The sequence below is a fragment of the Malaclemys terrapin genome, chromosome 18 (assembly GCF_027887155.1).
Source record: "Malaclemys terrapin pileata isolate rMalTer1 chromosome 18, rMalTer1.hap1, whole genome shotgun sequence".
Lineage (NCBI taxonomy): Eukaryota > Metazoa > Chordata > Testudines > Emydidae > Malaclemys > Malaclemys terrapin.
This window is the reverse complement of record NC_071522.1, coordinates 24,862,972-24,924,564: the sequence shown is the minus strand read 5'-3', so window position 1 is coordinate 24,924,564 and position 61,593 is coordinate 24,862,972. Positions and strand designations below refer to the sequence as shown.

At 51.2% G+C, this 61,593-nt stretch overlaps 3 protein-coding genes across 3 annotated transcripts in view; 1 reads left to right on the top strand and 2 right to left on the bottom strand.

Annotated features, from left to right (window-relative positions):
- Positions 1-27,027: 27,027 nt before the first annotated feature.
- Positions 27,028-35,581, bottom strand: LOC128825754 (fibrinogen-like protein 1-like protein). The gene is made up of 4 exons (XM_054008518.1): positions 35,536-35,581; positions 33,581-33,718; positions 30,640-30,702; positions 27,028-27,926 (listed from the first exon to the last, which is right to left on the bottom strand). Exons 1-4 carry the CDS (start codon positions 35,537-35,539, stop codon positions 27,298-27,300), a joined length of 834 nt encoding a protein of 277 aa, XP_053864493.1. The 5' UTR covers positions 35,540-35,581; the 3' UTR covers positions 27,028-27,297.
- Positions 35,582-39,820: 4,239 nt separating this feature from the next.
- On the top strand, positions 39,821-45,995 carry LOC128825765 (fibrinogen-like protein 1-like protein). Its single transcript, XM_054008537.1, has 3 exons — positions 39,821-39,867; positions 43,052-43,183; positions 45,017-45,995. The coding sequence occupies exons 1-3, from the start codon at positions 39,864-39,866 to the stop codon at positions 45,643-45,645; spliced, it is 765 nt and encodes a 254-aa protein (XP_053864512.1). The 5' UTR covers positions 39,821-39,863; the 3' UTR covers positions 45,646-45,995.
- Positions 45,996-54,851: 8,856 nt separating this feature from the next.
- The window catches only part of LOC128825868 (fibrinogen-like protein 1-like protein), a 6,807-nt gene continuing 65 nt past the window's right edge, over positions 54,852-61,593 (bottom strand). Inside the window, exons 2-4 of the mRNA XM_054008706.1 lie at positions 60,255-60,398; positions 59,860-60,168; positions 54,852-55,598 (exon numbers count right to left, since the gene is read on the bottom strand). Of these exons, the coding sequence (XP_053864681.1) occupies positions 54,970-55,598; positions 59,860-60,168; positions 60,255-60,398 (1,082 nt within the window). The 3' untranslated portion in view covers positions 54,852-54,969. The remainder of the gene's footprint in view (positions 55,599-59,859; positions 60,169-60,254; positions 60,399-61,593) is intronic.

Sequence of the window (61,593 nt, the reverse complement as noted above, 5' to 3'; positions counted from 1 at the left end):
CTATTACTCCAGCACCTCCCAGTGCAGCCTCTGCTGCTGTGGTGGCAGGACCCAGTTGTTGAGAACGTTCTTATTCAGTCATTTGTTTGGCAGGATACCAACATTTTCTGGAGAAACACAATCCAGAGCAGGGAAATGGTGTATCCCAGCCAAAGCTGAATGGACAGGGACAAAGAAAAGGCACTCTCCTGCCCCCAGGGCTTTCTCCCTGAGGAATTTCAGAGGCCAGCTGCAAACAATGGAAGTGCTGGAGCTTCTCAAAAAAGGCTCACCAGAGTTTTTTATAATGGACAATGATAGGCAGGCTAAATATAGGGGCCTCTACCAGCTCCCCTGCAATTATTCCTGGTATTCTGGAGATGGCACTTAGCATACTGGGAGCTGTCCTCACTGCAGGCTTCCCTGTCACACTAACACTGGGGTGTGGAGGGGGAAAGATCTGCATTTGCTTTCCCCAGCTCCTGGCAAACTGCCAACTGAGCTCAGTTTGGCTGTTCCCTGTGATACCTTCCTGGCCCAGTGATCCCTGTTCCTGTGGGTATGCTGGGTGCTCCAACCAGCCCTGCAGATGGCATGGAGTCACTGCCAGGCTGTGAAAGGCTTCTGTTGAAACCAGTCTGACATTCCTGATGCCCATCTCCCTAGAGGAAGGGCCTGATCTGGACTTTCAGTGAGAGGATGCAGTGCTGCGGTATCATAGAATCATAGTATCATAGAATATCAGGGTTGGAGGGGACCTCAGGAGGTCATCTAGTCCAACCCCCTGCTCAAACAGGACCAATCCCCAACTAAATCATCCCAGCCAGGGCTTTGTCAAGCCGGGCCTTAAAAACCTCCAAGGAAGGAGACTCCACCACCTCCCTAGGTAACCCATTCCAGTGCTTCACCACCCTCCTAGTGAAATAGTTTTTCCTAATATCCAACCTAAACCTCCTCCACTGCAACTTGAGACTGTTACTTTTTCTTCTGTTATCAGGTACCACTGAGAATAGTCTAGATCCATCCTCTTTGGAACCCCCTTTCAGGTAGTTGAAAGCAGCTATCAAATCCCCCCTCATTCTTCTCTTCTGCAGACTAAACAATCCCAGTTCCCTCAGCCTTTCCTCATAAATCATGTGCTCCAGCCCCCTAATCATTTTTGTTGCCCTCCGCTGGACTCTTTCCAATTTTTCCACATCCTTCTTGTAGTGTGGGGCCCAAAACTGGACACAGTACTCCAGATGAGGCCTCACCAATGTTGAATAGAGGAGAATGATCACGTCCCTCGATCTGCTGGCAATGATCCTACTTATACAGCCCAAAATGCCGTTAGCCTTCTTGGCAACAAGGGCACACCGTTGACTCATATCCAGCTTCTCGTCCACTGTAACCCCTAGGTCCTTTTCTACAGAACTGCTACGTAGCCACTCGGTCCCTAGTCTGTAGCAGTGCATGGGATTCTTCTGTCCTAAGTGCAGGACTCTGCACTTGTCCTTGTTGAACCTCATCAGGTTTCTTTTTGCCCAATCCTCTAATTTGTCTAGGTCCCTCTGTATCCTATCCCTACCCTCCAGCATATCTACCGCTCCTCCCAGTTTAGTGTCATCTGCAAACTTGCTGAGGGTGCAATCACGCCATCCTCCAGATCATTAATGAAGATATAGAACAAAACCGGCCCCAGGACCGACCCTTGGGGCACTCCGTTTGATACCGTCGGCCAACTAGACATGGAGTCATTGATCACTACCCACTGAACCTGATGATCTAGCCAGCTTTCTATCCACCTTATAGTCCATTCATCCAGCCCATACTTCTTTAACTTGTCGGCAAGAATACTGTGGGAGACCATATCAAAAGCTTTGCTAAAGTCAAGGAATAACATGTCCACTTCTTTCCACATCCACAGATCCAGTTATCTTGTCATAGAAGGCAATTAGGTTAGTCAGGCATGACTTGCCCTTGGTGAATCCATGCTGACTGTTCCTGATCACTTTCCTCTCCTCTAAGTGCTTCAGAATTGATTCCTTGAGGACCTGCTCCATGATTTTTCCAGGGACTGAGGTGAGGTTGACTGGCCTGTAGTTCCCCGGATCCTCCTTCTTCCCTTTTTTAAAGATGGACACTACATTAGCCTTTTTCCAGTCATCTGGGACCTCCCCCGATCGCCATGAGTTTTCAAAAATAATGGCCAATGGCTCTGCAATCACATCCGTAGTCGTGGCAGTGCTGGGATGCTAGGCACAAGGTGGAGGAGGGAATATCTGTTACTGGACCAACTTCTGTTGCTGAGAGAGGCCTGAAGAAGGGTTCGGGGTGGCTCCAAAGCGTGTCTCTCTTACCAACTGGAGATGATCTATTACAGACATGGCCAAACTGCAGCTCGCAAGCTTTTACGATTAAAGTGCGACTCTTGGAGTCCCCCACGCCCTCCCCTTTCTCTGCCTACTAGACTGGGGAAGGGGCTTGGGACCTCTGCCTTGCAGCAGGGTGGTGGGGTAGGGCCTTCTGCCCTGCAGGGCGGGGGCTCGTGGGGACTCAGCCTTGCAGGGCACACCTGCAGGGGCTTGGGGCTTCAGAAGGAGTGGGGCTGAAGCCCCATCAGGTGTGCCCCGGTTCTCAAACTTCTATTACCTCCCCCCCCTTGTCTCTCTGTCCCAGGAACAGGGCAGGAAGGGTCAATCCAGGTCCCCGGAGTGGGGACATTCAGAGGGGAGGCAGGAGGAGCAGGCTCCCTGTTCGCTAAAGGAACCTGAGGTGCCAGCTGGGAGAGTGACCCATCCAAGCTATTGCGCTGCTCGCTGGGATGAATGCAAGCTGCTCGGGATAGAAGTGAAACACCTTGTGCTGCCCGGGTGCAGAATGTGTCCCCCCCCCCCCCCCCGCCCAGTAGCACATTCCCCAGCCCTCCCAAGGACCCTCCCTGTGCCAGTCACTTGGGAGCCAGGAGGAAGAGCTGGAATTATGCTTTGCTCCTGGCAAACTGTATCCTTTCCTGTGTGCTCAAACGCAACTCACACCAGCTCAGCTGTTCACATGGGGGCCACTTACTGGTTGGATGCATTGATTTTGATTGTCTTACATCTGCAGGGTCAGGGCTGTTGGTCAGTTGCGGGGGGAGAATGGCACATCACACTGAGGAGAAGGCAGTGGAAAGGCTGAGAAGACAGAGTTGTGTCTGTGTTCAGGTGACTGCCCGTGTAGGGGGAGGCTGTGTGAGAGAGGGCAGTGTGTAGCCACATAGCAGGGAGATGAGGCATCTGTTTCCACCCAGATTGCTGTCTGAGTTTTAATGAAAACACATTTCAGAGGCATTAGGCTCTAAAGTGGAGTACTTTGCATTTGTCCTTATTGAATTTCATCCTATTTACTTCAGACCATTTTTCCAGTTTCTCCAGATCATTTTGAATTTTAATCCTATCCTCCAAAGCAGTTGCAACACCTCCCAGCTTGGTATCGTCCGCAAACTTTATAAGTGCACTCTCTATGCCGTTATCTAAATCACTGATGAAGATATTGAACAGAACTGGACCCTGAACTGATCCTTGCGGGACCCCACTCGTTATGCCCTTCCAGCATGACTGTGAAGCACTGATAACTACTCTCTGGGAACGATTTTCCAACCAGTTATACACCCACCTTATAGTAGCTCCATCTAGGTTGTTTTCCCCTAGTTTGTTTATGAGAAGGTCATGAGAGACAGTATCAGAAGCCTTACTAAAGTCAAGCTATACCACATCTATCACTTCCCCCCATCCACAAGGCTTGTTACCCTGTCAAAGAAAGCTATCAGGTTGGTGTGACATGATTTGGTCTTGACAAATCCAGGCTGACTGTTACTTATCACCTCATTATCTTCTAGGTGTTTGAAAAGTGATTGCTTAATTATTCGCTCCATTATCTTTCTGGGTATGAAGTTAAGCTGACAGGTCTGTAATTCAATGTGCCCTCCTTACCCCCTGGCTCACTGGCGCATCTTGCAGGCACTTGGAATCCCACAGTGAACATGCCCGGTCCCCTGGCGCCAGTATCTGCTAGGGTCCCACAGGTGCGCAGTGGCAAAGGTGCCACCTGAGGCTGCATTGGGCAGTGAGCTCCCGTTACACACAGTTCTTGGAGGAGTAATACAGAGCCAGGACCCTGAGCACCTCTTCTGGGATGGCCACACCCACGTTTCTGACAGGACACCGCAAAAGGGAATGAGCCCTGTGCTGTGCATTCAGGCCACTCAATTGTGCCCTGCCTGCCCAGCTTGATGTGAGGGGAACGGGTGAAATAACGTATGATGTGCGTGAGACTCCGGCCCCATCTCTTCTAGCCCCTTCTCTGTCAGCAGCACAAACAGCTGCAGTTCCTTCTGCTGCCAACCCAGAGCTTGTGGCTCAGGCTCAGGAAACTTTGGTTAACGGACTGATAAAAAGCTTCAGAGAATGTCAGCGATGCTGCAAATACCCAGCTTGGCCAGGGGCCTCAGCACCCAGCTCCTTCAGTGCACAGCCTCTCTGAGATACACACAGCGCTCTGTGTGCGTTGCACACACCCCCCACACACAGAGCCATCTGTGCCCACTGCACCACACACACACACACACAGAGCCTTCTGTGTGCACTGCACCACACACACACACACACACAGAGCCTTCTGTGCGCACTGCACCACACACACACACACACAGAGCCTTCTGTGTGCACTGCACCAATCACACACACACAGAGCCTTCTATGTGCACTGCACCACACCACACCACAGACAGTCTTCTGTGCGCACTGCACCACATACACAGCCCTCTGTGTGCACTGCACCACATACAGAGTCTTCTGTGCGCACTGCACCACACACACACACAAACACACACACACAATCTTCTGTGCGCACTGCACCACATACACAGCCCTCTGTGTGCACTGCACCACACACACAGAGCCTTCTGTGTATGTGTACACTGCACCACACACACACACACACAGAGCCCTCTGGGCACACTGCAACACACACACACACAGAGCCTTCTGTGCAAACTGCACCACAGACACAGCCCTCTGTGTGCACTGCACCACACACACCGCTCTCTGTGCACACTGCACCAAACATACACAAATATCTGTGTGTGAGAAAGAAAAGGCAGGAAGGCACTGCGGAAGAAGCACTGTGTGATACAAGCTCTATCTATTCTATCTATCCCCATACACACCCATCCATCTAATCTATCTAGCTATCTAATTTCCTTCCCCCTTTAGAGCTGTAGATCTATAATTTTTTTTTGTAGTTTTAACCTGGGATTGTAATTATTATCAGTCCGTATGTGCAGAGCTCAGAGGGAGAGAAAATAATCATCTTAATAAATCTTACCCCCACCACCCCCAGCATGACCAGAGTTCTCTAAGCCGGAATCCCAAGGCTCTGAGGTCTGATAGCGCAGGCCCAGCGAGTGGGAACTGGTAATCTCTTGGTGGGTGTGTGATGAATGTGGGAACTTTCGGTAATATTTTTATGAGCTATCTGTATGACACTGTACCAGTCATGGTGACACTGTGACCCCTCGGGGGAAGAATTCATTGTCTCCTTAGCACATGGACATCAGCAGAGGTGTTTGAGACAGAGTGGCTAGGGCTGGAATCAACACATTGGAGTGGCAGCCCCAGAGCTGGCCCACAACATTTTGGCACCTGAGGCGGAGAGCTCAAATGACGCCCCCATGCCCCCTCGCTTGGGTCAAAACTTTGAAAGGTCTCAATTCTGCCTTCTTCCTGTTCTACTCCTCTCATGGTACTGCTCTGCTACCTACCCCAATAAAAGAGAACTAACAACTTAAAATGCCTTGTTCAAAAATTTTAAGTAACACTTAACTTTCAAACGCCTGAGTAGCAAATGTAACTTTTCTTGTCTGCATAGTAAACACTGGCATTTTATCTGTTTGAATAATCAGAGTGGTGCTTTCCGTGCCTTCTTGGCTGCAAAGATTTGAACTGCTTCCTTAAGGTCCACAGTCTGAGCCAACTCATGCTTTATTGTGATGGTTGCAAGGCCGACCAGCCTCTCCTGTGTCATTGTGGAGCGTAGATGTGTTTTTATTAACTTCAGCTTGGAGAAGCTGCGTTCTCCACTGGCAATTGTTACAGGAAGTGTTAGAAGTATGCACAGAGCAACAAAAGCATTTGGAAAGAGGGTGGTCATCTTATTTGTGCACATATATTTCAGAACAGCCTTTGGAGTTGATCCTGAAATGTATCTTGAAAGGGCTTTCAGTTCATCACCTAAATCACTCGCATCAATATTGCGCATGTCATCATGTGTCACTGTCTCTAGTGCCCTGCATTGCTGGTGTAGGTGGTCTTCAGGTATAATGAAGAGTTTTGGAATATCATACAACGTCCCAAATATACTGCTGTGTTCCTTGAGCTGCATGAAATGTTCTTCAACTGACTGTATTGCACAATCTAGCACCTGGTTAAAGAATTCAACTTTGAATTGTTGTTTGGAGTCTCTTATGGGATTATCTCGTGCCTCGTAATCAAAATGTCTTCTTCTTTGGTGACTCTTGTATTCTTGAATGGGTGGGAAAATAGTTTCAGTGTGAAGTTCCTCTGCCAACTTCTGTGCACTCTTCAGAACATTTTGAAATCCCTCCTCTGACCGGTAAGACTGTAGGTATAACTTTGCTTTGTCCACTTGTTCCATTGCTCCAGATATATCTAGGTCAACACCTTGGAGTCTCTTGCTTACAACTTTTATTTCAAACCGTATGTCATGCCACAACACTAAGCCACACAGAAATTTGAAGTTTCTGGTGATTCCATTTCCCTCTGCCACTGTTCTCCCAAGAACAGTTCCTGTCATAGCATTATCCTCCATAATGGCAACTATGGCATCATCTATCTTCCCAATTTGATGTTTGATAGGCTTTATCGCCTCCATTCGACTTTCCCATCGTGTGGCACTCAGTGGTTTCAGTGTCAGAGAGGATGTTCCCAGATGTTGCTTCAAAATTTGCCATCCATGAGTTGATGCAGAGAAAAATACACAGATGCTTTGAATTACATTAAAAAATTCAGCAGCTTCACTAGAAGCTGATGCTGCATCACTGACCACCAAGTTCAATGAATGAGAACTGCATGGGACAAAAAAAGCTCGAGGGTTTAACTCTCGGACCCATGTCTGCACTCCTCTAGTCTTTCCTCTCACGTTGGCACCATTATCGTAGCCCTGACCTCTCATGTCAGCTATTGCAATTCCCATATCTTCCAGCTTTTTAAGAAGCACATTTGTCATACCAGCTCCTGTAGTATCATCAATGTCAATAAATTCTAGAAAATGCTCTCTGACAGTCACCATTGTAGGGACAGATTTCAGAGTAGCAGCCGTGTTAGTCTGTATCCGCAAAAAGAACAGGAGTACTTGTGGCACCTTTATTTGTTACTCTCTAATGTGCCACAAGTACTCCTGTTCTTTTTATTGTAAGGACATTTTCACTAGGTTCTGTTGTTACAAAATGCACCATTAAAGTCATTTGTTCCGTATGGCTGATGTCAGGTGTGCAGTCCAGAATAACAGAGTAATATCTTGCTGACTTCTTCATGAAAAAACTCGTACAGATACAGACAGACATCATCTTCCTTTCCAAATGCAAACAGATGGACATCATACCAAAAGGACTAAAGGTAAAAAATCCATTACAATCTACATATCACACAGACTATGCTGAGAGATTGTGCCACACACTCTCAAAGAAACCGCGAAACCACCTGATCAACATCCTATACAGCAAACAGGGAAAGATCAAGACTGAGCTCTCAAAACTGGATACTCTCATGAAAAACCAACCTTCTACACATACTTCCTCATGGATAGACTTTACAAAAACTAGACAAGCCAATTACAACACAAACTTGGCTTCTCTACAAAGGAAAAAGGACACTAAACTATCTAAACTGCTACATGCCACAAGCAGCCACAACAGTAGTTCCCTTAACCCACCCAACAATATTGTTAATCTTTCCAGCTATACTCTTAGCCCAGCAGAAGTGTCTGTCCTATCTCGGGGCCTCTCCTTTTGTCCCTCCAGACCCACGAATATGATACAGTTCTGCGGTGACCTAGAATCCTACTTTCGCCGTCTCCGACTCAAAGAATACTTCCAACACACCTCTGAACAACATACTAACCTACAGAATCCTTCCTACCAACACTACAAAAAGAAGGATTCTGCGTGGACTCCTCCTGAAGGTTGAAACAACAGACTGGACTTCTACATAGAGTGCTTCTGTCGACGTGCACGGGCTGAAATTGTGGAAAAGCAGCATCACTTGCCCCATAACCTCAGCCGTGCAGAACACAACACCATCTACAGCCTCAGGAACAACTCTGACATCATAATCAAAAAGGCTGACAAAGGAGGTGCTGTCGTCATCATGAATAAATTGGAATATGAACAAGAGGCTGCTAGACAGCTCTCTAACACCACATTCTACAGGCCATTATCCTCTGATCCCACTGATGATTACCAAAAGAAACTACACCATCTGCTCAAGAAACTCCCTGAGAAAGCACAGGAACAGATCTGTACAGACACATGCCTAGAACCCCGACCAGGCGTATTCTATTTGCTACCCAAGATCCATAAACCTGGAAATCCTGGACGCCCCATCATCTCAGACATTGGCATCCTGACAGCAGGATTGTCTGGCTATGTGGACTCTCTCCTCAGGCCCTACGCTACCAGCACTCCCAGCTATCTTCAAGACACCACTGACTTCCTGAGGAAACTACAATCCATCGGTGATCTTCCAGAAAACACCATCCTGGCCACTATGGATGCAGAATCCCTCTATACCAACAATCCACACAAAGATGAACTACAAGCTATCAGGAACAGTATCCCCAATAATATCACGGCTAACCTGGTGGCTGAACTTTGTGACTTTGTCCTCACCCACAACTATTTCACATTTGGGGACAATATATACCTTCAAGTCAGCAGCACTGCTATGGGTACCCGCATGGCCCCACAGTATGCCAACATCTTTATGGCTGACTTAGAAAAACGCTTTCTTAGCTCTCATCCCCTAACGCCCCTACTCTACTTGCGCTACATTGATGACATCTTCATCATCTGGACCCATGGAAAAGAAGTCCTCGAGGAATTCCACCATGATTTTAACAATTTCCATCCCACCATCAACCTCAGCCTAGACCAATCCACACAAGTGGTCCATTTCCTAGACACTACTGTGCTAATAAGCGATGGTCACATAAACACCACCCTATACCGGAAACCCACTGACCTCCAGGACACACCACACGATCCATTGTCTACAGCCAAGCTCTAAGATACAACCGCATTTGCTCCAATCCCTCAGACAGAGATAAACACCTACAAGATCTCCATCAAGCATTCTTAAAACTACAATACCCACCTGCTGAAGTGAAAAAACAGATTGACAGAGCCAGAAGAGTACCCAGAAGCCACCTACTACAGGACAGGCCCAACAAAGAAAATACCAGAACACCACTAGCTGTCACCTTCAGCCCCCAACTGAAACCTCTCCAGCGCATCATCAAAGATCTACAACCTATCCTGGAAGATAATCCCTCACTCTCACAGATCTTGGGAGACAGACCAGTCCTCGCTTACAGACAGCCTTCCAACCTGAAGCAAATACTCACCTGCAACCGCACACCATACAACATAAACACTAACCCAGGAACCTATCCTTGCAACAAAGCCCGATGCCAGCTCTGTCCACATATCTATTCAAGTGACACCATCATAGGACCTAACCACATCAGCCAGACCATCAGGGGCTCGTTCACCTGCACATCTACCAACGTGATATATGCCATCATGTGCCAGCAATGCCCCTCTGCCACTCAGTGACAGACTTGAAGGTGACAATTTTGCAACAAAAAAACTTCAAAAACGGACTCCAAAGAGAGACTGCTGAATGCGAATTAATATGCAAATTAGATACAATTAACTTAGGTGTAAACAGAGACTGGCAATGGTTGGGTCATTACACTAATTGAATCTTTTTCCCCATGTTAAGTTCTCCTCACACCTATGGGTCATCTCGATTATCACTTCAAAAGTTTTTTTTCTTCTGCCGCTGATAGCTCATCTCAATTTATTGGCCTCTTACAGTTGGTATGCGTACTTCCACCTTTTCCTGTTCTCTGTATGTATAAATATCTTCTGGCTGTGTGTTCCAGTCTGTGCATCCGAAGAAGTGGGCTGTAGCCCACGAAAGCTTATGCTGAAATAAATCTGTTAGTCTCTAAGGTGCCACAAGCAGGGCCGGCTCTGGCTTTTTGCCCGCCCTAGGCAAAAAAGACACCTGCCGCCCCCCCCACCCCTCCTCCACAGCGCGGCAGGGGAGGGCGCCGAGCCCAGCCGCGGGCCCGCAATCCCTGACCTGCCGGAGCGCCGGGGGGAGGGCGGAGAGCCCGCCGCGGCTCCCCGCTCTCCCCGGTGGCCAGAGCGCCGGGAGGAGGGCGGCAAGCCCGGCCGGGGCTCTCCGTTCTCCCCGGCGGCCAGAGCGCTGCGGGGAGAGTGGAGAGCCGAGAGCCCCCAGTGGCCAGAGCGCCGGGGGGAGGGCGGCGAGCCCGGCCGGGGCCCCGCTCTCCCCGACCGACCAGAGCGCTGAGGGGAGGGCGGCGAGCCCGGCCGGGGCCCCGCTCTCTTCGACCGTCCAGAGCCCCAGGGGGGAGGGCGGCGAGCCCGCTGCGGCTCCGTTCTCCCCGGCGGCGGGAACGCCGCGGGGAGGGCGGCAAGCCCAGTCGCGGCCCCGCTCTCAGGCCGGAGTGCCGCGCCGCCCCCCTCCAGGCACCGCCCCAAGCAGATGCTTGGTGGGCTGGTGCCTGGAGCCGGCCCTGGCCACAAGTACTCCTGTTCTTTTTGTGTGACTTTTGTTACCAGTGACTGTATGATCTCATTTTGAATTGTTTTTCCAAGGTCGTGGTGTGTGTACATTTCTTGGGTGGTGACTCTTCTTATAATATAAGGCGATATACCTATCTCATAGAACTGGAAGGGACCATGAAAGGTCATCAAGTCCAGCCCCTGCCTTCACTAGCAGGACCAAGTACTGATTTTTGCCCCAGATCCCTAACTCACAACCCTGGGTTTAGCAGGCCAATGCTCAAACCACTGAGCTATCCCTGTGTTGGATGGAAACTTCTATTTTCATTGTCTTTGGGGAACGAAGTTTTTCACTTGCTCTTGCCCATGCAGTACAAGGAAGTCCCTTAGGCTACTGCTCAAGTGGGTCCACAATCCTGGATCATCTAGATTTAAGGAACTAAACTCAGCAGCAGCTGTTTCTCGCATCTCCACCACACTCTTCTCTGATCTACACTTTTCTTCAGGAATCTGCATGGTTACATCCATTGGAGATGGAGATATGGATGCTGCAGTAGCTGCCAGGTCACCTGCACTGACTAACGGGAAGATCAGGCATCTCCTCACCAGTCACATCCTCACTGGGGCCGGAAGGCTCAGCGTGAACATTTGTGTCTATGTATCTCAGGAGAGCTCCTTCCTGCTTAGATAGAAAAGCTTCCTTTGCTTGCTTGCTTTTTCTGAATGCTGCCCCAGAGGGGCGTTTTCTTCTTTCACCCATGACTGCTGTTCTGTGCCAGCTAGAGTGGCTCTCAACACTCAATTGAAGGGGACAAATAAGCAGGCTTGTAGCAGGGCCTGAGTGAGGGAAGATATCAGCGTCTTAAGGGCCTAACTGGCTCCTACTACTTCAGTTGACTAGGGTTACCATATTTCAGCAAGCAAAAAAGAGGATGGGAGGAGCCTCGCCCTAGCCCCACCCCCATCCTGCCCTAGCCCCGCCCCTCCCACTTTCCCCCCTCCCCCCAGATCCCCCAACCCTCCCCCCGCTCCTTGTCCCCTGACTGCCCCCTCCTGGGACCCCTGCCCCTAACTGCCCCCCAGGACTCCACCTCCTACCTAAGCCTCCCCCTAGCCCCACTCCCATCCTGCCCTAGCCCCACCCCTCCCACTTCCCCCCCTCCCCCCAGATCCCCCAACCCTCCCCCCGCTCCTTGTCCCCTGACTGCCCCCTCCTGGGACCCCTGCCCCTAACTGCCCCCCAGGACTCCACCCCCTATCTAAGCCTCCCTGCCTCTTGTCCCTTGACTGCCCCCTCCTGAGACCCTCCCCCCATCCTAACTGGCCCCCTAGGACCCTACCCCCTACCTGTACCTGGACTGCCCCAACCCTTATCCACCCCCCCACCCCCAGACAGATCCCTGGGACTCCCACACCCCATCCAACCACTCCCCACCCCCTGACAGCCCCCCCCCCCAGAACTCCCGACCCATCTAAACCCCTCTGCTCCCTGTCCCATTGACTGCTCCGATCCCTCTCCCCACTCCTGCCCCCTGACAGCCCCCCCGAACTCCCAACCCCCCCCCCGGCTCCTTGTCCCCTGACTGCCCCCTCCTGGGACCCCTGCTCCTAACTGCCCTCCACAACCCCACCCCCTATTTATGTACAGGCGTGACTACCTGCCCTTTCCTGGTTACTATACGCGGCCAGTCCGCATCCACATCCAGTAGTTAAAAAAAAAATAAACTAATAATTTAAATTGGAATTTCATCCATTAATAAGTATTTATTATATAGTTAAAACCATTCTATTGAAGGACAGATATTAAATAACACTAAATATGTTAATGTTCAAAACAATATTAAAAATTTGAAAATTTAGAGCATGGAAACCAAAATAGCTAAAATTTAGTTTTGGCAAGATACACGGAATAGAAACTCCGGGATCTTTACCTGTCACTGAATATAGCCATCATACCAATAGTGGAATATAAAACAAGTCTACATATACTCTCCTTAAAATTTTTACTTCTGTCCATTCCCAATAATTGTAACAAATCATTATTACCTTCACTCCACTTGCCACGCGCCCCAAGCACAAAACCAAAGAAGTGGATATTTTTACCTCCCGTTAAGTTTTTAATTTCTTCCTCTAACTCGAGATAATAAGCCACCTTCTCACTGTGGGCTTGTTCCAAACGTCCGGCATTATCCTCCCATCGCACTGTAACATCAACCACCACTGCTGTATCTCCTTTTATAAATATAATATCCGGCTTTCTTAACTCACCCTTACTATTTCTCAAATGGGGCTCTATCATTGCCTTCCACCCTAATTTACCAACCTTATCTACAACTGCAGACACTACTCTATTATGCCTTTTTATCCTAGCATTCTTAGTCTTATAACATTGTCCTGAGATATGGGGAACAGTCTCCCGCACTTTACCGCACCATCTACAAAGAGCATTCACACCTCCTCTTCCTCTTGCTAATGTCTCCCTAGTAGGATAAATATTTGCCCTAAGCTGCAATGCTGCGATATACGCTGACGATTTAACTTTACTGGAGTTTCTAAAAATCGAATTACTAATTAAATCATTTTTAAAATATTTTATCCCTATTCCCTGACATCTCAGTTCCGACCATCTTAAAAATTCCTCTTCCCTCCATTTCTTGGGATGAGATGTTACTGCACTAAATGACAATATTTTATCCACAAGATTTTCTCCTGCATATAGATAAGATAGGTCCATCCAATCATCTCTCAAGACAATATGTCTCCTCCATTTACGAATTAACATATTTGGGATTTGCACACTAAACTTAGTGAGAGCTAAACCACCATCCCTACCTCTAGAATAAAATATCCCATCTGTGGTACACTGAGGTAAATGTAAAATCTCTTTAACTATTTTTCTAACTAACACATCAAGATCGTCTAAAAGATTAAAAGGGGGTTCTATTAAAAGAAGATTATAAAATAGCTTCGGTAAGATGTATGTCTGTAAAATTAATATTTTTGGGGCCGGTTTTAATGGGGCCTTAATTAAATTCTCACTCCAATCTTTCAATTTTTCTTTAAGTACCGGTCCCCCTACACCTATCCAGGGATCTATTCTAGCTCCTAAATATTTTTCAAAATCCCCTGGTTGAACATATTCAATCTCCTCTGACCCTATCTGCCAATTATCCTTAGGATTAACTACATAGGTTTTATGTTTAGTTAAAATATGAAAGCCTTTCGTTTTCTTCACATTAACAGAGAGATTAGTATTTTTACAAAACTCCTCTAAGATACCCAAATTTTTGATCATTCCTTTATATGAGCTACTTAAAATTGCCACATCATCGGCAAAAGCCAATGACGTGACACTATTACCCTTAACATAAAAACCACTTCCTTCTACTTCTAATCTAGTTAAAAGGGGATCCATAGCAATATTAAACAAAATTGGGGACAACGGGTCACCCTGCTTGACCCCCCTCCTAATTAAAATAGACTCAGTAGCTTCATCACCCACCCATACCCTAGTTGTGCAATTATCATAAAGGTCCCTAATAATATCTATAAAATGTTCATCTATACCAAATCTTCTCAACCCGGCTATTATATGTCCGTGTCCCACAGAATCAAATGCTTTAGCCAGATCTACAAACACTATTGCAATTTCATTCCCATTTCGTTTAGCCCCTTTAATCAAATTATCTAATATAGCAATATTTTCCTCACACCCAGGGGCGGATATAAACCCTTTTTGTCTACTACATATCTTAACTGTTTCCACCAGTCTTTTTGCTAATATTTTGGTATAGATTCTAATCCAAACTGACCCAATTGTCAATGGTCTCCAAGATGTTAACTTCTTCATTTCCTCCTCATCTTGTGTCTTTGGTATTAAAATCGTTCTATTTTTCTTAAATTCATCTGGTACCTGTCTATTTAGAAACCATATATTAAAAATTTTTGTAAGTATTAAGGAGTCTAAATTAAAAATATCCCACAAATTGCTCACTTTTACTTTATCTGGGCCAGGAGCACTATCTTTTCTTATTTCTCTTAAAGCTATTCTAATCTCATCCACAGAGATCGGACTCATTAATATATCATTATCCACATTCTCTGTGGATGATGGCCACCCTATCATATTACCATGTCCAATTGTTCCCAAAATATTTACATAGTATTCCTCAATTTCTTTCATAGGGATAGCACACTTAGCCTTATCTGGCTCTCCCATTATAATGCGAGTCAATCTTCTTCTATCCTTATCAAATAATTGTTGATAGAATTTATACTTAGCTTTCTTTGTAGCATATCTCCTACTTGCATTAAATTGCTTCCTTCTCCCCTCCTTTCTCATCTTCCCTTTTCCTTGATTCCTCAACTCTATTTGACTTTCATTTCTAGGGTCCTGTCCCTCTACTAATGAATAACATAATTTTTCCAACATTGCCCATCCGAGAGCTTTTGTTAAATCCTCCTTTAATAATCCTTCAATTTCCCCTAAACTATTTATTATTTCTCTTCCCTCCCTACTTTGTTTTCCCCGTTTACATATTTTCTTCACTAAATCCACTTCTGGATGTCCTTTTAGTGGGAAAATCCTCTCTCTTGGGGGCGGAATTTCTAATATATTTACTCTAATGTCCTCTACCTCAGTCACTTCCTCCCTATCTCCTGTTACCACTAACTTCTTCTTTGCTAATTCTCGTCTTTTATCTGATATTTGTTTATTCGTTTTGGTCCTCATCTCGCTCTCAATACATTTATTTATATTCCTTTTCCCAATATATTTCCTTTCCAACTGTATAAGCTGCGCAACCTCATCTTTGGTCCATATACGAGATCTAGTCGATCCCTCTTTGATCTTACTTTTAGCAGCCATATCTTCTTTTCTTTGCTCATTCCTCACAGCAGGGTGTCTATGTCTACAGTGTTGGCTCAATCCAGATCTAGTATGAAAACCAAGCCCACAGACTGAGCATGTATGGCTCTTCATTGGGGTATCCGCCTTCTTGGGTATGCACTTGGGGTAGTGGCAAGCTATATTACGATATTGAGAAGATTTTCCGCATTTACTACATACAACTCGTATGGCTTTACTTTTATGAACCACATTAATGTGTTTGGCCCATTTACCAAATGTTGGTAATATCTGGGGACATATTGGACAATTAAAACTATCAACGGGATACTCTAAATACAAAACCCCATCCTTCCACAAACTACTTTCTAATATATTTATATTACTACCAGTACTGTTAAGATCCTTATTACGATCCCTATTAAAATCAGTACTTGGTCTAAAACTATTTAATAAACTAGACCCATTAACTAAATGAGCATTAAGATATCCCGATTCCCTAACATATGGATCATCAAATGTACTTAAATACTTAAAATGTGGATTAAAACTGTCCATAGTTAAATCATTAAAAGTGTCCCTTGTAAAAACCATCGGTAAGATAGATAAAATCTCCTCACCACGATCATCACAAACATTCTCCTCTACCTCCTCTCCATGCTCCACTGGGAGGACTTGATTCTCACTCTCATTCTCATGAGACTTCATTATAGTCCACACAATTTTATCCATTGGTCCAGCGACCCTGATCACACCCCTAATATATTTAACACTGTCGGCCGGGGCATCAAAGCCAACAGCGGGGGCGTTATTAACCCGGTCCAGCGCCAATCCGGTATAAAAATATAAATTACTTTTTTCCATAGCTAAAAGATTTACCCTTCTCAGGGGGAAACTAACCCTTTCCAGGGGGAAACTAACCCGTACCTGGGGGAAACTTACCCTTTCCAGGGAGAAACTAACCCGTGCCTGGGGGAGACTACCCTTACCAGGGGGAGTCAACCCGTACCAGGGGGGCATCCATGTGGCACCATATGGGGCTGCCCAACCCCGTCCCACACCCCACTGAATGTGGGATGTGGGTTCGTCCTCCGCAATCCGCCTGGCTATCCAAGCCAGTTACCGACTCTCACCACGAGGAGGTAGCGGTTGGACTTGCAATCCAGAGGCTTTCCTCAAAGAGGGGTCCCAAACAGCATAATGTCAAGCTCTAACGGGCGTGTGAGAAAAGGCTCAGATCTTGGTAGGGGTTGCCCCTATTGACCGGGCTCACGCCCACCCCCACCTCACCGATAACCCATTCTCTCACTACCCTCAGGCAATGTTTCCGTCCAAGCCCGACAGCTGAGAGGGTCCAGAGACGCATGGAGAGCCATTAAGAGAGCCTCTCTGTTCCTTGTCCCCTAACTGCCCCCTCCTAAGACCCCCCCCCCCAACTGCCCCCCAGGACCCTATCCCCTACCTGTACCCTGACTGCCCAAAACCTTATCCACCCCCCCCAAAAAAGCCCCCCCCCGAACTCCTGACCCCCCCCCCCCCGTCTCTTGACTGCCCCATCCAAAACCTCCCTGCCCCTTCTCCAACCCCCTGGCCCCCTTGTTGTTGGCCTTCGCCTAACGTCTCTGTGAACTTGCTCAGGAACGGCCTGAGCCGCTCACCCCGGCACGCTGGGCAGCAGGGGAGGAGGAGCGGGGGAGGAGCTCCAGACTGCCGGAGGGATCTGCGAATGCCGGGAGGGAGGGAGGGAGTGAGCTCTGCTGCAGGGGAGGCGGAGGAGGGGCTCTCTCTGGCTGTCGGAGCCCCATGTAAGTGGCACCATCCGGCCGGCTGCTCTGTTAGCCCCGCGCACTCTGCATGGGGGCGGGGGGGGCGGAAGTCCAGACATTTACAAATTCCCCCTGGACGCTATTTTGAGCTCCAAAAGCCGGACATGTCCGGGGAATCCGGACGAATGGGAACCCTACAGCTGACTGCCTGTTCTCCTCAAGTGGGTTCAGGGAAGCAGCAGGAAACAGGAAGCTCCCTGAGAAGCTGGTGTGAATCAGTCCAGGCTCCTGGGGGTGCTCGAGAGGTTGATAAGAGGCTCCTCCTCCTCTCTCTCCCTGCAGCTCCTGCTGCTTTCTGTTATTCCCTCTCACCTCTTCTCCTGCCTGCCTGTTATGTCTCTTGTAACCTTCCTCCAGCCCAGCACTCCACCATCGCTGTGCATCTAGAGCAGAGAGAATACATGTGCACCAGCAGCAGACACAATTTTCTACTATCTGGGTCCTAGTGGCGCCCCCACCCCCACAGCCTGGCACCTGAGGCGGCCGCCTCAGTTCACCGCAGCCCCTACCGAGACAGCGGGCACCCCAGTGACTGAAAATGAATCCCTAGGCGCAGAGGCAGCTGACCATGTGCACACAGCATGGCTGGGGCTGGCAACCACAGACAAGAGGTGGCAGGTGGCTGTATTAAGAGCTGAGCTTTCAGCTACGTCTACATGGCAGTGTAAGCCTGGCCTCAGGATCAAGCCCTAAGTCCACTTCCATCTACATACAAATCTCTTGGACTCTGGCTCAGACCCAGGGCCCTAGGGCCCCCCGGGGATGGAGGGGCTGAGCCTGGGTCCAGCCGGGACCCAGGGTTCACGTCCTATTGTTTTGCAGAGTGGAGGCAGCCAGGCTTAGAGATACAGGGCTCTCACCTGGGCCCAACAGACACAGGGCCAGAGACACAGAGAGTTAGCCAAGATGACTCGAGTCGGAGTTCTGCGTTAGCCTGAGCTTCTCTGTGCTGACCTCAGGCCTTTCAGAGGCTGTAGCCAGGGGACTAATATGGGACTGTGTTTTGAAAAGGCACCTGGTGTGGCTACAAATGCTCACTGAGAGCACTGTGCTCTAAAGGGGACAGGCCAGGCCTCCCGCTGGAGCCTGACTCGGCTGGCCTCACTGCAGGGAGCCACAGAGAGACAGGGAGCGCTGGCACCTGAAGGTCCAGGTTCAGTGTCTTGGAGGCGGCAGGCCTGCCCTGTGAACCTGCGTGTGCTCCTGGAGCCCAGCACACTGGGTCAGGTCATGGGGATCAGTTGTCTCCTCCAGGAGCCAGTCTGAGCATGTGGGAGCCACCAGAAAAACCCAACATTAGACAGGTTGTTCTCCGCAGCGACCTGGCTGTCCGTGCCCCTGCCGCTCCCCGGCTGCCTGTGCCCCCGCTGCTCTCCGACAGTCCGTGTCCCTGCTGCTCCTCAGCCCTACCCAGGGCCATGTGGGGGAAGGAACTCGGGGCTCAGAAATGTAGAGAAGCCATCTCGAATAACTACGGGGTCACACCTTTTGTTGTCTCTGCAGGTTGAGCTCATTGCACACGCCAGGGTCCCCTCGTGTCCTCCGTTCCCCCCTTGTGTGCCACCCTGCCATCGCCCTCTATTTTAGGGGCTCCCTACAACCACCCCACACTCACTCCCTCATGTCAGGAGATCTGTGTGTCTCCTATCCAGGGCCCCCATTCTACCTCCCATCCAAAGGGCTTGGTATGCCCCCCATATCCCCCTTCCCCACCATGGCAGGGGTTCTGTATTCCCCCCTTACCCACCTTTCCTCACTATGCCCCCCATTCTCCCCTCTGCCACATACCAGGGGCTCTGTGTGCCTCCAACTCCTGCTCCTCCTATGACCTCCATACCAGGGTTCCACCGTTCTCCTTCCTGGAGGGATTCTGTGTGACCCCCAGTCTTCCCTCAGGCCACGTGCTCTCCGTGTGCCCCATTCCCCTGCCCCCAGCCCCCTTCTCACTTCTTTTCTGTGTGTCCGGCGGGAGATCAGTCGTTCAGAGTGTCGACATTTCCCACTGTATTGGGAGGATGGGCAAAGCTGAGCTGGGGGTGGCTGCTGTCAACCAGACCTCCCCACCCCCAGAATAGACCATAGACCAACGCGTGTGGCATTTCTAGCTCAGACGTTATGGAGCAGCCATGACTCCAAAGCACTAGGCAATTGCCCCAAAGGTGTGTTCGTTCCTTCAAACGCTCGTGACCCCTGAATGTCTGCTCCGACTTGCTTCCAACACCCCAGAGGAGAGTCTGCCTGGACATAAATTCAACCGGGTGAAATGTCAGCTTCAGTTTGGGGTTAAAATGGGGCTTGGGCAGATTCACACATCTCCGGCACGTGCCAGCACTTCGCGGTGGCTAGCGCCTTTCAGGCCAGTCAGGCCTTGGCTGTCCCAGAGCTCCGCCGCTGAGGCAGGATCGGTCAGAGGCCTGAGCAGGGTTGTAGTGAGTGCTCAGCTGCGGTCTGGCAGAGGCTGAGAGACAGGCTGCCCCAAACGCTGCAGAGAGAAGTGGTGAGGCTGTGTGAAGGGGAGAGGCCCTGGGCGGGTGTTAGGGGCAGTGGGAGCAGAAAGAGGGGCGCTTTTTAAATTGGCAGCATGAGTCCAACTGGCAGCTGAGGAGCACGGGAGCAGCTGGACAGGTTCCTGCTTCTCTGCACCCCAGCACTCCTCTCCCCCAGCGCCCCACTCAGCCTAAGCGTGGGCTTAGTGAGGTCTGCAGCTCACCAGCCCCCTCTGTGGGCAGATGGATGCAGCGCATGTGCCTGAGGCTTTGCATTCCTAGAGTTCTCTCATTCTGAATCACAAGTTTGCTTGGTAACCCGCCCCACAGCTAGACATCCACGGCCCCGAGTCGTGACACACCAAAGGGCAGCGCCACGCTCTGGTGCACTGGGCAGATCACAAATAGCCTTGAATTGTTCCTTGCAAACATGAGGTGTCTGCAGTGAAAAGATGCAGCCACGACCAGGACCAGATTAACTCTCCTGTGGGCCTGGGGCTATTAGATTTTGTGGCGCCCCTGGGGGTTTAGAGTGGGGGAGTGGGCTCAGGGCTGGAGCAGGGTATTGGGGTGCGGGAGGGAGTTCCACTCCAGCTGGGGGTGGGTGGACTCTGGAGTGGGGCCAGGGATGGGACAGGGGGTTGGGGTGCAGCAGGAGGTTCGAGGTGGGGGCTCTGGGTAGGAGTTTGGGTGCAGGAGGGGGCTCCGGGGTGCAGGAAGGGGTGCGGGGTGCAGGCTCCAGCCGGGAGGTGCTTACCTTGGGTGGCTTCTGGTCAGTGGCGCAGGCAGGATCCCTGCCTGCCCTGGTTCCACGCTGCTCTGCTCCCCGAGGTGGTTGGCATGTCTGGCCCCCAGGCCGCTCTACATGGTGCACACTGCCCGTGCCTGCAGGCACCACCCCTACAGACTCCATTGGCCGTGGTACTGGGAGCCAGCGCTGGGGCGGGGGCAGCGCGCAGAGATTCCCTGAATGCGCCTCACCTAGGGGCTGCAGGGGCACATCGGCAAGCCAGCGCTCCTGACTCCAGACTTGCCGCGGGCTGAATGAAAAGAAGCAGCGGGCTGCATCCAGCCTGTGGGGCCCCCCTTAGCCTGAGGGCCTGGGCTGCAGCCCCTAAAGCCCTGGCCACGACCAGTCCCAACAATTGGTGAAGGATGGGCCGCCACGCCCTTCCCACCAGCCCCAGGGCATCCAGTCCTGTGTCCTGCCTTGTCAGGGACCTGTCCTCTGACCAGCAGTCACCACCTTTCACACGGCCCTGAGCCACATCCTCAGTGCCACAGAGCTCGCAGGGCCTTCAGCTTCGCTCGTCTCCACTCCCCAACACAGCAGCAAGAAGAACACCCAGCCAGAGCCCATGCAAGAGCGTGTGGCCACACGGCTGGGGGATGACACCGTCAGGGCTGAAGTAACGTCTCGCCAGGCAAGCTGTCTGACTGGTGTCTCCAATGCTCCTGTGCCACTTCCCGGTGGCTGGTAGGGAACCCAGGCCTGCCTGCTACACTGCCCAGGGACCCTAGAACAAACCCAGCCAGCGGGGCTTCCGCTGTCATCCATGGCTTTGCTCCTGGCTGCACCCCAGCTGCACCTCCGGCCCCACTCCTGGCCACGGCCCTGCTCCCGGCCCCTGACTGCAGCCCCCGGCCCCACCGCGACCCCCAGCACTCGCTCCTGGCTGTGACCCCAGCTCCCAGGGGGGCACAGACCAGGTAAGAGGAGGCACAACCAAAAATGTTTTTTTTTTTTTTTTTTGCTAAAAAGGGGCTGGGGGTGGGTGGGTGGAAGGTGAGCGGGGGGCTCAGGCTGTCCCTGCCTGCACGGGGGAGGAGGGGGCTTGAGCAAGTGGCTCAGGCTGGCTCTGCATGTGGGGGGGAAGGAGGGAAGGGAGAGGGGGCTTGGCCACTTCCGCGCTGGGGTATGGGGAGGGAAGGGAGAGGGCACGGGCCCCGCCAGCCCGCACAATGATCTGCCACTGGGAGTAACTTACATGCTAGAGGCTGTGTGTGAGCAGACCAGGAGTGGTGGCCCCCACTGCAAAGCAGTGTGAAAGGACCCGCAGGTTAGAAAACTGAGGGGACACAGCTGAATCCAGATTGTACCCTGGGTAATGTCACATCCTGTCCTGCAAGAAATTCCCACAGTTCAACATCTAGTTTTGCCCTGCAAATTGAAATACTGACACTTTTCATGGAACAAAAAGTTCTGAAGAATTTTGATTTGGAAATGGTGAAATGTTTCATTTTGAGTCAGTTCAGCATTGAACTAGGGTGACACATTGCCTCATGGGGGTTGTAGTTCAGGTTACCTGCTGCGTCCATTCTCCCCTATGGGTGAGGCTCCCTAGCTGACTACCTCTCCCATGATGCAGCTGTAGCCACTTGACCCCCATGATGTGCTCAGTCTATGGGGACAGTTAGATTATGAAAGATGCAGTCTAGCCAGGGAGCCCCTCCCAAAGCAGAGAATGGGGTCCCGGGGCCCAATGAGGGGAGCACTACAATAGATTGAGGTTTAAAATGGAGTTAAATTTGAACCCACCTGAAATATTTTATTTTGGGGGTTTTCTGATAATTTTTGGAGGGCAAATTTGAAATTTCCCCAAGGAAACTGCATTTTCCCCACAAACCCCCATTCAGGTGAAAATTCCAGCCCAGCTCTACGGATCACACAGTGGAACCCAGCAGGGCAGGCAGAGGCACTGTAAGATGGCATTGCTCTGCCCTCTCTCAGCTGTGGTGGACCAAAGGTGGAGGGGACTAAGGGCCTGTCTAATGTAGCTTGTCGGGAAACTCAGTCTGGACGAGACTAGCTGTGTCGGCTGTTTGGAAACCGCTCTCTCTGGTGCTTCGTTCCATCTGCTAATAAACCTGCTTGTTTCAAGGAGGCTGTTGGTCACTGGTCCCCAAAGAGAGAACCAAGCCCATGCCTGAACGGCAGTCAGCAATGAGCAGTTGGCAGAGCTGGGGTGCTGTACCCAGATCCTGGTCTGAGAGTGGGAGAATGGCAGGACTCCATCCCAGCAGGGAGGGGCAGGAGGTTGTACAGTGGAGGGGTCACTCAGACAGACCAACAAGGTGACAGTCAGCCATGTCACTGTGCCGTATATGCTACTGTAGATACAGGCCTCGATTCTCTCCCACCAAGTTGCTTGTGGCGTCAATGACAGCTCTGGTGCCAAGCAGGTGGTAAATGCTACAAACGCCAACATTCCAATCCCTGGTGGAGATTTGGGACTGGGCAGCGCTTTGCCCAGGTGTGAATGATGACACAGGAGACAAGCAGAGGAGAACCAGGTGCTGTGTGCAGGGCCTGACACTCAGTTCTACACCTCCTCCATGAGCCAGGCAGAACTGGGTCCTGGCTCTCCCAATGTCTGACTGGGGATGGGAACTGGGCTCCCTCACTGACTTTGTCTCCCCACCTGGATTACAGTGCTGGGCAGCCTGGCATCCGCAGAGCAAGGACAGCGAATGGAGAGGTATGAACTGGGAATGGCAATATCTAGAAATGCCGGTTTATTGGCAGCTCCAGGGGCTGGTGGTGGGGGGAGCATTTCGAGGAAGTGACAAAGTCTGAGTACTGCCTCGGCTGAGACCATCAGCCCCCCTGTGTCAGCAACGTGCCCCTGAGCCTCACTAGGCTGCCCTGCGCTCCCGAGTCCCCAGGCGGCAGCAGTGGCCAGGAACATTTTCTTTCTCTTTGCCTGGCCCAGAGATCACATCCCTTCCTGTCAGATTTGGACCTGGCCACATTCACCTCCACCGTCACCATCTCAAGCAGGGCTCTGCTCTTCGTAGGGCACCCTCAAAGGCGGGCCAGAGGCTATAGCCGGAGCACAAGGTACTCGGGGGTAGGGTAGGCCTGCGAGGATACATTGCTCTGTGCTCAGCACTTGCTGCCAGTTCACATCCAGGGGAGATTCAAGGTGCTGGTGGTTACTGTCTATAACCCCTGGATGGTCTGGGTCCTGGGTCACTCTCAGGGTGGCGATCACGGGCCAGGGGGATAGTGGATCTCAGTGGCATACCCTTGCTTTGCCTCACTCCTGCTGCAAGAAACCTGCGCTCAGGAGCAATGTGGACACCTCACTTTGTTCAGGCTTCCAGCTAAGTTCAGGTCTTGGGGTTCCCTGGCGTTAAGTGACTGGTGATCTCCCCTCTCTGCGGAGCTAGGCTGGCAGCCACGGAGTGTCACAGAATGTGTGCTGCTTGTTTGGGGCAGATAGTCACTGATCATTGGTCAAACTCACCCGATGCTACAAACACCCATCATAGATGATGGGTGCAGGACGCTTTCCAGTGCGCCCAGCGTTAAGGAGTTTAAGTTTCAGTATCTTTTCAAATCCCACATTGTCCTTGAGGCCTACCAGCCATTTGAATTTTGAGTTCACGTTGGGTAAGAAATGGCAAGAACCATTTTGGAAAGTGAAAACCCTCCTTTTTACAAGTCCTAGCACTTGCAAGTAGCTTGTCAGATTTACTGCAAACTCCCCATATCTATTCCTTTAGAACCAGAGAGTCACTATGATGGAAGGAGGACTGTAAGAGGGTCCAGACTCACCCCTGCAGCACCTCCTGCTGGTCGTCCAGGGAATTAGCTCACCAGCCTTCTGGAGCACCCTCTGCAGGACAGTGATCCACCTTGTCCTCTGCACTGGCCCCGTGTCCCTCCCAGGACCCCGGTGCCCCTTGCTCTGGGTGCTGCCCCCTGGCAGTACCCACACACACTAGGTCTCCCCTCCCAGGGGAACCCCCACCCACTAACCCCACCTCACCTCAGGATAAGGCCACTGCCAGTCACCATCTAGCCCCCACTCTCTGGGGCAGACTGCAGTATAGGCCACTCATCATCAGCAAAGAGGGTTTGGACCTGCTGCCTTGGCCTAGCCCTGGGTTGCCCTCTGCAACCCCAAGTACCCCTTGGCCTATTACCAGGCCACAACCTGGGACTATCCAGGCTGGAGCTCCCCAGCCCTGCTCCACTCAGGTACCCTGTCTAGCCCCCTGCAGCCAGGCCCTTCTCTCTCTGAAGGTAGAGAGAGACTACCTGCTGAGTTCCTGGCTCCTAGCCTCTTATATAGGCCAGCTGACACCTGATTGGGGCATGGCCCCAGCTGCAACCACTTCCCCCAATCAGCCAGGGTTTTATCTTGCCCTGCCCCAGCCCTCTGCAGGGCTTTTCCAACCCCTCAGGGCAGGAGCGGGTGTCCACCCAGCTACAAGGACAGGAAGGGATTGTCAAAGTCATACAACAGAAAGTGCTATACAGATGTAGCGATGGTATTGAGTCATAACCACAACTCCATAATGCGTGACTATTGTTCTCTCTTTTACTAAGAAGAGGATGTTCCAATGTGAAAACCCTTTTTAAATGTCCTACACTGAGTCACATCTCTCGTGTTTAAACTCAGACACCTGGACTTAATTTCCTTATTTGGAAATTTTAGTTTTTCTGTATTAATGGCCATTGCACTGCAATCCCAAAGATCTGGCCTTAGGAATGGCTTCTCTAGCTAGGTTAGACTGGGTGAGCCCCCGAGACGTGGAATGGATATCTGCCAATTGGAGAGAACTTTTGGAAATACAATTTTATTCTGAAGCTTCAAAACCCACTACAGAGGAGACACAGAGTGAGAGAATTCTTCAGCCTTTATGGTGTCCTGTTTCTGGTGACCTCTGGGGGCGCTCTTTGAATCTAATGAACAATCACGGCAGTGCTGAGTGTGTTTTCTCCCCCACACATGGCTAGGGTTACCATACGTCCGGTTTTTCCCGGACATGTCCGGCTTTTCAGCAATCAAACCCCCGTCCGGGGGGAATTGCCGAAAAGCCAAACATGTCCGGGAAAATGGCCGGCACTTCCTCTCCTGCTGCAGCTCTGCTCCACTCCTCCTCTCTCAGATTTACAGAGCCAAGCTGCCTGAGCCAGCGCTACTGGCTTCGGGCAGCCCCCCCCCTGCCTCCGGACCCCAAGCCCCCAGCCAGGCACTTCTCCTACCCGGCTCCAGCTGAGCTGCTCCCACGGTGCAAGGTCCGGAGGCAGGGGGGGGCTGCCCGAAGCCGGTAGCGCTGGCTCGGGCAGCTCGGCTCTGTAAGTCTGAGGGGGAGGAGCCGAGCAGCTCGGCTGGAGCCGGGGAAGGGATGTGTCCAGCCAGCTCTGGGTCCTGAGGCAGGGGAGGGCTGCCCGAAGCCAGCAGCTCGGCTCTTACATTCTGAGAGGGGAGGAGCAGCTCAGCTGGAGCCCAGGTAGGAGAAGTGGGGTCCGGAGGCAGGGCTGGGGGGTGCTGAGCGGGCCGGGGGGGCCAGGGGGTGCTCAGCCGGGGTCCGGGCCGGGGGGTGCTGAGCGGGCCGGGGGGCCGGCGGGGCTGGGGGGTGCTGAGCAGGCCAGGGGATGCTTGGCCGGGGGTCCGGGGGCTGGCGGGGCCAAGGGGTGCTCGGCTGGGGATCGGGGGCCGGGCCGGGGGGTGCTGAGCGGGCCGGGGGGCCGGCGGGGCTGGGGGGTGCTGAGCAGGCCGGGGGATGCTTGGCCGGGGGTCTGGGGGCTGGTGGGGCCAGGGGGTGCTCGGCCGGGGATCGGGGGCCGGGCCGGGGGGTGCTGAGTGGGCCGGGGGATGCTTGGCCGGGAGTCCGGGGGCTGGCGGGGCCAGGGGGTGCTCGGCCGGGGATCGGGGGTCGGGCCGGGGGGTGCTGAGCGGGCCAGGGAGCCGGCGGGGCTGGGGGGTGCTGAGCAGGCCGGGGGATGCTCGGCCGGGGGTCCGGGGGCCGGCGGGGCCAGGGGGTGCTCGGCCGGGGGCAGGCCCAGGCTGGAAATGCCGGGGGGGGCAGCCTGGGCCGCTCCTCCTCCCCCCACACCCCCCCTTACCTGCTTCAGGCTTCCCGCGAATCAAATGTTCGCGGGAAGCAGGGGAGGGGGCGGAGTTGGGGCGGGGACTTTGAGGAAGGGGCGGAGTTGGGGCGTGGGCGGGGCTGGGGGTGGGGCCGGTGTCCGGTGGAGTGTCCTCCTTTTGGAGGCTCGAAATATGGTAACCCTACACATGGCATGCTTGGAAACAACAATTTTTGCAAACAATTGTTCTGATTTTTAATATATTTAAAATGAATCAACCCAGAGCCGAAAGGGGAAGGGCCAAGTGGAGAAGAGCTCGGAAAGTCTGCAGGGAGGGAGAGGAGAAGGAAAGTGGCCCCGTTTCCTAGGTAACTTCCCCCAGCAAGGTGGGAGGTTTGGCCATAACACACTTTGATCCTGTTCCATCCCTTCGTGGAGCAGGGGTTGGCCTCACTGCAGACAGGAGGGTGGGGAAGGGGTGACTAACAGTAGGACGCTGGTTTGATGAGGATGGCAGAGGCTTGGCAGTTCCCACTACAGATACTACCCCAAGTGATGCTCCCTTTGACGTTCAGTCGAACAGAATAACAAGCCGAGTACCACCAGCCCCCACTATAGCTAGACGCACAGTTCCCACTGTTAGTGTCCTGATCCAGGTCTTTAGTGGAGAACTTCATGTTGTCATGCACGGTGCTAGGATTGTTTGAAGTCATGGCGTCCCCTGCAGTCCCAGTGTAAGAGCCCAGCCTCAGCCTGTAGCCTTTGGACTCGTCTTCCAGACCGAAGAGGTTGTAGTCTGCGTATTTCATGGTGCCGGATGAATCGTGGATGACAAACCTGACCTGGTAGACCTTCTGCTTGGTGATCCGATAGATGTACTCCGTCCCCAGCCAGTAGTCATCCTGCACGTTGCCAAAGCCGTACTTGTAGGTGCTCCAGGACTCAGCCCAGGTGATCTGTGTGTCGCGCCGGTTCCGCTGGAGGACCGTCCAGCCCCCGGCTGTTTCGTTCATGTCGCAGTACACCACGAGCTGGTGCAGTCCTGTGGGCTGGATGAGGTAGATGCCGCTGGGGCTGCCTGAGGGGATCTCACTGCAGTCCTTGGGCCAGGCTGATGGCAGGAGAGAGAGGCAGATTTAACCAAATCCCCTGAAGTTAGACACCAAAATATTCAACAGGGCTGTAAAAAGGGTGGGGCAAGTGGGGCAGCCAACCAGCGTGTAAAGCCATGGGGCCATAAAAGTGGGGTCTTCATGGGGGGCACGTGGGGTGATGTGTCCCACCAGATTTCAGCCTTCCCTTTAGCACAGAGGTTTTCAAACTGGGGGACATGTCCTCCCAGCACGCCACCCAGTTTGAAAACCATCACCTCCTGCGAGGAGCTGGCAGATTGGAAGCTGCTGGGAGCTTGGCCTGTCCCTGGTCTGGCTCACCCCAAACGTGTGGCCGCCTCCGTTTGGATTCTCTCCTGAGAGGTGGCTAAGCTTCCATCAGCCTCAAGGGCTTGGGGGAATTTTAATTTCTTTCTCCAATTACTTAACCCTAGAATCCAGAGCAGCCAGCAATATTAATAGTGGAAGTGTGCTCAGAAATGCTGCCCCTCCCCTTTCCTCCAAAATTTCAGCCCCCAGAGCTCATCTGCAAGGAAGTGCATAACATAAAGGAGCAGAAATGAATCAAATATAAATTAATGAGCCAAAAGTCCTATTTATTTTGCTTGGTGTTTTCTTGCATTTCTTTAACTCTCTTTCCTCTGCAGCATGACACCATTTACTTTCTTATTTCTTTCAGAGTAGCAGCCGTGTTAGTCTGTGTCCGCAAAAAGAACAGGAGTACTTGTGGCACCTTAGAGACTAACAAATTTATTAGAGCATAAGCTTTCATGGACTACAGCCCACTTCTTCGGATGCATATAGAATGGAACATATAATGAGGAGATATATACACACACATACAGAGAGCATGAACAGGTGGGAGTTGTCTTACCAACTCTGAGAGGCCAATTAAGTAAGAGAAAAAAAACTTTTGAAGTGATAACAAAAACACTAACCCAGGAACCTATCCTTGCAACAAAGCCCGATGCCAACTCTGTCCACATATCTATTCAAGTGACATCATCATAGGCCCTAATCACATCAGCCATAACATCAGGGGCTTGTTCACCTGCACATCTACCAATGTGATATATGCCATCATGTGCCAGCAATGCCCCTCTGCCATGTACATTGGCCAAACCAGACAGTCTCTACGCAAAAGAATTAATGGACGCAAATCTGACATCAGGAATCATAATACTCAAAAACCAGTGGGAGAACACTTTAACCTGTCTGACCATTCAATGACAGACCTGCAGGTGGCTATTTTACAACAGAAAAGCTTCAAAAACAGACTCCAACGAGAAACTGCTGGACTTGAATTGATATGCAAATTAGACACAATCAATTTAGGTTTGAATAAAAACTGGGAATGGCTGTGCCATTACAAACATTGAATCTATCTCCCCATGTAAGTACTCTCACACTTCTTATCAACCTGTCTGTACTGGGCTATATTGATTATCACTTCAAAAGTTTTTTTTCTCTTACTTAATTGGCCTCTCAGAGTTGGTAAGACAACTCCCACCTGTCTATGCTCTCTGTATGTGTGTGTATATATATCTCCTCAATATATGTTCCATTCTATGCATCCGAAGAAGTGGGATGTAGCCCACGAAAGCTTATGCTCAAATAAATTTCTTAATCTCTAAGGTGCCACGAGTACTTCCGTTTCTTATTTCTGTGCTTTGTCTTTTCTCTCTCCTATTACTTTTTCTCCGGGCTGGTGAAGTATTCATTATCAATCCTATTATTAATTTAGCCCCTTTTGGTTAGTAGATAATTCACAAACCATCCCTGTGTTCTGTTCATGGTTTTGTAGTTTGCAAGTACATGTCAGATGCTTTCAGCCAATGAATTTGCAAACTCAGGGTTACCATATCTAATAAATAAAAAAAGAGGACCCTCCACGGGCCCTGGCCCTGCCCATTTCCCCACCCTAGCCCCGCCCCAACTCCGCCCCTTCCCCGTCCTAACTCCGCCCCCGCGGCCGGAGGCTCTGCTCCTCCCCTGACTCTTCGGCTCTGTTTAAGAGCCAAGCTGCCCCAGCGCTACCGGCTTCGGGCAGCCCCCATGCCTCCGGACCCTGCGCCGCCGGAGCCCGGGAGGGGAAGTGCCCGGCCAGCGGCTGGGGTCCGGAGGCAAGGGGGATTCCTGAAGCCCATAGCCCTCGGGCAGCTCGGCTCTTAAACAGAGCCGAAGAGTCAGGGGAGGAGCAGAGCCGCCATTTTCCCGGACATGTTCGGCTTTTTGGCAATTCCCCCCAGACGGGGGTTTGAGTGCCGAAAAGCCGGACATGTCCGGGAAAAAGAGGACGTATGGTAACCCTATGCAAACTATTCACTTTGACTGTCACATAAGAATGGCCATGCTGGGTCAGACCAAAGGTCCATTTAGCCCAGTATCCTGTCTTCCGACTGGCTAATGCCAGATGCTTCAGAGGGAATGAACAGAACAGGCAATCATCAAGTGATCCATCCCTATCGCCCATTCCCAGCTTCTGACAAACAGAGGCTAGGGACACCATCCCTGCCTATCCTGGCTAATAGCCATTGATGGACTTATCCTCCAGGAACTTATGTTCATTTTTTGTTACTTATGGCGTGTCCTGCCCTCTGCCAGCCCTTTGCAGCCTGACGCTAGCTGAATAGAGCTATCTCCAGTTCTTCTGGGCTCTCAGCTAGCAGGAGGTGCACTGAGCAGACAGCTATTCCACAGTGAGATACTTACCACGTCCTGCTGGTGGTCGGGTGTCACTGGCTCGCTTCCCCCGGCTGTGTTCTGCACTGTGCACTGTATGGACGAGAACAGAGCAGAGATATCAGACCCTATTCCAGCCCCAGGAAAGAGGTTTATCTGCTGGACAGTATCACTGTGCTCAGATAACTCCGGCCACTTCTTTACTTCTCATCTTTCTCCTAAATCCTTTGAGACTCCTCACGGTTTAGGTGATGCCGTATCAGATAAACCTGCGTGGAACTGTCTGAGGCTCCCACCCTCAGCTGACGCTTAGCCAAGGGTAGCTCTAATCCAGGGCATGCTCTCTGCTTCAGTGGTGCTGGCACTGCCGCATATCCAGGCTGTTGCTTCCCTTGTTATGAGTGATTTGTGCACCCAGTGTGTAGTAGGCATCCAGGAACCGGCTCCACTGTACCAGCCATTTCTATCCTCAGCGGGACCCAAACAGGACATACAGTGGCAAGGTAGTGTGTGAAGGAACATGGTTTCAGTGCATCAGGGTATCAGTGCCAGTCGGCAGTGCCAAGAATGGCAGAGACTAGTGCATGGAGAGGCACCACGAAACAAGAAGTTTCTGCTCAGAGGAGTGTCCTGTCGTGAGTTGACATTCTCTGGGACAGTGTGCACTACACAGACAGAGATGAAACAATCGGAGAACAGCTGCAGCAGCTGCTATTTCATAGCCTGGTGGAGAAACTGATGTTTATTGTGACCACCCTCCCACCGGGGTGATTCCAACACTAGGATTTTCTTTTCCCTGTTTAGCATCTTTGGGACAAATTCTACCTCCAAATTTACAGAATCAAATGCTAAATAACAGCAAACTGGGTAAGGGAAGAGTTCAAGGGGGAAGAAAAGCAATGGCTGGAGAGCTGATGAGCTACAGTGATGGGGTGGCTGTTCCAGGCCTCAGGCGGGGAAGAGAAGAAAGCTCTTCCACCAGTGATGGTGAGAAGATTGTCTGAAGGGTTGGAGCAGGGCACTGGTGGAGAAGAAGGGAGAGCTGGAAGGGAAATAAAGAGAGAACATTTCTAGGATAGGATCAAGAGTAAATTCATGGAGGATTTAAAAAATATGGGGGTTGCTATTTGAACTGGCTCCTGAAATGAGTGGGAATCTGGTGGAGTTGTTTGGGGGTCAGTGATTCATGCCAGAAGGTGGGCGGACATCACCATTGTGCACGTGCAGGGGTCTGGAGAGCTGGAACCAGGAGTGATTTATTAATTATATTATTGCCGTAGTGCCTCAGTCCAAGCCAAACGGTACGGACCGTACACAAACAGAGTAGAGTGGATGGTCCCTGTCCCGAAGAGCTGACTATCCAGATAGACCTGCCAGACACAGCGTGGGGGAAGGTGTAGAACACACCAGCACCAGCAGAGGGCGCAATGGGATGGCAGCAAACAGCATGGTAGTGCCACAGTTTTGTGCGGGTGAATTTAGTTCAGAGGGGCTCAGTTAATGGAAAGAGATGTGAAGGGAAAGGGATTAGGGGCCCTGGGCAGGGGAGCAGAGGTCAGAGGGGCAGGTGTGGAGTGAAGCTGAGGGGAAGAGATTGTGAGGGAGGGGTTGGAGCAAATGGCCAATCAGCACAGGGCAGAGAAAGTCATCAAAACAGCGAAAAGTTCTCTGGCTGTCCAGCGGTCACTGCTTTGGTGGCAGGAGGATGCAAGGTGTGGCCACGGAAGATGCTGTAATTACATTGCTACCAGCCTAGGCTACCTCAGCGTTTCATTGCCTAGTTTTATATTATGACTTTGGGGGTTTACAGGAAATTTTAAATTCTGACTTTTCATTCTCATTCGGGGTAAAAGGAATTTTCAAAATGTCAGAATTTTCTTCTCACCTGCTCTGCTGTGTCTGGAGCCTGAGATTGGCAGGGTCCCCCAGGGATTTGGGCAGCAGTTCCCATGAATTTAATGAGAATTGGGCACCCAGATCCCACAGGCAGATTTGAAAATTGGTTCCCTCAGGCTGGTGGGTGCCAAGTAGACAGGTGATTGCCGTGCTCCCACTTCAGAGGTAGCCTTAACGTTAGGTTCCAGAAGGGAAAGTTCCCAGCAGAGCCTCTCCGTGCTATGGCATAGTTAACACCCGGTCCTCAATATGATTTGTGCTGGGTGACCCACAGAAGGCAGGGCTTTGGTTGGGTATCTTATGCATCATTTCTCTGAAAGTGGGCTGAAGACTCATGAAATGATCAGCTCCTTTCACAAAGATTTGGGGTACTTCCTGGTATTGGATGGGACAGAAATATAGAGAACAAAGCTCTCATGGAATTTTTGCTGAAGCCAGAGAATGCAGAATGAAGAAATGGTCTGAACTTCCAAATCTCAAACTGCTGGGGTTTGGTTTGAGTTGGGATGAAGGTCTGTAGAGGTTCTTACTGGATCTGAACTGCTTTGTCCCTCTCTAACACAATAACACCTGGTCCCTCTTGTTAGAATAAAGGCCAAATACTTGCCTATTACCCCAGCTGTTTTTCCCATATATAAAGGTATAGCAAGACAATCAATCAAAGAGGCCCAACAGCAAGGAGGCCCAGCGGATGTATCCCATTACCCCTACCCCTGAACCCTGGAAAGGCAATCAATCAAGGGGACCCAGACAGATGTATCCTATTTACCCCTAGAAAGGAATTTAAGATTCCATAGGTCAGCAGAATGTATGCACGTTAAGTCATTTGTTACTGAATATAAAAAGGCTTGCTCTACGCTTGTGGGGTATGTTCCTCCCTCTGGCATGAGTCGAGGGGGACACCCGCTCAGCTGACTGATCAATAAAGAACTTGAAGCCGTCTTCTAGACTCCCGTGCCTCCTTGGGGTAATTGGGCAGCTCCAGGGGGAAACGAGCCCATTTGGCTAACACTCTTGCTCATGTTCTGTCTGTGTGGAGGGCAGTGTTTAAGGACAGCAGAGATAAATTGCATACCAGGCACAGGATCTGCTGGGTTGAGGTTCAGAATTTTATCTGAAGTTCCATTGAAGATATTCAGGTTTTCTATGTCCAGGGCGAGAACGGTGGCTGACAGGGCCAGCAGGCAGGTGAGGAGCAGGAGGTGCTGGGCAGCTGAAAAAAGGAAGAGGTGGAATGACACTAGAAATACAAACCCTCCCTTCAAGGAGCTGAGAATCACAACTGAAGCAGCTCCTGCAAAGTCACACCAGACTCACCAACTGGACAAATCCACAGGGTACATTATTGCTTCAAGAGCCAACAACAGCAAAAAGTTCTTAACCCAGAACAAAAGCGAACAGCATCAGGAACAACCCTCCCTCACCAAGTGAAGTGGTTACAAGCAGAGCCTGTAGAGGGAGTTTGCAAGGCCCTACAGGTGGGTAGCTCTTCTGCATTGACATGGCTCTCAGCTGCATGGACTGGAACTAGGGGTGCTGGTTTTCAGAGGCACAAACAGGGAAGTCATGGCACTTGGCATAACTGCGCACACATCCATGTCCTGCAAGGAACCGCCAACATTCTAACAGGGACAGTGACAGCTGCTTTGGTTTTATGGTTTATAGCAGGGCACGCGAGCTGATTTTCAGTGGCACTCACTCTGCCCGGGTCCTGGCCACCAGTCCGTGGGGCTCTGCATTTTAATTTAATTTTAAATGAAGCTTCTTAAACATTTTAAAAACCTTATTTACTTTACATGCAACAATAGTTTCGTTATATATTATAGACTTATAGAAAGAGACCTTCTAAAAACATTAAAATGTATTATTGGCACGCAAAAACTTAAATTAGAGTGAATAAATGAAGACTTGGCACACCACTTCTGAAAGGTTGCCGCCCCCTGGTTTATAGGCTGGCTGAAGTGTTCTCTCCCTTCGACTGTTAAATGCAGTTACTAACACATGTATCTTAGTATTTAATGCTACCGTGGAGTTCTCCTCCTTGTCAGTTTAATTTTAATTCAGAGCTTCTATTTCCATGTTTTAGTGCTCTCTGTGTGAATACAAATAAAGCGTGTACAACACAGTGGCTCCCATATGTCCCAAACTGCAGGAAAACCTTGATGCTGGGGCCTCTCTCCAGGAAGAGGAGAATGTATCTCACCATAGCAGGCTCAGACACTTTCTCGCTGCCTTCCTGCCAGCACCTGAGAGCTCTCCCACAGTTAGCGGAGCCGGCTGCACGAAGAGGAGAGCTTCCTAGGGCTGGGGTGGGGAAACCCGCAAACAGGGACTGTCCCTTCTAGGCAGGGATGGTTTGTCTAGTAGTGCAGCATTGCCTGCGCTAGACTCCTCCCTAGGAGAGACCCATTTTGTGTGAGTTACTGGTTAGTTTTCGCTCTCACACACTTGTACCTGTTCACCTACTCTGAGCCATTCATTAGGCCAGGAAAGGTTGATGGATGTTAGTGGTACTGGTAACTCAGTGCACAAGCCAATACAGCGAGGGGTGGTTCCTCGTTCATGACTTCCCTGGAAGGAAGGGCCACCCCCGAGGCGGAGCAGCGTGCACATGCACAGCAAGGGGCATAATGCAGGCAATTAAATCGCTGCACTGCCCATTTGATGCCACTGTGCTATTTCCTAGAAGGGCAGGAAACACAGCAAGTTACTGATTGATTTGGATTTTGTCAAACGGGCCCTCCGGCACTCCAGACTCATGTACAAGGATATAAAGCAATATGCCCCCAACTCCCCCAGCTCCCCTCAAGAGCACCGGCTGTCATAGGCACTCAAAGGCTGTGGCATGGGAAGTGTTGTTCTGGGGAGAGGTTGCGGCACTGGGAGCAGAAATAGCAGGGGTCAGAGACACCCTAGGAAAGCAAGGTGGCAGGAGAGGAAACAGCAGCTTTCTCGGACATGCAGGTGCATACAGCAGTGCAGAGAGTGGAGTGGCACATTTGCTGTCCTGCTCCCAGAGCCCAGACTCACCCATGCCGTCTCTGCAGGGACACGCGTGGAGCTGGAAGCTGCTGCAGGTGCAGGCTGGCTGGAGGGATGCTTGGTCCAGTATTTATAGCTCCCTCCTGCCCCGTGGGCGGGGCATTGCTGTGACCACTCCCACCCAGCCCCACTTGTCCTGTTGGCCAGCACTGAGGTGGGGCTTTCCCAGGGAATCATATCCTTAAGTAGCTTTGGAAACCTCAGCCCAGTAAATAAATACTATTCAGTAAATAAAGGCTATTCACTACCTTCCAAAGAAACCCTTTGTGACATTGCACTCCATATGTTTCATGGAAATATGCTAATGAGTGTAAATATAATGTAACTGAAATATGCTTTGTGCTAAAGGTCTCTTGTGAGGTATCATTACAAAGCTTGTAATCTACTGAGTGTGGTCATCCTATTTGTATAAATGTATCATTCTTGTATCTGAAACTAGAAATATGATATATAACTCTGAGGTCCTATTGTAATTATGCAAAGTGTGGGCCATTAATGGTGGTTTAGAATCTTGATGGCTCCAATTAACCAGGACAATTGGTTGTAAATGGCTCGGTTTACTTGTAAGCCTTCCTGTATATGTGGCTGCCAGCAAGTGGGTAATGAAGTCTTATAGTGACATGTGGTCATGTCACCTGTACTGGAATCCATCTTGAACCTGATGCTTTTCCATTTGGAAGGAGGGGTGGGAACCCAGAGAGAGACAAAAGATTCCCGCCTTGTGCCAAAGATATATAAGGGGGTGGAACAGAACAAAGGGGGCTGCCTGTCATGAGAAATCCCCGGAGTTACCACCTGAGCTGAAGCTAACAAGAACTGTACCAGGGGAAATGATTGGGCCCAGACTAGGAAGGAGTCTAGTCTGTGAAAGAAGCTTATTGGAACATCTCTAAGGGTGAGATTTACCTGTATTCAGTTTCTTAATGTATGAGGCTTAGACTTGCATGTTTTGTTTTATTTTGCCTGGAAACTTACTTTGTTCTGTCTGTTATTACTTGGAACCACTTAAATCCTACTTTTTATACTTAATAAAATCAATTTTGTTTATTGATAATGTCGGAGAAAAACACAGTTCTCACTCTTTGGTTGGGTGCAGCAAAGTCAGATACTTTATTTTCTCAAGCAATTGCGTAGAGGGAGAGAGTGCACTAGGACACAGGGTCTCCCCCTCCTAGGCAGGTCTCTCTACAGGTAAACAATTACAGCAAGCATTTATACCTTTTGTTACAGACAATAATAAGCAACAGCTGCATTTTCTTTATACATAGATATCTTATTTTTCTCACTTATTTAGACTCTAGTCTACATTCCATATTATCTACACATTATCTACACAAGGTCGCAACAACTTCTCACACAGTTCTTTCCCACTCGCCTCACGCAATCCTCACTTCTACAAATCTCGCGTTATTAGGGTTACAGTTAGCCTGACTTTTGCTAACAAAGACTGTTTGCATTTGAAATTCCTTTCCAATCCCTGTCAGGCCTTGCTCTGCTTCCACAATAAACTCAGAGTATGTATTAATACCTGAGGGAGCAAACAGCTGTGCATATCTCTCCGTCAGTGATATAGAGGATGGACAATTTATGAGTTTACCCTGTATAAGCTTTATACAGAGTAAAACGGATTTATTTGGGGCTTGGATCCCATTGAGAACTGGGTGTCTGGGTGCTGGAGATAGGTGACCTGCTGAGCAGTTTTGGGTTAAAGTCTGCAGCTTTGGGGGTGTGGTTCAGACCCTGGGTCTGTGTTGCAAGAGACTGGAGTGTCTGGCTCAACAAGACAGGATTCTGAAGTCCCAAATGGCAGGGGAAACGGGCTCAGAGGTAATCTCAGCACATCAGATGACAGTCCCAAGGGGGGTCTCTTTGACCGAACCCCTCACACAAACCCCCACACACTGCATGCGAACCCCAGATCTCAAGTTAGCAAAGGTACCTGGTGAAGTCAAGTAGCTCAGCAATGTGGATTCAGTGTCTGAATGACACTTAGTTAAGAGTTGGCTGAAGTGTTCATGGGAGAATCTGAGCCCCAATCCTCCTAGTCCCAGTAGTGCATGTCAGCTGACTAGTGATAGCTCCTATCACAGAGCCCTTGTCAACTCTTTGCTGTCCCATGCACCCTCTCTGGTGCTAGCCTGTGCCAGGCAATGATCCCAGGGAGGGGAGCAGGATGGCAGTGAGGTGCCATGCTCTCCCTTTGTGCAGCATCAGGGAGCATATGTAACTGTATCAGTTCTAACAGCACAAAGAGCCTGTAGCATTCTTATCAGCCGTGGGAGGTTTCCAGGATATTTCTGCCTTTGGAAGGCGAAGAGGGGACACATGTCCCATGAGCATGACCCACCCGGCACTGGGGACAATGTGGAAAAACGTGAACGTGACCCGCCTGGCACTTAAGACACCATGAAAGGATGTGGGAGTGACCCGCCCGGCACTTGGGACACTGTGGAAGGACGTGGGTGTGACCCACCTGGCGCTGGGAATGAGGTTTGGGAACAACCTCTGACGAAGTGGGTATTCACCCACGAAAGCTTATGCTCCAATACGTCTGTTAGTCTGTAAGGTGCCACAGGACTCTTTAAAAAGAACAGGAGTACTTGTGGCACCTTAGAGACTAACAAATTTATTAGAGCATAAGCTTTCGTGGACTACAGCCCACTTCTTCGGATGCATATAGAGTGGAATAAATATTGGGGAGATATATATACACACATACAGAGAGCATAGACAGGTGGGAGTTGTCTTACCAACTCTGAGAGGCCAATTAAGTAAGAGAAAAAAAGACAACTCCCACCTGTTTATGCTCTCTGTATGTGTGTATATATGTCTCCTCAATATTTATTCCACTCCGTATGCATCCGAAGAAGTGGGCTGTAGTCCACGAAAGCTTATGCTCTAATAAATTTGTTAGTCTCTAAGGTGCCACAAGTACTCCTGTTCTTTTTACGGATACAGACTAACACGGCTGCTACTCTGAAACAGGACTCTTTGTCGCTTTTTACAGATCCAGATTAACACGGCTACCCCTCTGATACTTAACCTCCCAATAGGAGCAATGGGAGCAAACAACCTAATTAATTTCAAGCCAGAGCGTGATAAATTTATGATCAGGGCTGTATGAGGGAACTGCATGCGACAGTGGGGACTGGACTCCATGACCTAGAAGTCCCTTCAGTCCTAAAATCATAGAACCAGAGGGTTAGAAGGGACGGCAAGTAGGGTGACCAGACAGCAAGTGTGAAAAATCGGGATGGGGGTGGGGGTAATAGGAGCTCATATAAGAAAAAGCCCCAAATATCGGGACTGTCCCTATAAAATCAGGACATGAGGTCACCGTAACCACAAGGGTCATCTAGTCTAACCCCCTGCCAAGATGCAGGATTTGTTGTGTCTAAACCATCCCAGACAGGTGGCTCCAGCCTCCTTTTGAAACCTCCAGTGAAGGAGCTTCCACAGCCTCCCTAAACCTCTGTTCCACTGTCCTACTGCTCTTACAGCTCGGCAGTTTTTCCTGAGGTAAATCTGCTAAATTGCTTTGCTGTAGTTTGAACCCATAGCGCCATGTTCCTGTGTAGAAAAGGAAAAACAGCACAAAGACCCACCAAGTCCCCTTCTCCCCCACCTGCCAGCCACACTGCATCAATGCTGGAGGGACGACCTCTAGGTTGGCCAGAGCCTGGCGCCTGTTCAGTCCTTGGCTCTGCACAGAGACTGCAGCCCACAGGCCCAGCTAGTGCCAGCTCAGGGGGATGGGTTCTGTGCTACTGGCACCTGGCAACCGGACTGAGCCCAACCGCTCATTCCCCCTTTCACTTGACCGGCCGACAGGTGGTAACAAGCAGCGACTCTCGACCTGTCCTTGCCCATTGGGTTATTGACATTGCTTTGCAGGTCTTACAGAGCCCAGGTTCCTCCCATCCTGTTTGGCTTGAGCTTTCCATATGTTTCCTTATTTGCTCAGGTGCCTGGACAGTTCTTCAGAAATGCTTTCAATTGGGACAGTGTCAATAACAGAAGTCCCTGGCTCACTGCTCTGTTATCTTGGGAGTATCTGGCATTTCTCAGAAAGGAGGGAGGACTGTCTGTCTATTTTATATTATTGTGGGTAATAAAACCGCCCAAGACACACAAGCAGTGACTATTTCCTTCTGCACATGCAAATCTTCCTTGCTGGGAGTTGAAGTTCTGAGGTAAACTGGGTGAGGACAGAGGTGCCAGGTCTGCTATAAAGGGACAAATCGCAGCTCAGTGCTCAGGAGCAGGCAGACGGACCGTTCGGGTTTCTCGCCCATCTGCTCAGCAGCACCGTCAGAATGGGTGAGTTATTTTCCTACCCAAACCTTTCATTCCGTGCCAGAGGCTGGATCCGCCCCATGCAGATGCAGAGTGCTGTGAGGAGGACAAGGCAAAGAGTGATGATGAGGACAGGGAATGCAAGGGGCACCGATCCTGTGTCAATGAGGGGCTGCTGGGCAGCCGTCCGGCCTAGCAGCAGAAGGGAGGCCAGAGAGAAGAACACGTATCTAAGCACCTCATTAGCATGAGGAGGATCAGGCCCAGGCCTTCCCACACATGCCTGTTCTCCACCCAAGCCCTGCCCCCAATATGACCCTGCACCATGGAGGCCTGAGGCTTTGTCCTGACACGCTACTTACCAACATCCAGCGTGGCCCCATTGCACTGGAGTGTGACAGCAGCGTCTCCCCCCTCACACCACAGAGGGATAGGCGGGCTGAGGCCTAAGTAACTTCACCTTCCCCCTCTACCCTTCACCCAACCCCAGAGCAAACCCTTCATCCAACCCCAATCCGTTCACCCAACTCCAGAGCAAATTTCCACAGTTTGCCCCAGATTCAATGTTGTAAGGAGGTTTTAGGGGCAGAATGGAAAGTGTTTTGAGCTGGGGAAAAAAGCCTGTTTGTTGGGGAAATCTAACAACTGAGGTGAAGACATTCATGTTTAAAAACTGTATCTAAGCTGGGCAGGGCCGGCCTTTGGGAAAATGGTACCCTGGGAGAACTTGCATTTTGGTGCCCCTGGCCCCCATGGGCATGGTGCCCCCCATTGCCCCTGGCTCCCCATGGGCTTCCCAAGCTCCCCACCCTCCCAACCTCTGCACTGTGCCCCCTTTACCCCAATACCTGCTCCCCCTCCTGTGCCCCTAATCCCTACACTCCCTACACTCCCAATCTCTGCCCCCCTTCTGTGCCCTAACACCTACACTGTGCCACCTTCACCCCTAATCTCTGCACCTCCCTCCTGCCCCCCAACCCCTGCACTTTACATGCCCCCTTCACCCCAACCCCTGCCCCCAATCCCTGCACCCCATTGACTCCCTACCCCTGCACCTCCCTCCTGAGCCCCTAAGCCCTGCACTGTGTCCCCTGTTCCCCCTCCTGCACCCATGTCATGTGGCGGGGAAACTGACCTGGATGCACAAAGCAGCTGGCATTGCTGCTTGCTCCCACACTGGACTTCTCCGCCCCGTGCACCCTGGGGTTGTGAGGGGGCAGCGAGGAGCATTGTTAGGGCTCCCTGCATCCAGGTCACTTTCCCTGCCTGGGCTGTGTAAGGGGAGGGCAGGAGAGCAGCAACTGCTGATGCCTCTGCCCAGCCCTGCCCAGGTGGGGAAAGTGACCTGGATGCAGGGAGCCCTGGTGTGTGTGTGTTTGGAGGAATATGTGAAGGTGTGTGTATGCTGAGGGGAGTGTGTGTGTGCCTGAGTGAGTGTATGAGTGCGCTGTCTCTTTAAGAAAGCACTCAGGGTCAGGAGCCTGAAGATTAGTTCAGCAGCTCCGGACCCAGAGAGGCAGGAGCACACACAGATTCCCTGTGTCCCCTGTCACCCCAGCTTAGTGGAAAGTGGGGACACAGGTGGGGGTTGGGGGAAAGGGGAATACCCTGACATCAGCCTTCCCCCCCCCCCCACCAGCAGACAGGAGGAGGCTCCCAGTCAGATGATGCAGGTGGTTGTGGGGAACAGGAACAGCAGCGGCTACACACGTGGAACAGGGGCGCCCCTGCTCAGAAGGAGTCACCTGGCTCCGAGGGCCCCCCCTGCACTTCAGGTCTCTCCCTCCCCGCTGCTGCTCGCCTGCCTGCCTGCTGCCTCCCTCAGCCCAACTGGCTCTCGGCAGGTCAGGTGGGAATCCAAACCCTGCGCACAGCGCCCCCTTTAGCGGGCAGCCCTGGGCGGGACTGTACGGCCCACCCCAAAGGCTGGCCCTGAAGCTGGGCCAGAAAGCATGAAGCTGCACTTACATCTAACACAATTTGCACATTTGTATGAAACTGTAAATGCAATAGCTGGCTTTAAGCCAATAGTGGTGCTTCTGGCACTGGGGCTCTGGATGTGGCTTTGAATGCACTGAATCCTGCTGGGATTGGTAAAAGACAATGGAACCTGCCCCAGATAGATGCTAATAGCGCGATGTGAGATCCTGGTGCACTTACATCTTCGAGGTTCATGGAAAGTAGAGAGGGACAACACCTAGAAAGTCCCATCCGGCTCATCTCCTGCCAGGGGCAATCTGGGGGGGGAGGGGCAGGAGGGCCATTTGGCCTGGGCCTCAAGCTCAAGGGGGCCTCGCATTTAGACACTTGTTAATTTTTTGATAAGTTTCGCAATTTCTTTTTATGCGCATCCCAATCAGACCAAAATGTGACACACCCTCTCACCTTACAGCTGCACATTTAAGCAAATAAGGGATGTGATTTGGTAAAAGACATAATTTTTTTGTTAACTGATATAGATTTTGTCATATTAAAGAGTTAAAAATGTTCGTAAATATTAATACAAATATATCGGTTCTGATGGCACAAGATTAGACCACGTGTCGTCATTTTTTATGTTTATTATGGCTAGAAGCCTCAAAAGCTGGAAGTGGCCTTGGCCTCTCTGGACCTCTGAGAGGGCCTGTCTCCTGCAGGGCCTGTCCTTACAGTCTGTTGTTCCCAGGTGCACTTTTGGCTTAAGGCCAGCTGTTGCATTTATAGTTACATACAAATGTACAAATTGAGCGAGGTGTAACTGCGTGCTTTCTGGCCCAGCTTAGATGCAATTTTTAAACATGAATGGCTTCGCCTCAGTTGTTAGATTTCCCCAACAAATAGGCTTTTTTTCCCCCAGCTCAGAATACCTTCCATTCTGCCCCTAAAACCTCCTTGCAACACTGAATCTGGGGCAAATTGTGGAAATTTGCTCTGGGGTCGGGTGAAGATGTTTCTTACCCAAGTTCACAGCTGCAAATGGTGCAATATCAACCTTGGCCAAAGCTGCCACTTCAACAAATCTCCATCTGCTCCGATCCCAGACTCTATGTGCATCAGCAGGAGACAGACTGCCCCAGCCTGGCTTCACTGGGTCAGATTCTTCTTGGGAACCGCCAGGGAGCCACTGTCCGAAGGAAAATGAGCCTTCCTGGGGTGATGCTGGAGTGGCGCAGCGTCCAGCCCTCACTCTGCTAGGTCAGTCTCACAGCAGCTATTCCTGTTCCTCCAGGGTTCCAGGCCAGGACGAGCCGTCTCCAGGGATGCCTTGCCCTCCTGGCTGTGGCCTCAATGACTTGTTTCTGCACAACCCCTGTCCAGAGCGCTGAGCATGGGGGTGGCACGAGTGTCACTTCCCAAAGTGGTGAGTATGGACCCTGCGGCCGCCTGGGCCAGTGGGGAGCGGGGGTGTGGGCTGCACCGGGTCGTCGGCCCAGAGCAGTAGCTTCAGGACACAAGTATTCCTGGGGGCCTGTCGTGCCTGCCAGGCTGAGTGCACAAGGGCTGCTGTGTGGTTTGCTCACACAGGCACTGCTCTGCTGCTAGCCCACGCACTGCTTCTAAGGCCCAGCAGGAGCGCCGGCAGGAGCGCTGGCGTATGGCGGGAGCTGTGTTTACAGCTGAACCAGGCTGCTGCATGCTATAGAATAATGGGCTCTGCAAAAACAGGCTCTTGTGAAAGGCAAAGCTCTGTCCCCCGCTGCCTTTCTGCTGTGATCACCAGTATATCACCCATGTCACACGTAGCCCCTGCACGCTCAGTGAGTCTGGAATCTCTCCAGTCTCTTTGGAGGCTTCAGGGGAAACTTGGGTGAATGTTGCGAAAGAATAGCTGTGCGTGGTCTATTGCATTTTCTGTGGGATTTGCCATGTCCAAGCTCGTGCCCCATTTGTTCACATTCCACCTGCAATGCGTGAGCAGCTCTATGGCAGGGTTGTTTGCTCAAGCAGCACATTTTAGGGTGATACTAAAGAAAAGTGAATTCTGAATTTGTAACCATAGTTATGAAACAGAAATTTTACCATGTGACCTGGGTGTTCACCTAAAATCAGAGCCATCCCTTGGGTACAGCGAATTGGGGCAACCACCCCAGGCCCCGTGCTCTGGGGGGCCCCCGTGCTTCCATAAACTTGTGAGGAAGCAGGCGGGGTGAGGAGGCGAACGGGGAGGCGAGTGGCTAGTGGCAGGCGGACGGGGGGGAGGGCAAGGAGGAGCTTGCCAGAACCTTCTCCTCCCCCCAGTACCTCCTGCCTGGCCCCACCGATCAGCACCTCCCCCTACCTCTCAGCACCTACCGCCTGCCGCGGATCAGATGTTTTACAGCGTCAGGAGGCGCTGTGGAGGAGGGGAGAGGAGCGAGGGGGAGGAGCGGAACTGGGTGGGGAAGAGGTGGGGCGGGGGCGGATTGCGGGTGGGAAGAAACAGGGCGGGGGTGGGGCCTTGGGGAAAGGGGTGGAGTGGGGTGGGGCCTGGGCGGAACCTGGGGGAGCATCCCCTGGCAGATTAGAAACTCAGCGCCTATTTCCTGGGCCCTACAGATAGCCTTCACCCTTCACCCCCCTACAGATGGCCCTCCCTAATTCCTCAGCTTTGGAACAGCAGACAAACTGCTCTCAAACACACTAAAGACAAAATTATTCCCCAATAATTTTAAATGACCAATTGAGAACATGGAAAGCTGCTCACACACAGCTCCCAAGAAAAGAGGCAAACATCCTCAAATAAATTACTGCAATTGCTTGCTGAGGTCTTCCTCAGACTCTGAAATAGCCACAGCTGATAACTAATGTAACTTGAGTTTATAGGGATATGGCCAAGAGTGCGAGTCCCTAAACGTTTCTCCTGGCGCAGTCTGTGCAGGGTCAGGTGCATTTTAGTCTAGATCAGCCTATTGTTTGCTTTTGCAAATGCATCCTCACAGGAGTAAATCATTCCGCTACAAATCAGCGCACTGCAGGCCCCACACACAGACTGGGTGTTTCTGTTTGGGCCAGGGGACCTGCTATGCTCTCCTGCCTGGTGCCACGCACAAAGCCCTCTACTGGGGTGGTGTTGGGGGCCCCAGAGCAGTGAGTCTGGGCATTCCCACCCCACGGAGATGAATGGGGCATCTGGCTCTGCTCCGGCAGGCCCCGGTGAGCTGACTGCTGTGTCCGGCTCTCTCTGTTACTGACCTTGTTGTACGTGGTATTTCAGGGTTCCCCAGAGACTGCAGCTACATTTCCAGGGACAGCCCCAGTGGGGTCTATGCCATCCAGCCGGCAGGCTCTCCCCCTCGAGTGGTGTGGTGTGACATGGACACCGAAGGCAAAGGCTGGACCGTTGTCCAGAGAAATTCTCACAACACAGAGATCACCTGGAAGGAGTCCTGGAGCACCTACAAGTATGGCTTTGGGAACGTGCAGCAGGATTACTGGCTGGGCAACGAGTACCTGTCCCTGCTCACGCGGCAGAATGCCTACAAGGTCCGCTTCGTCGTGGAGGACAAATCCAACAACACCCACTACGCAGAGTACGACATCTTCAGTGTCGAGGATGAGTCCAGCGGGTACTCACTGAGGCTGGGCAGGTACTCTGGGGATGGCAAAGACTATTTTACCACCGACAATGCGGGGGGCATACACGACAACATGAAATTCACTACGACTGACAAGGATCAGGACCAGGCCAGTGGGAATTGCGCAAGTAGCTATGGAGGTTGGTGGTACAACAACTGTCATAATGTCCTGCTCAATGGGAAAGGCTACATCTACTGGTTAGGATTTTGTGGTTCCGGACAGTGCAAATCCTCCACCATTCTGGTTAAACCAGCAGACCTGTGTTGATCCTGCAGCAGCCCAGCCTTGCCTAGCTTGTCTACACTCGCAAAGTTGGTGCCCATATTTCAGCAGCTGCCAGGAGCAATGCGTCTGTTCTGATGGCAGGAATAGTGAAGTCACTAGTGGATTTTTAATGCATTTTTACTAGTGTGACATTGAAATCTAGAGCTGAACCAGAGTTCCCCCGAGCTGTTTACACCAGCAGCTTAGCACCAGTGCAGCTGCACTATTGCTGGCAGCAGTTTTAATATGGGTAGTGGCCTTGTGTTCCCTGTATAATCAGTGTACTCCCTGCTTTCACACTTGCTCCTGTAACCATTCTAGTCCCTGTAAGTGGTGTATTCCTGGAGATTTCAATGTGATAAATCATCAGTAATAAATTCTTAACTCTGTGTCATCTACCATTTTTTAGCTAATACTAGTGTGGCTGGATCCCTGGGGCGCAACCTGGAACTGGGATACCACTGAGTCATTTCCCTGCTCAGACCGCCTTGCTCTGCACCGTGGGGTCGTGCAATGGGAGGGGTGTCAGTTTGGGGGAATCGGTTTCAGGCAGGGTTACCATCAGGCAAATTCCTGTGCCAAACCATTCTGCATTTGCTTACCCCAGGCCAATGAGTGTCACCCCCTCAGAGAGGGGTCAGGGTGAGGGGCAGAGCTCTTTAGCACCAGCATTCCCATGAACTGATTCCAGCCTCACCCGACTCTGACTCCAGAATGTCACCAGGGAGCGATTCCTGATTCCAGGGGTCAACAGGCTGCAGAGATGCCTGCTCTGGAGTCTCGCAATAGCTGATGGGTTTTTAACGTTGTCAGGGACTCCTGAGTGCTGCCACCAAACTCAGCAGCAGCGGTCGTTTTTTCAGCTTCAGTCTCAAGCCTTCTGGCAGTTAAAAAAGTGTCTCAGTACATGGAAGTGATTTAAACAATGAAAGGAGAGCTCACTGGTTGTGCATTAGCCCGCTAAACCTAGGGTTGTGAGTTCAATCCTTCAGGGGGCCACTTAGGGATCTGGGGCAAAAATCAGTACTTGGTCCTGCTAGTGAAGGCAGGGGGCTGTACTCGATGACACTTCAGGGTCCCTTCCAGTTCTATGAGATATAGGTATATCTCCATATTATAGTTCAAACACCAGAACTAGTGCAGATGGGGATACATGTAGCATATGCTTGGATCCCAGCACGTATCGGGGTAACAGGAAATGAAGCGGCGGACAAAGCAGCTCAAAACGCTGTAAGAAGCGGAAGGATTGCCTTAGAACAGTGGTTCTCAACCTATTTACCATTGTAGGCTGCATATGTGGCCCACGATGTGTTATGTGGGCTGCAGGTTGAGAGCCACTGCACCAGACACACACTGGCCTGCACAACCTTGCACTGACAGCATGCTCCTTCCCCTCAGGGGCAGGCCCATGCCACGTGCTACACCAACCACCTGTCCAGCATCCCTCACAAACCCTCACTTCCCAGAGCTCCTCCAGAACCCCGCCGAGAAACCCACTCCCCTGTGCCCTGCCCCCTGATCCCACTGGGTGGTGACTGTATCCACCAGGCAGAGCCGGCAGCGTGACTGTGGCTGGTCGGGGATCTCTCTGGCCCCTCGGGAGTGGCGCTATCAGCCAAGCTGGAGCAGAAGTGGGGCCTGCCCAGGCTCGGCTCCCTTAGGACACACTTGCCTCCCCCTGCCCCCTCACTCCCCTGCCCCCTCTCAGCCTCTCTTCTGCCCCCTCTCTCCCCTGCCTCCCCTCAGGCTGCTCCCTGCTCCCCACACTCCCATCTTTCCTCATAGTTCTCTTTCCATTTTCTTAACCGTAGAGCCCAGGGGTGGCCATCGTCCCTGCAGGCAGCCTGCCTTCAGCCCCCTGGGAAACAGTGGGAGTTGGATGGTGTCTATCCTCATTGGGGGCATTCTTTGGTTTACAGCCCATGAAAAGGGTTTGGAGCTGCTGGGTAATAGTTTTTGCATACGCATGCTGACCTGACTACGGGGGTGTTTGCCGTGTGAATATATTGGGTTAAGTCAGTAGGATGCTGTCGGGAAAAACAAGCAGGAAGAGAAAGAAAGGCTGAGAAGCCAGTTCCCAGCAAACCCTTGAGAGATGTTAAGAGACAATTCCAGAACGGGAACAGGCTGGGGACACTGGAAAGCCAAAGAATTGAGGCAGGTTTAAAAAGGAGGACTCTCCTGGGCCGGGGGAACCTGGCTGAGACACCGGCATCCGCTGGAATATCTGCCTAGGTTAGCATCATCGGAGGGTTAGTCTTTAGGGAAGACAGACGTGTGGAGACTCTCCTTTTTCTCCAAGTGCTTTGTTCCTACTGTTAAAATAATCAGTACTGTGGTTTAAGCTGGCAGTCGGCCCGGTCACTGTGTCCTACTGGTTGCAGACTCCCAAGGGAAGAACCGCAGGTGCCAGAACCCAGTCAGACCTGCTGGGTATGATTGGCAGATTACATTTTCATTGAAATGCTCTATGTCGCACTCACACAATGCTTAGTCACAAATCCAGTACAATTACTTTGAAATCGCTCCCAGTTCGCTTTCTTATATTTCCAGGTGGGTATTTTGCATTAGCTTCAACCGTACCTCGCCTTTGAAAAGTAGTAAGTACAGGGAAACGATCACTCCCCATTCCTTCTTCCCAGCTGTATTTACTTGCACTATCTGCTGCTATAAGTCCCAGGTCTAAGCAGCAAAAAATACCTTCTGCTGCATTAAATCTAGTTGGGGTGCCATCATTTAAAACCACTCGATAGTTTTCATCAATGAACTTTTCTAAGCATGCACCATGTTTATTAGTTGTCTTACTTCCCACAATTTATTATGACTGTTTAGGTCACCACATATAATATATGCACTTTTATCATCTTTACTATTTCTTGTAGCTCTGAACTTTCTAATTTCCCACGTGGATTATAGATATTATAAATCCTTAAATAAAAATAACTGCTCTGCATTGGGATCTCAACAGCTTTATTCTGACTGGGGTCCTAGTTGGGAGCCAGCTATGGTCACTCACTGCAAAGCATGGGGCAGCCAAACCCCAAAAAGCTGGTGGATATTCCAATACTTCAATTTACCAAGCCAGCCTAAAACAGCTTCTTTATTATCTCACTGGTTACTCAGAAGTTCAAACAACACCGTTCCCTTAAAGTGATCCAGCCTCAGGCCTCCGTCCAGGTACCCATGTCAAATATAATGAAAATGTATGTAAATCTTATTTCATCATATAAAATAAAAGGTTCTACCAATCCCAAAGGATCAGACACATTACCTCCCAGGTTATTGAATGTTTCAGATCTTACCCAAATACACGCTATAGCCAATTCATATTAACTAAACTAAAATTTATTAAAAAACAAAAGGGAGAGAGAGTATGGTTAAAAGATCAAAATACAGACAGACATGAGTTCAATCCATTGGTGTTCAGTTTCATAGCAGAGATTGTGAGCTTTGTAGTTGCAAAGAGTTCCTTTAGAATTCAGTTAATAGGTTATAGTCCAATGTCCAAATATCATATTCAGGGCGGACCAGCATAACTGGGACCTCAGTCTTGTGACTCAAACTTCCCCTGATGAAGTCTAAGCAGATCTGAGATGACAGAATCAGGACCCAAGGATCTTTTATACAATTTCATGTCTTTTGACAAGTTGGAGTTCAGAAGGTAATTGGGATGACTTTGAAGGAGGTCCATCACCAGTAATTAGCTATAGAATTAACATAAGCCTTTCTTCAGTCCCCAGCAAAATCATGGAGCAGGTCCTCGAGGAATCCATTCTGAAGCACTTGGAGGAGAGGAAGGTGATCAGGAACAGTCAACATGGATTCACCAAGGGCAAGTTATGCCTGACCAACCTGATTGCCTTCTATGATGAGATAACTGGCTCTGAGGATATGGGGAAAGTGATGGATGTGATATATCTTGACTTTAGCAAAGCTTTTGATACGGTCTCCCACAGTATTCTTGCCAGCAAGTTAAAAAAGTATGGATTGGATGAATGAACAATAAGGTGGATAGAAAGCTGGCTATATTGTCGGGCTCAACGGGTAGTGATCAATGGCTCTATGTCTAGTTGGCAGCCAGTATCAAGTGGAGTGTCCCAGGGGTCGGTCCTGGGGCCGGTTTTGTTCAACGTCTTTATTAATGATCTGGATGATGGGATGAATTGCACCCTCAGCAAGTTCGCAGATGACACTAAACTGGGGGAGAGGTAAATACACTGGAGGGTAGGGATAGGGTCCAGAGTGACCTGGACAAATTGGAGGATTGAGCCAAAAGAAATCTGATGAGGTTCAAGAAGGACAAGTGCAGAGTCCTGCACTTAGGAAGGAAGAATCCCATGCACAGCTACAGGCTGAGGACCGACTGGCTAAGCAGCAGTTCTGCAGAAAAGAACCTGGGGATTACAGTGGACGAGAAGCTGGATATTTGTCAGCAGTGTTCCCTCATTGCCATTCTCCCTCTCTAACAGACTCTTCTTCAGTTTCCAGAGTGACTTCATTTGGGGTTAGAAAATCCTCCATGAGCCCAACCAGGCACCCAGCCTCAGCCCCTTTCTGCTGCCAACTTCCTGGCTTTATAATCCACCCTGCTCCTGCCCAGCTGGGCTTCTTGTTCAGGGGGGAGGGATAGCTCAGTGGTTTGAGCATTGGCCTGCTAAACCCAGGGTTATGCATTCAATCATTGAGGGGGCCATTTAGGGATCTGGGGCAAAATCAGTACTTGGTCCTGCTAGTGAAGGCAGGGGGCTGGACTCGATGACCTTTCAAGGTCCCTTCCAGCTCTAGGAGATAGGATATCTAGGAGATAGGATATCTCCATTAATTTTAATTTAATTTCTCTCTCTAGGTGCCGCCAGGTACCCTGACTGGCATTTCAGGGCCTCGGGGTGGGGGTGGGGGTTACACACACCATCAAAATGGGGAGCAAAGGACTGTGGGGAGCAGAGGACAGACTGATGGCATGCAGGGGGATGTGGAGGGCAAGAGACTGAGGGTGTGCAGGGGGGTGGGGGCAGGAGACTGAGGGGGTGGAGGGGGATGTTGGGGGCAGGAAGAGACTGAGGTGGTGTAGGGGTTTGGGGGCAGGAGGAGACTGAGGGGGCAGTGGGATGAGGCAGAAGGAGATGGAGGAGATGGATGGGAATGTGGGGGGCAGGAGTCTGAGGGGATGGAGGGGGATATGGGGGCAGGAGGAGACTGAGGTGGTGTAGGGGGGTTGGGGAGTGTCAGGAGGCAGCCTGAGGGATATGGGGGAAGGGCAGGAGGAGACTGAGGGAATGAAGGGGAATGCGGGGGCAGGAGAAGACTGAGGGGGCACAGGGGGTGTGGGGATGGGCAGGAGGAGACAGAGGGGATGGAGGAGGATGTGGGGGCAGGAGGAGATTGAGGGGTGCAGGAGATGTCGGGGAGAATGTGGCTGGGAGAGGAAGGGAGGCAGGATAGTGCTGGGGGGAGGTGGGGTAGTACAGGAGCTCCCACGGGGAGGTGTTTGTGCCACGCTATGCAGGTTGAGATGCTCGTGGCTCACACCCCCATGGGAGGGCGGCTGCCCCCCCTCAGGCTCAGACACCACCAGGCACACGACAAACCTCAGGGTTTGTTATTCTCCAACATCACCAAGTTTTTAGTCAATCTCCTGATATTTTGGGTTGATTCGTGTGTTTTGAATGTTTGGGGCTGAGTTACAGCAGTCGGAGGTCCTGGGCACATCCCACCCATGGCCCTGCCTGGGACCTGTCCCTGTCTCTGTCACTGTCCCAGACTGGTTTGTAGTGGCCTGGGGCCTGGTGTGTGACAGGTGTCCCAGAGGAGGCCTCAGCTCCCCAGCCCAAGCAGGGAGTCAGGGTCGGGAAGCCCTCCATCCCAGCTAGCAGCAGGCCTGTGTGAGGAGACTCCTGCCCCCCTCACAGAGGGTTCTGTGTGAGGGACCCACCACTGGGCAGGTGGTACCCATCCCCATACATAGGACCCCTATGCCCCGGAGGGGCCCTTTGCTCCCGAGGAAGCTGTCCCAGTGGTCTTGGGGAACGAGGGAGTCCCCTGCATCTGCCTGAGGAGAAGTGGCAGTGATGACTGGGCCTCCCCCCACCCCTTGTTGCCAGAGGGACACAGTGGTGGAAGAGGTCCCCATCTCTGGGGGATGTGAAATGACAGGGTCCCCCACACCGGATCCTACTGCCAGAAGGTCAGAGGCAGGATCTGCTGGGGCCTCCTCCCTAGCTGCTGGGAGAGGGGAGGCCCTGGTGGCTAGGGGCACATGGACTTAGTGTGGGCACTCCTGATCCTGAGACGCACTCTTGTCCCTTTGTGTCACTGCACTCTGGCCCAAAGCAGCCCTAACCCCAGCCAGGGGAGGGTCACCCCAGCCTTGGGGGATTACTAGAGCTGCCACTGTGGCTGCCGCTTTAGGGAACGTGGCTAAGAAAGGGGATGTATAGGAGGGCCATTGCTGGCTGGCCCAAGTTAGAGCAGCAATTGCGCCGTCAGCTGTGCTGAGTTCTCCTTGGCCATAGCTGAGGATCTGTCTGTAACGCAGATGGAGCTACAGGCTGTCAGCTGGCACACAGTGTGGGCTGCAGCCCGAACAGCTGGCACTCCCTTTGCCCGGGGGAAAATGAGAACAGAAGGGAGGAGCAGGCGTTGTGTGTGTGTGCATGACACTCGGCTCTACATCTCACTGAACTGTGGAATGCTGAGTCCTGGCTTTCTGCCTGTGGGCCCAGGAGACAGCCCATGGACAAGCTCTCCTCCACCTCAATATGGTTACTCAGGAGGCGCGGAGGGGGAGGACGGGGGAGGGGGGGCGGAGGCAGTGTTTGAACTAGCTTTGGGAGCACAAGCACATCAGGAATTGGAATTGGAGCAGTGAGAGAACCCCCTGCCTGGCTGGGGGTACAGCCATTTACAGCTGTGCAAGAGGGGGTCAAATGGAAACAGCATTTCACACCCAATAGAACTCATTTTGCATGGGGGTAAGGGACGCCACAAAGCACAGGGCAGCGCACAGTCAGGCCCTGCTGTAACACCACTGAAGCCAAGAGGCCTCATTCTCCTTTCCCTTACACCAGTGTAAACCAGGAGTAACTCCACTGAAGCCAGTGGCACTACACCCATGCAAACCTGGAGTAATGCAGCGCTGAGTAAGGAATGAGTTTCCCCAGAATGACACTCCAGAGTCCAGTCACATTTCCTCTGCTGTGCCACAACTCAGCCGGACATGGAGCAATGACAATTAAATGCCCTGATTAGAACATTTCACCATTTCCTTTTCAATGGCGAGGAGCATGGGATGAGAACCTGAAGAGCGCAGAATGGCTGTTCCATTGTCACGTATGTTAGACTCTGTGAGCACATCCGAGATGCTGCATGGGGGTATGAAGCAGAAGTCATTGCTAGAAATGCAATTTTATTCTAAAGCTTTAATGCCCACAAGGAAGGAGAAAAAGAAGTTTGTGGAAACCCGTCTGTGTTTGTGTCCTTCTCACCTGCGTACGAGGAAAAGTCACTACAAGGCCATGCACATTCTCTCCTCGAAGCTGCTATGTTTGGAAGTTACAATTATTTTAAATCATTGTTCTGATTTTTAATATAATTAAAATGAATCAACCCAAAGCCCAGCGGAGAAAGGCCCAGCGGAGAAAAGCTCAAAAAATCTGCAGGGAGGGAGAGGAGAAGGAAAGTGGCCCCGTTTCCTAGGTAACCCTGATACTTCCCCCAGCAAGGTGGGAGGTTTGGCAGTCACCATCTCAAGCAGGGCTCAGCTCTTCGTAGGGCACCCTCGAAGGCGGGCCAGAGGCTATAGCCGGAGCACAAGGTACTCGGGGGTAGGGTAGGCCTGCGAGGATACATTGCCCTGTGCTCAGCACTTGCTGCCAGTTCACATCCAGGGGAGATTCGAGGTGCTGGTGGTTACTGTCTATAACCCCTGGATGGTCTGGGTCCTGGGTCACTCTCAGGGGGGCGATCACAGGCCAGGGGGATGGTGGATCTCAGTGGCATACCCTTGCCTTGCCTCACTCCTGCTGCAAGAAATCTGAGGTCAGGAGCAATGTGGACACCTCACTTTGTTCAGGCTTCCAGCTAAATGCAGGTCTTGGGGTTCCCTGGCATTAAGTGTGACTGGTGATCTCCCCTCTCTGCGGAGCTAGGCTGGCAGCCACGGAGTGTCACAGAATGTGTGCTGCTTGTTTGGGGCAGATAGTCACTGATCAGTGGTCAAACTCACCAGATGCTACAAACACCCATCATAGATGATGGGTGCAGGATGCTTTCCGGTGCGCCCAGCGTTAAGGAGTTTAAGTTTCAGTATCTTTCCAAATCCCACATTGTCCTTGGGGCCTACCAGCCATTTGAATTTTGAGTTCACGTTGGGTAAGAAATGGCAAGAACCATTTTGGAAAGTGAAAACCCTCCTTTTTACAAGTCCTAGCACTTGCAAGTAGCTTGTCAGATTTACTGCAAACTCCCCAGACCCATTCCTCTGGAACCAGAGAGTCACTATGATGGAAGGAGGACAGTAAGGGATTGTCAAAGTCACACAACAGAAAGTGCTATATAGATGTAGCGATGGTATTGAGTCATGACCACAACTCCATAATGCGTGACTATCGTTCTCTCTCTTACTAAGAAGAGGATATTCCAATGTGAAAACCCTTTTTAAATGTCCTACACTGAGTCACATCTCTCGTGTTTAAACTCAGACACCTGGATTTAATTTCCTTATTTGGATATTTTAGTTTTTCCTTTTTAATGGCCATTGCACTGCAATCCCAAAGATCTGTCCTTAGGAATGGCTTCTCTAGCTAGGTTAGACTGGGTGAGCCCCTGAGACGTGGAATGGATATCTGCCAATTGGAGAGAACTTTTGGAAATGCAATTTTATTCTGAAGCTTCAACACCCACTACAGAGGAGACACAGAGTGTGAGAGAATTCTTCAGCCTTTATGGCGTCCTGTTTCTGGTGACCTCTGGGGGCGCTCTTTGAATCTAATGAACAATCACGGCAGGGCTGAGCGTGTTTTCTACCCCACACATGGCATGCTTGGAAACAACAATTTTTGCAAACAATTGTTCTGATTTTTAATATAATTAAAATGAATCAACCCAAAGCTGAAAGAGGAAGGGCCAAGTGGAGAAAAGCTCGGAAAGTCTGCAGGGAGAGAGAGGAGAAGGAAAGTGGCCCCGTTTCCTGGGTAACCCTGATACTTCCCCAAGCAAGGCCTGTGAGAGCGGGTGGGAGGTTTGTCCATGACACACTCTGACCCTTTTCCCTCCCTTCGTGGAGCAGGGGTTGGCCTCACTGCAGACAGGAGGGTGGGGAAGGGGTGACTAACAGTAGGACGCTGGTTTGATGAGGATGGCAGAGGCTTGGCAGTTCCCACTACAGAAACCACCCCAAGTGATGCTCCCTTTGACGTTCAGTCGAACAGAATAACAAGCCGAGTACCACCAGCCCCCACCATGGCTAGACGCACAGTTCCCACTGTTAGTGTCCTGATCCAGGTCTTTAGTGGAGAACTTCATGTTGTCATGCACGGTGGTAGGATTGTTTGGGGCCATGGCGTCCCCTGCAGTCCCAGTGTAAGAGCCCAGCCTCAGCCTGTAGCCATTGGACTCGTCTTCCAGACTGAAGAGGTTGTAGTCTGCGTATTTCATGGTGCCGGATGAATCGTGGATGACAAACCTGACCTGGTAGACCTTCTGCTTGGCGATCCGATAGATGTACTCCGTCCCCAGCCAGTAGTCATCCTGCACATTGCCAAAGCCGTACTTGTAGGTGCTCCAGGACTCAGCCCAGGTGATCTGTGTGTTGTGCCGGTTCCGCTGGAGGACCGTCCAGCCCCCGGCTGTTTCGTTCATGTCGCAGTACACCACGAGCTGGTGCAGTCCTGTGGGCTGGATGAGGTAGATGCCGCTGGGGCTGCCTGAGGGGATCTCACTGCAGTCCTTGGGCTTGGCTGAAGGCAGGAGAGAGAGGCTGATTTAACCAGAACCCATGAAACTAGGCACTAAAGCTTCCGATCATCCTGCTGTGTCTACATTCAGGGCAATGCTGCGATGCTGCATGCTTGCACGGGCAAACAAAGGTCTGGAAAGGGTTAAAATGATGTTTGGGTCTCGTGTCATCTCAGGAGAGAATCCAGACTGAGGGGGCCATATGCATTCAAAGTGTTTGGAGTGGGCCAAGCCAGGCTGTTCCAGGTCATTCTCACCCGAACCCGCACAGCTGGCAGCTTTTGCCCCAGCGGGGCTTCACCAGGGATTCATGCCCCCCAGGGCCTGTAATATCAAAGTTCCCCCCTCTTAATAGTCATGATTCAAGGCCATTCTCCACCCACCCTGCTGTCCCATGCCCATTCCCCACGCTCCATGTTCAGGTCATCCAGGATCAGTGCGGGTGGGGAGGGGGGTCGGTTTTATTTCTGTCATGAGGAGTCTGCCCAGGAGTTATTGCTGCAGAGAAAAATGCTGGAGCAGCTTCCTACTGACATCCTTGCTGGCCTGTAGTGTCAGGTCTGCAGAGCAATGGGAACAGGCTCGCTGCACACTGGGTCAGTGGCACAGATTGATGCCCGGCTTTGTGTTCCTTACTGGGAAAATGCAGAGTCAATGGGTGTGTGTCTGCCTGAATATTCCCTGGAGATGAAATGCTGTTGGATCCCTCTCTAGTCCCAGAGTATCACTTGCCAGAGGCCTGAGTAAAGTAACCACACTCACCATAGCCCTTTGGTATCAGCAAGTCACTTGGTCTGTTCCCTCCATGTTTCCCTGATTAATTTGTGCCAGAGCTCGCCAGCGCTGAGCCCTGGCACCACTAGACTTGGCAGTTCAGAGCCCTGGCACCTATGGGCTTGCTGCATCAGTTGCGCCCCATCACCTCTTTCATAACAAATTAAGCACTGCTGATTATGGTCTGATCTGACCTGGTCATGGATGAGATCCTGATCCAGGATGCATCATCCATGTCTGAGCAGATGATGTAGGAAACCCAATGCCAGTCCTAGCTACCAGTAGTCCCTAGTTCAGATCCTCAGTCCCAGCAGGGTAAGGAAGGTGGCAGGGCCATATTATCCCCATCTGACATGTAATGTAAACTAGGCCTCATTCGTACAGTGAAGGCATATGAATGTGCGCACCTGGTCTGTGAGTCCAGGGATTGAATAAACATGGAAATGCCAGTAAAAACAGGACACGAGGTTGGGCAATCCCCAAAGGACCAAGTAGAGCTTCTGCCAGACTTGGGGAGGGAGCCCCAAAGATTCACTGTCCTGGGAAACTTCTCCCCCAGTGAAGACTATACACTCGGCCTGCCAGCTCAGGCCTCAGCCATCAAGGTAGCCATGGACTTCTCCCAGCTTGACACTGGCCACATTTAAGGTCTGCACAATCACTAGCCTCATTTTTGTCCTGGGTTTAGACCTCAGCAGTGTCGGAATCACATAGTTCTCCTAGACAGGCCAACGCCTTCCCGCCACAAAGATCAAAGGGATCCAACCATGGGTACACCAACCAATTTAGTCAAACTAATAGAGGCCAAAGGGTAAGCTCCTGATGTCAGAGAACTTCCTGGATGGCAAACAGCCTATCTGCAGTACTGCAGGGTGAACAAGCCTTGGAAGGACTGAGGAATGCCAGTCCACCCCTTGCAAACAGACCTCTTGCACTTCATAGTTGGGGAAGGCTGGTACAGGCCACCTGATGGCCAGGGTAGCTTCAATCATCTCCCTCTCCTTCAAAGAGAATGAGCTACCAGCCACCCTACGGAATACCAGATCGGGCCTACACCGGCTGCTAATTCTGGCCAATTTTCAGTCAAGCTTCAAGTACTCTTCTGATCTCCCTGATCCCTCTGATGGTGGGCTAGTATATGGACAGACAGATAGAGAGAGAGCTCCCCACGGGGCAAGACTCAACATGAAGACATTCCCTGCCCCAAAGAGCTTTCAATCAAAATGACAGAAATGGAGGAGACAGGATGCCCTGGAAAGCCCAGAGGAAGGTGTAACTTTGAGTGATATTTTTGTGTATGTGTGTGTGTAATAGTGTCTTAGTGAATGTGAGGTCACTTCTTGTGGGTGCCATGGAAGAAGTGAGGCCGAGGCCAAATCTACACCCCAGACTTCTGCCAGCAGAGCCAGCTCAGTCAGGGGTGAGAGGGGATATGATCTTGGACTGACAAAGCTGTGCTGAAAAGCCCCTAGTGAAGACACTGCTTTACCAGCAGAACTGCACTTTGACCGGGCTGGCTTGTTTCACATCGGATGTGTAGGGAAAGCAAAGGCCAGCTTTACTGATAGAAGCTGCGACCAGACTAGCTGGGCTTTGTCAGTACAGTACTGATACAGCTACACCAGTACCACACTCCTAATGTAAACCTGGCCTGGGATTTTCAGAGCTGCTTAAGGGAGTGAGGCACATGAATGGGATTTGCGTAGCCAACTCCCTTAGGCGCTTTTGAGACTCCCAGCCTGAGTCTAATCAACACTTGACTGTTGGGAGGCTGGGGGCATGGCAAGCCAGATGGGGAAGGTGCCCCATGCACAATGCTCAGTGTGGGGAAGGGCTTTGAGCTGGGAAGGGGTGAGGGTGTGTGTGTGGAGCTGACATTGTTGGCAAAGGGGAAGGGCGGCAACCAGGGAGTGAGCGATGAGATCAGAGTCATGGGCCAAGAGGAAATAAGGAGTGAAACCATGATGGGGATTCAGAGGGGGTGATGCAGTCTGATCGAGAGGCAGGGGAGATCATCTGAGCTGTTGCATGGCTGGAGGACCTGCTAATACCATGGGTGCAGAAAGCTGGCAATTTTATGCAAATAATGCAATGCCCTAATTTGCATATGCAGTGAACACAGAAATTTCCCCACTGTCTCCCTTGTGCCTCCTCCCAAATTCATAATCTCATCCTGTCAAACCCATCGTTTCCCTCTGGAGTTACCTGCACGGCCCCATCTCTGCTTCTCAATGTGTCTCCCCCACCCCCTTCCTCTCTCGGGCTCCCCTGCATGAATTTCCCCTTTCCCTTGCTCTGGCTCTCTCCTGGCCCCCCTCATCCACCCCTTTGAGTTCCTCCTGCTCCCCGTACCCACAGATAGATCCACGACTTGTCACTCTAGCCACATCTCTATTGGGGGGGGAGGAGGGCGGAGGTCCTAGACAGGGCCGGCTCCAGGCACCAGCCAACCAAGCACGTGCTTGGGGCGGCATCTTGTAAGGGGTGGCCAATCTTGGGGTGGAGAGCCAGCGCTCGGGTTTTTTATTTGTTTGTTTGTTTTGGTTCAGCGGGGCGGCACTTGCGGGGTGGTGTTGTTTTTGGTTCGGCAGGGCGGCACTGTGGGGGGGGCGGTTTGTTACGGCGGGGCGTTTTTTTTGTTTTTGTTTTGCTTGGGGCGGCAAAAAAGTTAGAGCCGGCCCTGGTCCTAGAGAGCTGTAACCATGGCAACCCTACCTAGAGACATGGCCTGGTCCCAGTGAGGACTAGGCCTCGGCCTCCCTCAGCTCTGCCACTCTCCCCATCAGGTCCCTAGCAGGAGGCGCCCAAGCCGGTGGGATCCCAGGCCAGTGGCATTGGAACAATGTTTATAGTGGGGGTACTGAGAGCCATTGAACCAACTGTCAAGCCTGTATATGACGGAAACCACTTCAAGCCAGGGGGTGGGGCAGCATCCCCAAGCACCCCTAGTTCCAGCACCCCTGTTCCCAGCCAGACTGGCGGCCTGGGCCATGCTGGTAGCAGGACAGCAGAGCGATTCTGACATGGGCCAGTCTGCTCCCCCAATACCCAAGTAAACAGGGTAGCACCCCTGAGTCAGTGGGGTTACTCCAGTGTGACAAAGGAGAGGGTCTGTCCCCTGGTGCACCCAGAGCTCCCCCTGGAGCCCACAGGAGTGTGGGACTAGACCACAGGCTTCACCAGTCGCTGCAGCTCACTGGCATTGGGGAAGGCCTCTCCAAGCGCGGGCGAGGGGTTGGGTACAGCAATAGCCTCCCATCCCCACCTCTGGGCAAGTGTAGGGTACAGAACTAGCCTCCTGCCCTCTCTACTCCCCCGGCAAGGGTAGGGTACAGCAAATTTGGCAATAGCCTCCCACCCCCATCCCCCGGGAGAAGGTCAGGAACAGCAATAGCCTCCTGCCCCCAGGCGAGGGTAGGGTATGGAAATAGCCTCCCGTCACCCGCCGCCCCTCTGGCGAGGGTAGGTTACGGCAGTCATCAGCATTACCTGAACACACCACACTGGCATCTTCTCCATGGTTACAGTTGTGGTCTCCCCAAGGCTTTAAGGTGCACTCTGTGAGGGCAGATTCTCCTCCTCTGCAATTAACATCGTCCAGTAAGATGGGACCAGATCCTTGTCCAAAGTGAGCTGTGCCTGGTGCCGATACCGCGTCCCCACAGCCCAGCTGCCGACACACTACTGATGCATCATTTAAGTCCCAGCCGTCATCGCACACAGTGCCCCAGACATTGTTGTACAGAATTTCCACCCGCCCAGCACAGTGGGTGGAGCCATTCACCAGCCGGATTTGACCTGGGAAAATGCAAACCAACAGTTAAAGAGACAGCATCTGGGGAATTGTGCAGGGAAATGGAAGCTGCCTCTTGGGAGCTACCTACCAGCTTCAAATGCCTTTGGAGCTGTCTTTGTGATATTAGCGATGGATCTCTTGAAGATGTGCAGGTTGTGTGTGTCCAGGCTGAGAACGGAGGCTGACAGGGTCACCAGACAGGTGAGGAGCAGGAGACAAGGGCGTGGGTCTGCTGAGAATGTGAAGAGACAGAGTGAAGCTCCCTTCAGGGAATGGAGAATCACAATTCGCTCAGCAACACAGCCAGTAATAGAGACCCACAATCCTACTAGGTAGCAATAAACCGGCTCTTAGGTGAACATGAGGGCTCTCCGACAAACATTAGCACACTCTGGGCAGTATCAGAACCTGGCCATATCCCTGGTGGCCCACATTTCTGTGCTAACTTCTTTTCATGGTTAAAACTGCAGCAAGATTCTGTTTCCAGTCCTTTTCCTAACCCCTCTATAACTTTGATCAGCAAATTCCATTTTAACGGACCAGCACTGGAACTGTCATGTTTTCACTGCTCAAGCTTTTTCCTAATCAAAATGCACCTTGATTTGAAATTGTGACTTGTGTTTGATGTTTCTGTCTGTTTGGCTCAGTAAGAACTCGTTAGTATCACTTCTCAGACTTTCCACTTCATTAACTCTTGAGCATTCATGTAAAGAATAGAGGTTGTAATTAACCCAATTGACTAATGATTATTGTATCTAATTGTAACAATCTTTCACCAGATAAAATGCTTGGGTACAGCTGGTATTAGGGTTGGGCCATAGGGATTTAAGTCTTGAATACTGAAACACAAGACTAAGGCCCACATTTCAGATGCTCACATTGAGATGAATCCCCAACTCGGCGGGTACTTTTGAAACATCTGGCCTACATGGTTAGTATTGGTGTGGGCCTGAACTCAACGCAATCCCCCTGGGACCACCAGGCTTGCCCATCCTTTTCAATGCTGCACATATGGAAATCAAGTGGTGTTTACACACGTGCCGAGCGCAATTGCTTCCTCTCATGGGAGTGAATGAGTGGGAATTTGGCTTGCCCTCACTTTGCGTAAGTGTAAATGAGGACCCATGCAGCAAGGCAGTGAGAATTGGGCCTGTCACATTTTAAGGGTAACTACATCTGTATCCCACCCTCTGTGGTCCACTCCTGGAGTCCCCTGCATACCACTTCGGTGGAGGGACACCCTGCTGCGGTGGGTACATGGCTCTAAGTTGGGTGGACACCCAAGGGAGGAAGAAATGAGGATACGGTAAGCCGCCTGGGTTGGTGGCCTTCCTGGAAAGGGGATGTTAAAGCTTGGCTAGCTGCATGTCTGGAGTGTGCCCGACACCAGCCAGCCCCAGCTCATGGAGTGACCCTTGACTGGTCCC

Coding starts and splice junctions, on each gene's coding strand:
- LOC128825754 (XM_054008518.1), bottom strand. Junction 30,703..33,580: donor CCCAGCAGATCCTGTGCCTG/GTATGCAATTTA, acceptor TCGTCCATACAG/TGCACAGTGCAGAACACAGC. Junction 27,927..30,639: donor CCGACCACCAGCAGGACGTG/GTAAGTATCTCA, acceptor TCCTGCCATCAG/CCTGGCCCAAGGACTGCAGT.
- LOC128825765 (XM_054008537.1), top strand. Junction 43,184..45,016: donor GAGTGTCACTTCCCAAAGTG/GTGAGTATGGAC, acceptor GTGGTATTTCAG/GGTTCCCCAGAGACTGCAGC.